Below are 72,089 nucleotides of genomic sequence, written 5' to 3'. Positions count from 1 at the left end.
CCATTTGGTTATCTAACAGATGAGCAACAGAATATTATTATGAATAAAAATAATCAAGCAAACCTACCAGGATCCGATGTCACCTCACTCGATGGAATAGCGGGTTTTGCAAGGTAACCCGCATCATTGGTCTTGGCACGACCTGAAGGTATTTAAATAAGATGCAATTTACGTCAATAAGAATTATACGTGATATCTCCTTAATCACAAGTATCGTTTGCTTGCTTGTCATGTCATGTTTTTTTGTTTGCAAAAAATAGTTTTCGTATGATCACTTGCTTTATGATTTTACTTTTCATTCGTGCATGTTTTTCTGTTTAACTGTATACGTTCATTACGTTCCATTATTAAAAGCAGCCAATGAAAGCAAACAAATGCATTGCTGAACTGATTTACTTTTTTGTATTACTTTTTGAGCCTTGTAGTTACTGTTATATGTAGTCCCATTTGGCTACCAAAGACAAACGCAACAAAATACTGTAATCAGTAAAAACACTCAAGCAAACCTACCAGGAACCGATGTCACTTCACTCGATGAAAGACCTGGCTTTGCAAGGTATCCCGCCTCATTGCTCTTGGCACCACCTGAAAGTATTTAAATCAGATGCATTTTGCGTGGATAAGATGTCTACGTGATATCACTTTAATCACAAGTATCGTTTGGTTGGGTGTCATGTCAAGTTTTTTTTTATGTTACCAAATAAAATTTATATTCATGCATGTTTTTCTATTAAACTGTATACGTACATTATGTACTGTTCTTTAAAGTAGCCCATAAAAACCACGTACAAATGCAATGCGGTATTGATTTACTATTTTGTATTACTTGTTTGAGCTTAGTTACTGAGATATGTAATCCCATTTGGTTATCTAACACAAGCGCAACATAATATCATTAAAAATGATCAAGCAAACCTACCAGTCACCAGTCAGCCCAAATATCCTGGAAATTTGTCAGAAAGGTTGTTTCAATGATTTCTAGTTCGGATATGGTCATCTGGGGTCAAAAACTAGGTATCAGATCCCAAATATGGAAATACCTTGTTAACATTCTAGAGGTAAAATTTTCAACCCAAATATCCTGGAAATATTTCAGAAAGGTTGTTTTGAAGAATTCTAGCTCCGATTTTAATATGGGTCATCTAGGGTAAAAAACTAAGTCACTGAGTCCAATTGTGGAAAAACCTTGTTAACACTTTCGAGGTAACATTTTCAGCCCAAATGTCCTGGAAATTTGTCAGAAAGGTTGTTTTAATGATTTCTAGCTCAAGTTTGAATATGAGTTATCTGGGATCAAGAACTAGCTCACAGAGCCTAACTGTGGAATTACCTTGTTAACACTCTCGAGGTAACATTTTCAGTCCAAATATTCCGGAAATTCGTCAGAAAGATTGTTTCAATGATTTCTAGCTCAAGTTCGAATATGGTCATCTGGGGTAAAAAAAACTAGGAGCCCAATTATGGAAATACCTTGTTAACACTCTAGAGCTAACATTTTCAGCCGAAATATCCTGGAAATTTGTCAGAAACTTAAGGTTGTTTTGATGATTTCTAGCTCAAGTTCGAATATGGTCATCTGGCGTCATAAACTAGATCACAGAGCCCAAATTATTATTATTATTATTATATTATTATCATTATTATTATTATTATCATCATTTTGTTACTCTTTTTGTTAGTAGCAGTAGTAGTAGTAGTAGTAGTAGTAGTAGTAGTACCAGTAGTCAGTGTAACAGTAATTGAAGCTGCATAATAAAATGATAGTTGTACCTGCGGTTGCGCCACCAATGATGCTCAACGCTTCTGGTTCTGGCGGACTTGTTTCCGTTGGACACGGAACACCAACAATGTTTACCTATTTCAGATATTAATTTATAATATCAAGTTACTTTTCAGTTTTTTAAATATAACCATTGGAATTTTTTTCATGTCACATTAGTCCGTACCCGCGTTTACTTGTTCTATTATTAAGTTACCTCCACATTAGAGAGCTCACAATTGACGTGAAAATTGGTGATTTTCTACAAGCAATTTAACAAGTCTAGTTCATAATTGACTGTTTGGCTAGAATATTATCGTAGATTTGTAAAAATTGAAGTGCTGGATTTGTAACCGATCACGTCTTATAAACGAGTATTGTAAAACATAAAACACCAGATATCATGGGAAAAATAGGAGGGAAAATACGGTAGTCGAAGGTAAGAAAATGATTTCAGACATTAAACAAATCTGTTTTTCTGACTTTTTTTGACTTTTTGTGAATTATGAAACGCTTAGATATAACATAATTGATCCCATGCAACAAAATATTACATGAAATCGAAAAAAGAAAAAAATCCCGACCAATCGACCCTTTTGTTCGCAATGTTACCGGAAATACAGGTATATTTCTTTTGGCCTAACAACATACCCTGTGTTTATATGTGTCTCCTACAGTAAAAAGAATGCTGGCCTTGTCCGATTCATTGCTTGGAATTGTAAATAGGATTTTGCGGGCAGCTTTTTTCCCTTTAGCCGAATAAACTATAATATCTTCGCCCTGAAAAAAGTAAAAAACTTGTTTTAAAACCAAGTGAACTCGTCTTTGTTATACTTAAATACTTGACTGCTCAACATGACCATTTAGCTTTCATTTGTTTTGTAAATGTTATTTTCATATTTAATTTTTGCTGGAATTAAAAACATTCAATTATTTGATGTCATTATAAAACATCAAAAAGAACAATTATTTTTCAATTTTTACTCCTTTTTAATATGAGTAGCCATTTAAATTAGATTTGTTTGTAGAACACGATAAATATACAAACGTCATGCATGTCATCAGCTGGCTTGAGTCCCCCTTCAATTCTTAATTTAATTTCACATTTCTTGTCCTTATCCAAAGGTAGTTCAATTTTGGGAGACGTTGGTGGTATAATGCATTCATCTTTTTCATACTTCTCTTTTTGTCTTTTCTTTATCACGGATTTCGCTTTGTTCTTTGGCACAATTTCGATACTGAAGTTGTGCACACCTGGTTCGTTCTTATTTGGTAAACGCAAGGCAACTATTTTCACTTTCTTTGTGGACATAATGTAGCCTGGTAAAAACAACAAGTCGAATTAGAAAGAACAGTTGACAGGATCCACGATCAGGTGGGAGTGTTTGGGGTTAGTTCAGGTGATCCTTTCTAATGTCAATATGGTTAATAAGCTATGCATAAATTACACGTAGACGGATCATATTAGACTGAAAGTCGCCAAAAGCGTTTTTGGGTGGTCCCAAAACCCCTTATTATACTAGTTGTTGGGGCTGGGTACGCACCACGAAAAAAACCCTCAAAAGTCCGATACCCTAGAATCAAATCATGGCACCCTCCTGCATACCACCCCTGCAAACTGATTATACATACCCATGACATATTATTTTGATGTATTACTAAAACGAAAGTAGGCAAAGAAAATTAATGGTTATTTGATAAACTGACTGATACTTTAATCCAAAAATCAATGAATTGATAACAAAATAATGTTTTTTACTCTATATAACTCAAATACACTATTTAAAACTAAAACAAGTTTGTGTACATAAATACACATTAAAAGTGCATGTAGATCGGAAGTAACAATATCAATTTTTGTGTTTTAATTCCGTTAAAGCTGCAACTGCGTTAAATATCATTGATAAACATATTTTACCTTTGTATTTTTGCTACCTGTACTGAATATATTGTTAAATTATCATTAAAATGAGATATTCTCTTAATATATCGTTATTATCACGCCACTCTTCCTTGTGTAGTGTTAACTTCCGCAATGATTTCGTAAAATTTCAGTTTTACGGTCTGGCTACTTCTTCGCGTAAGTAAAAACCTTATACAGGGTTATATTTCAATCTTAAATTGCAATGCACATTTCATTTTACATAAACCAAATTGCAGTATTCATTGCAAAATAAACTTGGGAAGTCCTTATATATGATATATAAAACATATGAATGCCCCTTTGTTAATGTTAATATAAATCGTTATTCAACTGTCCACGGACTTTTTGGATAATATTTTGAAATACTTAATAATTTTTTTTTTTAATTATATGACAGTGGTTAAATGCACAGCTATTGAAGTATACGCTCAAATACCACTTTAGATGATTTTACTAGAATTAAATGTTGTATGATGTATGGCCATTTGTAGCATTTTAAATAAGTACAAATTGTTCGTATTTTACGTTATTTCTTGACAACCATTAAATATATAAACTTTATTTACTGTATATACTATTTTAGAAACAAGTCATATGTAACTCCAAGAGAAGGATTTATGAGCCTTAAACGCCATTCGCGACTACAAATGGATAATGTCGATTGAAGAAATGGGTTCAGTTTTCGAAATAAGATTTCTTTCGAGATTCGTTAACACAAAACTTTTATCAATTTTGGAACACGACATATATTTAATATATATGCAAAAAACTAGTTAGTATTCGTTGCCATGAGACACTAGTTATCATGCATTTGAATGTAAAGCCGGTTTTCATCGTATGCGCTTTCTGCATCCGTCGTAAGTTCGTTAATGCATCTTTATTACTAAACAAAAGCGCATGTGTCAAAAAAAGGTATTTCTAGTAAGTAAAATCATCTCATTTTTTTCAATATTTCGCCATTATATCCACAAGTATGGTTATAAATATTTGATACGCAATATACAATTGTCTTTATAAGAGCGTGTCTAATTTAAACAAAATCTCTTTTACAGATAAATAAGTTTCATACTCTTTAAGGTCTGCTATGCGGCCATAATTTTTAGCGTTTTAGTGTATTACTTTGTTCGTAAAATTGAGTTTTTGCCACTGTTATGTATGCATATATTCCAGGCCATACCCCATCTGGTCCACATCCGCAAAAAAGTTTACTACGTGATTTCGTACGAATAAAAATCTAATGTGCATGTCGGGGACACTTGATAGTAATCAAACGATGTTTAATACGTTCATTTTTATCATATTTGGGCAGAAACGTACAGCGTGTTTATGGAATACTGGCTTCTGTTGGCATGAAATTCCATTTTACACTAATTGAATGAAAATGCTCGCTCAGAATTCATTCTCTTCTTTGAAGATTATTAGTATTGTATTGAGTACATGAAATTTCTTTCTTTAAAGACAATACTTTTTTGAAAACCGTTCCATTCCTGATCAAAAGAACAAATAATCACAAAGATTAGCTTGAAATGAAATGCTTAAAATCAACTTGCGCCTGGTGATGGGCACGAACAAACGACCGCCGGAACACAAGCACGGCGCTCTCAACAAAGATATGCGGGGAGTTTGTTTCTACCCAAACACACTAAACTAATCCCCGTTTAAGCTTTCTTGCTGATCCAGGCACTCTTGAAAAGATTTCACGACGTGGCAGAAGTCCTTCAATAGTCGTCTTTCTTAAACAAGTTGACAGATCTACTTTATCTTGATGACTTTCTTGAGTAGCACAAATACATATATTTTGTTGTAATGTCAAGCTATTTTTTTAAATCATAATAGCTTGGTATAAACAACATTATGTATAATATAATTTTATTATGTATGTGTGCCTGGCGATGATGGTGACAACATGCCCAGTCCAGTTCAGAATTCAATGCACATTGCAGATAATTTTTACTTGAGATGGGAGCCAGTTTTTGGAAAGAAACTGCAGTAGGTATGTTGTTTACAGTATTTGTCATGAAAAGGTTGGCATTTTGATCACATAACAGTCTTTTCGTCAAAAATTCAATAATTGGTTCTTCTGACATTATTTTCGGAGCTATAACTCAAAGTCAAGCGAACATAACTCAACAGGTCCAATTTAAGCCAGGGATTGTGAGTTTGATCCCCTGCCCAGCCAAAAGTTAGCAAAAAGCATTTAGATTAGACGATGGTGTCCACTTTCCCTCTACTGAATCAACTACATGGGATCTAAACATTTTAAATTATTGATATTACTGTTACTGTGTCTCCGTTCATTATAATGCATACTCAGTTTCAGAAAGTATGTTATAAGCTTTAGAAGTGCAAGTTGATATATAAGAAAAAGATTCGACCACAATAATTAAACTTTGTTTAGTTGGTTCAACTAAGCTTCATGCTTTGACTGCTGCAAATAATAGGCTTTGAGAGAAAGAAACAGAAAGTGACCATTGACCAAGGTCTGTGTTGTGTGTTTTTGTTATCTTTATACATTTAAGGGAAAATGGGTGTAACATGGCCTGGGTCAGAAACAGAGGAACGTTGTTTGAAAAACAGGTTTGTGACATATTTAAATTGTGCACGAAGTGTGCAAAACACTGATGGGATCGACATACAAAATGTAGTTTTAAAATAACATTTGTTCGCAGATAAGGGAAAAAAATAAATGATAATGCGAAATTGATACTGGTATAGTATAATATTATACACCGTTGTAAAAAGGACATATGAAGTACATAATACGCCGACTTAAAGTTACAAGCTGGGTCGTATCAAATTATCATCTATTATCCTTATTCCAGTAATGTATCACATTTAACTTGGGGCCGGGAACTGTATGAACAAAATTCATTATGTTGGGCATTATAACCAGCACATTGAAGCTCTCGCCCCTGTGGGTTAGTGAACTGCTGGATGCTCAATTGTACATCCAAAACAATAATGCCGCACAGCACCAGTGTATCGTGTTTTAGAAATTCCAACTGAGTTCATCAAAACATCGCTTTTTCTTTCCACAACCTTGCAAATTACCTTGCAGATGATTAACCAGATAAACGTTAAGAACTATAACTATATACAGGCACAAAATGAATACAATTGCAGGATATTGGCACATTAAAGGAAAAAATAAAACGTAAGATAATCCATGATTAAGACAGCAGCTGCATATTAAGCCACACCAACCGGTATCTTTATCGTCGTTGTTGCAGCAACTCTCAAAAAGTGTGCTAAACGTGTCGACTAACATCATTCTGAAGGTCTTTGCATTGTATCTAAACGCACGGGCGTCTCTTTTTATATTTTATATTTACAACGGGGCGTTCTGAAGTTTTATTATTATCACCTGAATAGCAACTTAAAATAAGTCCAATCGTATCACGCGTTGATATGGATCCCAAATAAGGCTATAATGGCCCAGTGTTTTGCAGGATTTCGGGCGCCAAAATAAATAAAATGTTTTTATGAATAATAAAAGGCCGGATGTAATACATCCTATGTTTTGTGATATCTGATCTCCATCAACAAAAAGGATAATATTTTCCTGGATATTTTCGTAGAAGAAAACAATATCCGTTCGCATTTTCGGAAAATAAGTAATACATTAAACATATTCAAACTGATATAACGCTATTCCTAAAATAACTTAAGGAAAATCTCAAATGTCATATAGAATTAAGTACTCCATTTGACTAGATGAAATACGATACAGTTACCTTAGTTTAGTTTTCCATAACAAAGTTTAATACGCACATCTTGACTCAAACCATGCGGCAAAAGGAATGCTGACTGTTTAAAGCCAATAAGAACTCTCAGGTAAACCCCTACACATTCAATCCCAAATACTTCTCAAATGAAGGGGAGTCCGTCCTTAGAAAGGCTGACTTCAACGCTTTATAATTTTCAAAACGATTGGATAATGATTTAAAATAACTCTGACGGAGTTAGATTACATCATTTGCATTCTTATCAGTTTTAATTGTTGAAACCTGATTTTTTGTTCTGTTTAGTGATATTTCATATAAAAGCACCGATGACACGTATAAATCATTCTGGATTGACATTGTATAATTGTTTATCGTTAGGAACACGCTAATATTGTTATATTAAAATATAAGCGGCGAGCACCATACAATTAAGGAAGTTTGGTTTCAGTTACGTTTGAAAACAGGTGAGGACGATCATCAAAATTCATTTTGTCTCCTGAATGATTGACATGTTTTCAATACCACGACCACCTACGGATGTCCCTTAAATCAGGCCAATTACTCGTCACACTTGAGGAATATGTTAACAGAATGGAAAAAATATAAATACAATATTAAAACGTTGGACTCTCAAATATTGACTCAGAATATATATAAAGAATTTGTTTCACGTCAATAATCTTCCAAAGTTTAAATTATATTCTTCTTCTTCTTCTTCTTCTTCTTCTTCTTCTTCTTCTTCTTCTTCTTCTTCTTCTTCTTCTTCTTCTTCTTCTTCTTCGCCTGTCTGTTATTGGTACCTTTTTCATATAATGTTCCTATGCAGCTTTTTCAGTCTTCAGTGCATGGTCGAGAAAAATAAAGAAAAACGGTAAACATGCATATGTCTTTGTACAATTTCATTTTGATTTGCAATTTAAAAGGATGCGATTTCATGTCACATCAAAAACCTACATAGAACTTACAATGCATGTGACATATGTGACTGATAAATGAGATTCTATGGCGAAAAAGGATCATATTCCGCACAGGTTAAAAAGTTCTTAAACAGTATACGTATCATTGTCATTAATAACGGGTATTGGATTGTATAGCTATATTAGGGTTTGTGAGATATACAGCATAGTAATCTTTGTTTCAGATATGGCGACTTGTCAGACTTGTGCACAAACTAATTAGTAGTTGCCCAAAGTATAGGATTCACTGGCAACACATAACATTAACTTATAATCGTGGCCGAATAAAGACATTGCCAAATGAATAAAGACTAAAATACTTGAATGGTTTTCGATCAACTAACATGCAGAATGATTGATTATATGATACACATGAGTTCATGTACGAATTTGTTATTACTTCATCGTCAACCCGTCAACAAGTCATGGTATTTTCCAAACTGCTTGCGTTCCTGCCAACACAACCATTGTGTCCGCGCAACTGTTGATCAGGATTGGCGCATACCTGTCATTAGGTTTTTGACGAAAAGTAGCGTTGTGTACCAGTCGAACAAAGGTTCTGTACCTTGATAAAAATAGTTTGACCGGCAATCGCTCAGAATGCTATCGGTTGGCTAGTTTGATTGTCTATTTGTGAATTTAACAATAATAGCCCAGATGGCTTTTATTTATGTATTATAAATTAATAATGTCTGCAATACTAGTATACCAGCGTTATTACAGGGGCGTTTTTCCCACGGTTTAAGACGAGTTTTAGGTCATTCTCGCAGGGACTTGCAATCTCATGCAATGATGCACTGTCGACAAGATAGCAAGGCAAGTTTTTGCGAGTAGTGGTGTGAAGGCGGAACAAAAAGACTCATCTGCTTTAATTCTTTCGTAGGAATTTTCGTACTTTTTTCGAGCTTTGAAAACCTAAAATTGTTCGTAGTAAGTTGAATGAAGCACGCCTATAATGCGTACCATTATCACTACTTAAACGGATCTTTCAATTTAAGTGGTTATATTGGAATTTGTGGACCTTGCAAGCCTGTGATCGTGGTAGACAATGAAAGGTCAAAGTGCCTGACACAGCCTGACACAGTATTGTATGTCATGATTAAATGTACTTTAATTGAATTAGGTAGCCTAGAAAAGTATTTTTATACACCGTTTATTGTGATATACAAACTTAGTACAATTAGTACAAATACAAAAAATGATTAATACATATTATTTGTGGCATTTATCAAACATGTTTTAAAAAAATATAGGTATAACAGTGTCGAGAGAACATATTTATAATGTCATTATAAATGGAAATTCATATCTCTTAAAATATGTATTCTAATTGTAAATCAAAGAGTATACTGTAGCAAATGTTTAACACAAACTTTCAATCTTTCTTAGCATGCGACTGTTTTGAGTCTAACCTGTATGGCTACATGATAGTTTGTGGCAGGACTTTTCACTTCAATTAAAGAGGGTAAAATTCTGAAATATGATACACATTATCAAATTAATCTACAATGAAACCTGCTATGTATTCTTGACAAACGTCCGATTTGTCTTAAAGTTACTTGCACTAGTACGTTAATGTTATAATTACCGCTATACACTTCATGTCGGATGAAAATGCATACAACGCTATACAAAAACAAGTATTTAATTATAAGGTACATGAACAAACTTGATAATGATTTCTATTATACCTACACTATCAACAAAATATGTTCAAACATAAAACGAAAATCAAACATTTGAACGCAAGAAACGCAAGTATTATTAGTAACTAATTTTGAAACGAAGCGTGGACGTCCTCTCTTTTTCTTTATCATTATTATCATACCATAAACATAGCTATATAACATAAACATAAAATCGAGTTAATACAAAACATACAACTATTGATCTATGTTAATTGTGTTTACTATGCTTATATTCCAAAATAATACAAGAGTAACAACACAGGGATTATCAGCAGAAATAAGCATTACATGCAAATGAAAATAAAGTACAAAGGCTTCATACATTGTTCAATATGAGCTGACGAGTTTGCTTAAGCTTAAACTAAAGGTTCTGTATGAGAGTTTCAGCTTATGCATAGGAAAGGTATACACTGAAAAATATGTCTTATTTTGAAAATTCTTTAAAACACTGTTTATTATCAGCATTCATATCGTTCACTTGTTTGTCATTTGTTAACACTTAATGGATACTGTTCAATTTGGATCTAGGCATCGTTGATATCGGCGTGATCATACTTTCTTTTCACTGGTATCTTGAACAGTTTTCCGTTGTTCAAATAGAATGCAAGTTTTGCTGTGTAGTGAAGGTCAACTGTTCTTCTCTTGATCGTTGCATTCGCTTTTGTGATCGTTTCTGGAGGACTGTGCGAGACAAGTGTTATTAATGTTTGGTTCTGCGAGACAAGTGTGGGTATCGTTTGGCTGTGTGAGACAAGTGTAAGTACGTGAGGATGTGCGAGACAAGTGTGAGTAACGTTTGGCTGTGCGAAACAAGTGTGAGTAACGTTTGGCTGTGCGAGAGAAGTGTGGGTAACGTTTGGATGTGTGAGACAAGTGTAGGTAATCTTTGGATGTGTGAGACAAGTGTGAGTAATCTTTGGCTGTGCGAGACAGGTGTGGATAACGTTTGGCTTTGCGAGACAAGTGTGGGTAACGGTAACGTTTGGCTGTGCGGGACAAGTGTGGGTAACGTTTGGCTGTGCGAGACAAGTGTGGGTAACGGTAACGTTTGGCTGTGCGAGACAAGTGTGGGAACGTTTGGCTGTGCGAGACAAGTGTGAGTAACATTTGGCTGTGCGAGACAAGAGTCAGTAACATTTGGCTGTGCAAGACAAGATTCAGTGACATTTGGCTGTGCGAGACAAGAGTCAGTAACATTTGGCTGTGCGAGACAAGAGTCATTAACATTTGACTGTGCGAGACAAGTGTGGGTAACGTTTGGCTGTGCGAGACATGTGAGTAACTTTTGAATGTGCGAGACAAATATGAGTAATCTTTGGATGTGCGAGACAAGTGTGAGTAACTTTTGGATGTGCAAGACAATTGTGAGTAATCTTTGGATGTGCGAGACAAGTGTGAGTAACTTTTGGATGTGCGAGACAAGTGTGATTAACGTTTGGCTTTTTGAGACAAGTGTTGGGAAAGGTAACATTCGGCTGTGCGAGACAAGTGTGAGTAATCTTTGGATGTGCGAGACAAGTGTGAGTAACGTTTGGCTGTGAGAGACAAGTGTGAGTAACTTTTGAATGTGCGAGACAAGTGTGAGTAACGTTTGGATGTGCGAGACAATTGTGAGTAATCTTTGGATGTGCGAGACAGTTGTGAGTAACGTTTGGCTGTGCGAGACAAGTGTCGGTAACGGTAACATTCGGCTGTGCGAGACAAGTGTGAGTAACATTTGGCTGTGCGAGAGAAGTGTGAGTAATCTTTGGATGTGCGAGACAAGTGTGAGTAACCTTTGGATGTGCTAGACAAGTGTGAGTAACGTTTGGCTGTGCGAGACAAGTGTGAGTAACTTGTGGCTGTGCGAGACAAGTGTGAGTAAGGTTTGGTTGTGCGAGACAAGTGTGAGTCATCTTTGGATGTGCGAGACAAGTGTGGGTATCGTTTTGCTGTGTGAGACAAGTGTGAGTAATTTTCGAATGTGCGAGACAAGTGTGAGAAACGTGTGGATGTGCGGGACAAGTCTGAGTACCATTTGGCTGTGCAAGACAAGTGTGAATAGTCTGTAAATGTGTGAGACAAGTGTGATGTGCGATACATGTAGGAGTAACGTTTGGCTATGCGAGACAAGTGTGAGTAATTTTTGGATGTGCGAGACAAGTGTGAGTAATCTTTGGATTTGTGAGTGAAGTGTGAGTAACTTTTGGCTGTGCGAGACAAGTGTGAGTATCTTGTGGCTGTGCGAGACAAGAGCCAGTAACCTTTGGTTGTGCGAAACAAGTGTAAGTATTTTGTTGCTGTTCGAGACAAGAGCCGTAACCTTTGGCTTTTTGAGACAAGTGTAAGTAACTTGTGGCTGTGCGAGACAAGTGTCAGTTGCTTGTGACTATGCGAGACAAGAGCCAGTAATCTTTGGCTTAGTCAGACAAGTGTAAGTAACGTTTGCATATGCGAGTCAAGACTAAGTAACATTTTGTTTTGCGAGCCAACAGTCAGTAGCTATTGGCTGTGCAAGACAAGATCTGGAGTAAAAAACTTCTGGCGAGAAAAGTGTGAGTAAAGTTTTGTTGTGAGAGACAAGATTAACATGGTTAACCCTTTGCTGCATAAGACAACAGTCAGTAACCTTTTGCTGTAAAACACAAGAGTCATTTTTTTCAATATGCAGTAACATTCGGCTGCAAGAGACTTTGGTAAGAATTCATTATATACCAGAGACAGATGTTATTGGGCGGAGTTGTGTAGCACGTCGATATGATAACCTTTTATTTAAAATCCTTAAACAGATGTATATTGTTTTCTGTCAGATGTAATTATTTTAAACATAAATTATAAAGTGGAAATTTTTAAAACAATCAATATGATATAGACAATAATATATGTCAGGAAAATCATTTATAGTAATCATTCTTCTTTAAGAATTTTCTAGAATCTTTATATACCAAATCCCGGAAAGTGTTGATATGTCTCTCAAATCAGCCCACATTCATCATTGTAACACAAGGCGTTTCTGAGGTTTTTCACATGAATACTTCATGAGTATTGTTAGAAAGAACGAAGAAAAAAATGTTTAGATGTTTTATTAGATATTGGGATATAATCAACTTGTAAACTTTTAACATTAACTGATTAATTTTGCAAAGTATATTTATGATTAATTGACATTTTATTATTATTCAAAAGTAGCAGTTAGAATGTTTATAATGGTAAAAAGATAAATAAAGATATATTAAAACACAGGCGTATTATACATTCAAAAATCAATTTAATGTTAGGAATATTCGAACGAATAAAATGTATACATGCTATGGAACAGCAGCGTCCGTTTTATCAAAAATAAACCTGTTCATGAAGAACATATTATTCGCAACCCATACTGACTCAGCTTTATTTATTTTTAAGAGTTTCAAAATCTTAAATTGATGCATGCAGAAAGAATAGAAACATAAACAACTAGACATAATTGATTTTCGCTAAAGCCAATTTCAATGAACCCATAAGTCTGTGTTTTAGACGCAGGACTGAAGGGAGTGCTGAAATTTCTCATATTACTGCCAGAAACTTGAATTATATAAGTATCGCTACTGAAATGTTTTTTTTCTCAGATAAAAAAGTAAATTGGCTGATATTGTCCGTATGCACCAAGATCTTACTAAAATGCATTCCTTTAGAAAACCTTTTAGCGCCATACAATAATCGTGTGATGAATTTAAATTGAAAAGTGATTTAAGAAAACGACCTCATATGATCCATCAAGCTCATTCAGCGCTACGTGCACGGATGCGTTTAACAATACAGGCCAGTGAAGTCTATCCTAATACTTTCATCAAAACCCTCTTAATGTCATTTCTGCCTAGCTCAGTCAATACCTCGATTAGTTTATTAAACAGGTATTTGTCGACTTCCAGGTTATAAGCACCCTTCAAACCCGCAATGGAACGCCAGTGGTAAAGGCATTTAAAGTATGCTGACCCAATGTCGCCTGGGTTATTAAGTCTTTCTTGATCGATCTTTACTGGGGGAACCTCCAGTTGAATAAGTAGTGTGTAGACGTCATTTGGCGCGATAGCATTTGCAAGAACCTTCAGTGATGTATTGCTTAGCAGCTTCTTGTAGGCTTTGAAATAAGAATGTATCAGAAACGATATATATATGTTTAAATATTCAAAATATGATTGGAAACAAACTTAGTTTTCATACAACAAGGGGCAAGCCTATAAGCATATACTTTTACCAATACCTCGTTAAAAGACACACGGATCAAGGCTAACAATCACGAAACAAGAGACAGGCGATGCCACAATACAATTTATATCCAAAATGTCATAATATCATGTAAATGTAAAGATAACAACGTTGTCACGGCCAATGGAAGAAACAACAGGGGTTCAAACAAAAGAGTCTTATGGCTCTGTCTTTTGTTTCATGTTTATCCCACCTTTAATAATTACCATGATTGCCCGTTAAAATATATTATATTGAATTCGCTCGGAACATATAATTAAACTTTTGATCAAATGTGTTTCCTTCTTTCCTCTTTCATAAAACAGTTACGTTTTTTGTAGAACACATGCGTACAATAATAAACTGCATGCTTGTATTTTTATTTGTGGAAATTTGATTGCTTATTAAGTTGTATTCCAACTAGCCAAACGTTAAATGATCATGTTTTTTTTATGATTTTTTTTGGATAAAGAAGTTTATTTTCCAAAGAAACCAAAAGAAGAAAACATGATTTGATATAAATACTCTTAAAATGTTCAATACGTTCTGTATATTAACAAAATATGATATCATAAGCATATTTCCAAAATAAGACGCCATCTCACCGGCTATGACGTCACAATTTAAAAGAAAGCAAATTTCATTGAAAGTATAGTGTTTATGTTGTTATTCTTCCTGAATTTCATATTAGACCTAAATTTGTTTATAGTTGATTCATATATCGGGATTAAATTTATCCAGATACTTTATTTCTGCAATACATGTACCACGGGAAGCGGTATTGCTTAGTCAATTTTATGCTCGTCATCTGAGTAGCTTAAACAGGTAGCTTTGTTAATTTACTCCGGGAACATAAACGAATAAACGAATTTTGTCATCATATTAGTAAAAAATCAATTTAACTCGTCCTTGAAAAAGTAAAGCCACGCTTAGTAACAAATTTCATGGTGTCATTGAATGAATGTGTACATTTTGTGAAGTGTCTTGACAAATTATATCTATATATTTAGGATGTTTGTTTGAGATCATAAGCATTTCACCGACAAGTATTCCGACAAAATGTGAACGATTAACTATATGTTGAGCATGTTCAATGCTTAAACAAATTACCTGATTCTCCTGTCTCATACGAAGATCCTTCCAAAAACCTAGGACCAGGACCAACTACAAATAAAAAAAAACTATATGTAATGGCAGATATAGTGCAGGGTAGATAACTGTGGGGTTTTAGCCGATGACGAATCATTTAAAATCCTACGAAGTTATTTCTTGTCAAGTATTCTTGTTTTCATTATGCAAAGGAAAATAAGCGTTTTCCGGTGTTTTTTATCGATGAAGTTCTGTGTTTAGGATCAAACCTTTCGTGTATCCAAAATACATGAGCATGTTCAAATGCATAAAGTGCATGTATGTTTGTTATGTAAGGCCACTTTGTAAAACATATTTGAAGCTCTGTAAAATATAAATTTTGGATCACTCCCATTTTGTATCAACAATTCTATTAGACCTGGACTTTCCGACAGATCAAATTGCCTTACGGCCTTTAATAAGTACTACAATTACTTTTAAGTTGAACAACTTAACTAACGGAAAGTGGTAATGTAGTTACCCTTTTGCTAAAAGAATTATAACACCAAAGTGTTAGTTATATAGCAAAAAACGTTTACCAAACTGAGCCTTTGACTCGTTTTGGACAACAACGGCAAAGTAATGACAGATAGGATCAAACAATAGCAAACGATAGCTTATTGCAGTGCCATGAGTTTTGTGTATTTAACTTCAGCCAATAGCGACACCTCTAGCTGATAAGCCACGCCCTCTGTACTACTATATGCTGCATGCTATCACAGTAGTTTAGTTCTCAATGACTGTTCTCAAGTACTAGTAATAAACCGTAAAATTGTTGTTATTTCTTGTTGTAAACACAACAATGAGGATTTTATGTTTTATGTGAACACTTTATGTTGTAATGATCTTGCACGCACTTCTTTATGTTAGAAAGTCAGTTTCGTACGAATTCATTTTGGTGTTTCTTACGAGGTGTTTAACAGTTTTCTAAATAGATTAAGAGCTGAAACATAGCTTGTGTTTCGTGATTTTCTATGATTGTCAATGAAGATCACAGCGTTTGAGAATTTATGCAACCGATTTGTCGAGAAAGGTAAGAATTTTAATGCTTACGTGGTGAGGCTACTTGCTTCGCCATAAATGGTTGATTCTCATTAGAAGACTGCCGACATTAAAATGTAAACATTATTTATGTCATTGTTCTATTACAGTACTTTTAACGTACTGTATCCTTGAATATATAACCGTAACCCTTTATATAAATGTTCTCATAGTTACTGAGATATGTTATTCTATTTGGTTATCTAACACATGCGCAACAGAATACTAGTATCAGTAAAAATAATCAAGCAAACCTACCAGGAACCGATGTCATCCCACTCGATGGAAAAGCGGGTTTTGGAAGGTTACCCGCGTCACTGTCCTTGGCACGACCTGAAGGTATTTAAATAAGATGCAATTTACGTCGATAAGATGTATACGTGATATTCCCATTATCACAGGTATCGTTTAATTGACCCCTTGTTATATATATATGTGTTACAAAAAGGAAGTTGATGTTGATTGAATTGAAAGTATAATTAAATGTTCGAGTGTTTTTACATGGTTTGTTTCATATAAGGTACAATCAAGATACTGTGTTTTTTTTCTTAATTGTAGGGAGTATTCTATCAATGAAATTTGCAAATCCTTTTTGCCATAACAAAGCGATATAACGTTTGACTAAATTCAATCATTTTTAACACAATTTGAATTCAAAACATTTTTATCATACAAAACCATTGTTTGCAGTGTATGTGGCAAGTGAAGCTTATAATATGATATACATGAAAGCATGCATATACGCCAACTGAATTAGTCATGTTTTTTAATCACATATTTTGTCTCAATAAATCATGCTAAGGGACATTTGATAAAGCTTACAAAAGTATACGTCACGTTAGATTTCTCTGTTGCCACAAAATCTGTTCAACAATTAGAGTAGCAAAATGAGTCAGTTTTAGGTATCCGACCATGATGAAAAGTGTATTTCGCTTAATGTTAATTTGTCGCTTGAGCCCAAACAAAATCATAGTTAGCGTTTTCATGTGTTTCATACTGAATAATATATAGTTATTAGTTTCTTTTTTTCCTCCATTATAACATATTGTTTAATGAAATTGGATTGTTTTATCCATCTAAACGTTTAAATGTTTTAAAAAATGAACCACTATTTTACTGTACCACTATTTACAGCCATAGTTTCTTTCTGGTCTCCTGTAAAAAAAGAAAAATCATCTTTTAATATTAGATTACAAAATACCTATGACAATGCTTATCGGCAAAAAGAATAAACTGGCTCTTTTATCGTGTTCAATAATTGATTGCAATGAGAAATAAATATATTGAAATAAATGCTTTATTGGTTTAAAGTTTTTCCAAAGAAACTCTACCCGTATTGTATGAACACAAAAATAAGTTGCTGAATAGGTCCATGCCGAAGCGGAGGTTTTATGAGCTCGCGACACCGCCCTTTATTTCCAAACAGCACCATGCACAATGAGACAGCCAAAACAAACAGCTACCTGTGTTGGACATCATTACACTGGCCCCTATTGAGTAGTAGTAGTAGTAGTAGTAGTAGTAGTAGTAGTAGTAGTAGTAGTAGTAGTAGTAGTAGTAGTAGTAGTAGTAGTAGTAGTAGTAGTAGTAGTAGTAGTAGTAGTAGTAGTAGTAGTAGTAGTAGTAGTAGTAGTAGTAGTAGTAGTAGTAGTAGTAGTAGTAGTAGTAAAATTATTAGTATTGTAATCATTATTATGAAGCAGTAGAAAACGTAGTTGTAGTACCTGACGTGGCGCCGCCCGAGATGCTCAACAAAGCTTCTCCTGGAGAACTTGATTCCTTTTGACACGGAACACCAACAATGTTTACCTATTTCAGATATTAATTTATAATAACAAGTTACTTTTCAGTTTGTAAAATGTAACCATTGGAATGTTTTTCATGTCACATTAGCTAATACAAATTGTTGCATCCTGCAGATAGCCCTGTGAATTTTTACAACTGGAGATTAACATGTATCACATGCTTAATAATGTTTCCGGTTTTATATAACCATTAAGCGTTTTCTGGAAAACACATGTGGAATTTAACGATATCACTCCACATGTAAACCTATAATTGCTTTTAGAAACAACGATTGCTTAACTTAAAATGGTCCATGAAACCATTAAATGATCCCCTTTAGTGTTATTATGTTGTATATTAATTTGAATTAAGTAGTCAATTTAAATCATAAGAGGAAAACAGAATATTACTATTTATCTATAACATCAATAATATAGTACAGAATTAATGGAATTCGAAATTCATTTAAATGTTAGTGTATGAGTTGTGTTCCTTTTTGATTTCATCTCGGTATTCATTAAGTATATTCGCGGAGTTTAAAAAGATCGAATATATATTTTGTTTTATATTCAATTGGTATTAAAATTTGGCAATGCTTGTTGCCCGGGAAATGGTGTCGCTATGCCAGTTTGTGTTATTTTGTTCAGCGCAGGTTAAACATGTAGGACTATTTTATGTTTTACCGGAAAAAAGCATGTGATAAAATGATCTGACAACTCGATATAATTAAAATACACACATTTATTCATCTCACCCAAAGATATGTAAGTACGCCCGCCATAGGCTTATCTTCCTGAATTCATTGAATATTTGTGGGTATCATATTACTACTCTTTGGAAATCTACTGTATACGTCATACAAATTATGAATCTACAAGGAAAGTTCCAACATGGACGCTTCTATAAGTGCCAAAATAGATAACAGTTGAAACATTTGATTATGGTGTACGTTCTTATTTGTTAATTTTACAGCCTGTCATGTTTTCATACCTGGTCAAGTAGAGAAAACATGGACACATTAACCAATTAACCAATAGGCTCAAACCAAACTGATCTGTTCAAGCATACGTTATAGCATAGCCCCGGTAGTGCTAACCGTTTAAGTGTAAAAAGAAAGCACCGGTGTCGATACAAAATAGTTCTTGCATATGTTATCTAAGATGATCGTCGTAAAAAGTATTGGTTACATACCCTGTGTTTCAATGTGTCTCCTACATGGAAAAGAATGCTGGCCATGTCCGATTCGTTGCTTGGAGTTGTAAGAAGAATCTTGCGGGCAGATGTTTTCCCTTTAGCCGTATAAACTATAATATCTTCGCCCTGAAAAAAGAGAAACTTGTTTTAAACCCCATTGAGTTCGTCTTTGTAATACTAAAACTTGACTGCTCGACATCTCTCTTTGTTTTGTTAAATTCACATTTTATTTTATGTTGCAATTTTAAACTTTCAATAATCTAACATCATTATAAAACATCAATATAAACAATTTTCAATCTGTACTACTTCTTATAATGTTTAGCCAATTGAATTAAATAAAAAAAAAGAAATAGAAACAAAAGATGTACAAACGTCATGCATATCTTCAGCTGGCTTTAGTCCCCCAATTATTGTGAATTTAACCACACATTCGTTGTCCTTATCCAATGGTAGTTCAACATCGGGAGACGTTGGTGGCACAATACAGTCATCGTCTTCATACTTCTCTTTTGTCTTTTCTTTATCACGGACTTTGCAGCTTTTTTTGGCACAATTTCGATACTGAAGGTTTGATGACCCCGCGCGCTCCTATTTGGTAAACGCAAGGCAACTATTCTAACTTTCTCTGTAGACATAATGGTGCCTGATAAAAAAAAAGTCGAATAAGATAAAAAAAAACAGTTGATACGATCCCTTATGAGGTAAGATTTTTGATGCTGGTAAAGATGATACGATTATAAAATGTTTGAGTTTATTTACATTGTTTCTTCTACATACGGTACAATCAGATTATTGTTTTACAAAATTATAAAAAGTTATCTTTTAATGACATTTTCAAAACCCAAATCCTATCACACAAAAAGTTTGCTTATACATGTGACATGTGAAGATTTGAAATTTGACACACATGGAAGCATGCATGTACGCCCACTTACTCATCATGTGTTCTAATCACTTTCATTTAGTCTTAAAATCTTGCAAAGGAACAAGAAAACAAAGCCTATAAATGCTATACGTCAAATTTGGATACTCAGTTGACACAGAGTCCGTTCTGCGTTAGAAATCCGTTAGTGTAGCACAACGGGTCAGTCGTAATTATAAGACGTTTATGAAAGTTTTAGCTTCGTGTTTAATTGTCGCTTATCCCTAAAATATCAACGTTGGCATATGTGACTGTTTCATATAATGCAAAAAAAAAGATTAATATTTTTCCCTCCATTATAAATAATTTTCAATGAAATAAGGATGTTCTTTCTTATCGTTTTTTTTGTTTTACAATAGGGAACAATACTTTACTGTTTCACTATTTAACGCTTAGTGACACATTTCATGAACTCTTTGAATGCAATTGTGAATAACGTGAAGAGACTTGACAAGTTCTATTTACTTAATATATTCTTTTGAGATTATAAGCATTACACCGACAAATATTCCGACAACACGTGAACTATCATGTTTAAACAAATTCAGCACTAATGTACTGGGCATTACCCGATACTTCTGTCTCATCAGACGATCCTTCCTTAACGCTAGGACCAGGACCAACTACAAATAGAAAACTCGATACTATGCCAGATACAGACTGTTCTTAAACCTACAAACAGAGAAACAGATAAGGGACTTTATTGGCAATAACCAAAGATAGCCGCTCATCGATGACCTGAGACCACAGTTATTCATATACGAATGCTATTAATTGGATACTAACTTTAAAAAGTCCAAATTGGATTACAAAGAACTGGCTGCTGTAGAACAATCCATGAGACACATGTACAATACTTATTTTTTGTTTAACAACTAAGCATACGGAACTTGATAATCTGGTTCCCCTGTGCTAAAACAAGTATAATCATAATCATTTAGAATATTACATGTAAAATCCTAATTCTTAAATACGGTTTTGTAATTGTTGTAAGTGTATGATGTCTTATGCGAACAAATGCTTTCTATTAAACTAACCCAACACCAAAATGTTAGTTCCATAACAAAAAAAACGCTTACCAAATTAAGCCCTTGATTTGTTTCGGACAACAACTGTGTGACAAATATGATCTAACGAGAAGTTATTGCAGTGCCATTGGGACTTTATGTTTTTATGTCAAGACTTAATGTTTTAATGGTATTGCACGCACTTCTTTATGTTGGAATGTCAGTTCCATTTTAGTTCTTTACTGTAATAAGTAACGTCACGCGTATCTCATGACGATGGATAACATCACATGAATCTATCCATTGTTTTATTTCAACTACAAGTTCATCTAATTGAAATATTTCAACAAAACAACTCATACACGAAAGTTATTTAATAGACTTAGATTTTCTTAATAGACTAAGAGCAGAAACATAGCTAGTGTTTCGTGATATTCTATGCTCGTCATAGGAGATCACAGCGATTGAGAATTGCAACCGATTTGTCGAGAGATCATACGAAATTAAATGCTTACGTGGTAAGGTAACTTGCTTCGCCATAAATGGTTGAATTTTATTAGAAGACTGTCGAACTTCAAATGTAAACATTATTTACGTCATTGTTTTATCGCAGATATTTAATACACTGTATCCTTGAATATATTATCCTAACCACCACATATATAAATGGTATCTGAGATATGTTATTCCATTTCGTTATCTAACAGATGAGCAACAGAATATTATTATGAATAAAAATAATCAAGCAAACCTACCAGGATCCGATGTCACCTCACTCGATGGAATAGCGGGTTTTGCAAGGTAACCCGCATCATTGGTCTTGGCACGACCTGAAGGTATTTAAATAAGATGCAATTTACGTCAATAAGAATTATACGTGATATCTCCTTAATCACAAGTATCGTTTGCTTGCTTGTCATGTCATGTTTTTTTGTTTTCAAAAAATAGTTTTCGTATGATCACTTGCTTTATGATTTTACTTTTCATTCGTGCATGTTTTTCTGTTTAACTGTATACGTTCATTACGTTCCATTATTAAAAGCAGCCAATGAAAGCAAACAAATGCATTGCTGAACTGATTTACTTTTTTGTATTACTTTTTGAGCCTTGTAGTTACTGTTATATGTAGTCCCATTTGGCTACCAAAGACAAACGCAACAAAATACTGTAATCAGTAAAAACACTCAAGCAAACCTACCAGGAACCGATGTCACTTCACTCGATGAAAGACCTGGCTTTGCAAGGTATCCCGCCTCATTGCTCTTGGCACCACCTGAAAGTATTTAAATCAGATGCATTTTGCGTGGATAAGATGTCTACGTGATACCACTTTAATCACAAGTATCGTTTGGTTGGGTGTCATGTCAAGTTTTTTTTTTTGATGTTACCAAATAAAATTTATATTCATGCATGTTTTTCTATTAAACTGTATACGTACATTATGTACTGTTCTTTAAAGTAGCCCATAAAAACCACGTACAAATGCAATGCGGTATTGATTTACTATTTTGTATTACTTGTTTGAGCTTAGTTACTGAGATATGTAATCCCATTTGGTTATCTAACACAAGCGCAACATAATATCATTAAAAATGATCAAGCAAACCTACCAGTCACCAGTCAGCCCAAATATCCTGGAAATTTGTCAGAAAGGTTGTTTCAATGATTTCTAGTTCGAATATGGTCATCTGGGGTCAAAAACTAGGTATCAGATCCCAAATATGGAAATACCTTGTTAACATTCTAGAGGTAAACTTTTCAACCCAAATATCCTGGAAATATTTCAGAAAGGTTGTTTTGAAGAATTCTAGCTCCGATTTTAATATGGATCATCTAGGGTAAAAAACTAAGTCACTGAGTCCAATTGTGGAAAAACCTTGTTAACACTTTCGAGGTAACATTTTCAGCCCAAATGTCCTGGAAATTTGTCAGAAAGGTTGTTTTAATGATTTCTAGCTCAAGTTTGAATATGAGTTATCTGGGATCAAGAACTAGCTCACAGAGCCTAAATGTGGAATTACCTTGTTAACACTCTCGAGGTAACATTTTCAGTCCAACTATTCCGGAAATTCGTCAGAAAGATTGTTTCAATGATTTCTAGCTCAAGTTCGAATATGGTCATCTGGGGTAAAAAAACTAGGACACAGAGCCCAATTATGGAAATACCTTGTTAACACTCTAGAGCTAACATTTTCAGCCGAAATATCCTGGAAATTTGTCAGAAACTTAAGGTTGTTTTGATGATTTCTAGCTCAAGTTCGAATATGGTCATCTGGCGTTATAAACTAGATCACAGAGCCCAATTTTTTATTATTATTATATTATTATCATTATTATTATTATTATTATCATCATTTTTTTACTCTTTTTGTTAGTAGCAGTAGCAGTAGTAGTAGTAGTAGTAGTAGTAGTAGTAGTACCAGTAGTAAGTATTACAGAAATTGGAGCTGCGTAATAAAATGATAGTTGTACCTGCGGTTGCGCCACCAATGATGCTCAACGCTTCTGGTTCTGGCGGACTTGTTTCCGTTGGACACGGAACACCAACAATGTTTACATATTTCAGATATTAATTTATAATATCAAGTTACTTTTCAGTTTTTTAAATATAACCATTGGAATTTTTTTCATGTCACATTAGTCCATACCCGCGTTTACTTGTTCTATTATTAAGTTACCTCCACATTAGAGAGCTCACAATTGACGTGAAAATTGGTGATTTTCTACAAGCAATTTAACAAGTTTAGTTCATAATTGACTGTTTGGCTAGAATATTATCGTAGATTTGTAAAAATTGAAGTGCTGGATTTGTAACCGATCACGTCTTATAAACGAGTATTGTAAAACATAAAACACCAGATATCATGGGAAAAATAGGAGGGAAAATACGGTAGTCGAAGGTAAGAAAATGATTTCAGACATTAAACAAATCTGTTTAACTTTTTTTAACTCTGACTTTTTTTGACTTTTTGTGAATTATGAAACGCTTAGATATAACATAATTGATCCCATGCAACAAAATATTACATGAAATCGAAAAAAGAAAAAATCCCGACCGATCGACCCTTTTTTTCGCAATGTTACCGGAAATACAGGTATATTTCTTTTGGCCTAACAACATACCCTGTGTTTATATGTGTCTCCTACAGTAAAAAGAATGCTGGCCTTGTCCGATTCATTGCTTGGAATTGTAAATAGGATTTTGCGGGCAGCTTTTTTCCCTTTAGCCGAATAAACTATAATATCTTCGCCCTGAAAAAAGAAAAAAACTTGTTTTAAAACCAAGTGAACTCGTCTTTGTTATACTTAAATACTTGACTGCTCAACATGACCATTTAGCTTTCATTTGTTTTGTAAATGTTATTTTCATATTTAATTTTTGCTGGAATTAAAAACATTCAATTATTTGATGTCATTATAAAACATCAAAAAGAACAATTATTTTTCAATTTTTACTCCTTTTTAATATAAGTAGCCATTTAAATTAGATTTGTTTGTAGAACACGATAAATATACAAACGTCATGCATGTCATCAGCTGGCTTGAGTCCCCCTTCAATTCTTAATTTAATTTCACATTTCTTGTCCTTATCCAAAGGTAGTTCAATTTTGGGAGACGTTGGTGGTATAATGCATTCATCTTTTTCATACTTCTCTTCTTTTTGTCTTTTCTTTATCACGGATTTCGCTTTGTTCTTTGGCACAATTTCGATACTGAAGTTGTGCACACCTGGTTCGTTCTTATTTAGTAAACGCAAGGCAACTATTTTGACTTTCTTTGTGGACATAATGTAGCCTGGTAAAAACAACAAGTCGAATTAGAAAGAACAGTTGACAGGATCCACGATCAGGTGGGAGTGTTTGGGGTTAGTTCAGGTGATCCTTTCTAATGTCAATATGGTTAATAAGCTATGCATAAATTACACGTAGACGGATCATATTAGACTGAAAGTCGCCAAAAGCGTTTTTGGGTGGTCCCAAAACCCCTTATTATATTAGTTGTTGGGGCTGGGTACGCACCACGAAAAAACCCCTCAAAAGTCCGATACCCTAGAATCAAATCATGGCACGCTCCTGCATACCACCCCTGCAAACTGATTATACATACCCATGACATATTATTTTGATGTATTACTAAAACGAAAGTAGGCAAAGAAAATTAATGGTTATTTGATAAACTGACTGATACGTTAATCCAAAAATCAATGAATTGATAACAAAATAATGTTTTTTACTGTATATAACTCAAATACACTATTTAAAACTAAAACAAGTTTGTGTACATAAATACACATTAAAAGTGCATGTAGATCGGAAGTAACAATATCAATTTTTGTGTTTTAATTCCGTTAAAGCTGCAACTGCGTTAAATATCATTGATAAACATATTTTACCTTTGTATTTTTGCTACCTGTACTGAATATATTGTTAAATTATCATTAAAATGAGATATTCTCTTAATATATCATTATTATCACGCCACTCTTCCTTGTGTAGTGTTAACTTCCGCAATGATTTCGTAAAATTTCAGTTTTACGGTCTGGCTACTTCTTCGCGTAAGTAAAAACCTTATACAGGGTTATATTTCAATCTTAAATTGCAATGCACATTTCATTTTACATAAACCAAATTGCAGTATTCATTGCAAAATAAACTTGGGAAGTCCTTATATATGATATATAAAACATATGAATGCCCCTTTGTTAATGTTAATATAAATCGTTATTCAACTGTCCACGGACTTTTTGGATAATATTTTGAAATACTTAATATAAATTTTTTTTATTATATGACAGTGGTTAAATGCACAGCTATTGAAGTATACGCTCAAATACCACTTTAGATGATTTTACTAGAATTAAATGTTGTATGATGTATGGCCATTTGTAGCATTTTAAATAAGTACAAATTGTTCGTATTTTTACGTCTGTTTTGACAACCATTAAATATATAAACTTTATTTACTGTATATACTATTTTAGAAACAAGTCATATGTAACTCCAAGAGAAGGATTTATGAGCCTTAAACGCATTTTTCATGTTTTTCCTTCTTACTTTTAAACCATTGATAAGAACACATACCATATTGAATTGTGTACATATCGAAACGGAGAATGCACATAATACAATGATCAGTATACGGAAATGTGCACATAATGGAACATCGAACGTACCTAACATAATAAGCAGTACACATTGTTACGTTGTTGGTTTGGTTCTTACAACAACATATGAACGGGTAAGATTCATAAGATCGCAAATGGAGTTACATGTTTATTCATTCATACCCAAGCATCAAGTGAATTACAATACTACAGGCAAAGCTATATATGAAACATAGTATTCAGTATGAATAACTGCAATATAGAAATATACTGTAGTATATCAAGAATTGTGTCCCTTAGTTACATTTTGATTAAGACTGTAACATCTCTCTTCTTTTAAAAGGAATATGTAAATTGATGAATTTGTAAAGAACACATTTAATCTAAAGTAATTTGATCAACACCCTAGCGTTTTCATTATTTTCAGCTAAGCAGAAAATCTTCTTGACAGATAAGTTATTCCAGCAGAGTGTATCTGAAAATTAATGAGAAGTTTTCCTAACGAAATGTTAACAGTTAAGAAAAGGACACTTGAATTCGTCCCGAAATGTCGTTGGGAAGAGTATAGTTGTCATACCGCTGAATACTTTTGATGTATCCAATAAACATTATCCACAAATATCACTTTAACACGGTTACAGAATATAGGATATTATGATTTTCCTTCACAGCATAGACTATTGAAGAAATGTTTCGCTCTGATTGATTTTGTATGTTTCTTTCACTGTCATGTTGTGAGTGATCAGTTAGACGAATGTCGTTATCATTGCATGCATGCGTATCTATGATTTGAAATGTGTATTTATTTATCTTCAACAAATAATGATCTGTTATGCACTTGTTTCCTAACAATTGCCCGTTTCCAGCGTTTACCTTGTTTGATTCGAATGGTATTTCCTTGTGACAATTGTGTGAGTGGCTTGGTAGATTTATCAAACCATGTCTTTGATTTCAATTGTGATTTTGACATATTTTGCTTTTGATTTCTTGCCTATTATGAACTTTCGGCTCAAGATGATTGCCTACTACTGGCAAAATAGACCTACTTTCCCTACTCATAAGTAATTGTACTGGTGATTTGCCGCAAGAAAGTGGCGCATTTCTGTATTCAAGGACTGTTAGATAAGGATCTTTGTTAGCTTGTAGAGGTATTGTGAAAATCTTTTTGATTGTTTGAATCCATCTTTCAGCAACACCATTGCCTTGTGAGTGTAACGGCGATGACGTAATATGTTCAAAATCCCATTCTCTAGAAACTTTGTCAAATTCTTGACTACAATATTGTCCTGCATTGTCACTAATGACTTTTGAAAGTATTCCATGTGTAGCAAAATTGCCCTTCAGTTTGTGAATAACTGTGTCAGTTCTCATATTTCTGAGTAACCCGCATTCAAAATACCTGCTATACAGATCAACTATAACAAGTAGTTACTGTCATTCCAGTGAAACATCTCAGTAATTTCTATGTTCAGGACATATTGGACAATTGAGTACTTTGTTCTAAATGTCTTTGGTCATATTGGGCCAAAACATTACACTTCTTGCACGCTGAGTACATTTCTCTATCCCTAAGTGTGAACCATAAACTTTGTCCAGCATCATATGTCTCAAATCATCGGGAATTATGACATTGCTTCCTTTTAACAACAAATCGTCAATGACTGTAAGTTCGTCTCTGAAAATATAATATTGTAAATTACTATTCGGACAGTCCTGTTTCTTATCAGGCCAACCTGTTGATAGTGTGTGTTTCAGAGCCTGCATCTCTTGATAAGTCACAATTTAGTTGCAACTTAGCGTGTCAGATACTGGAATGTCCTTTCCAGCTACATAAACATTTTATAATCATATTTCTGTTATTGCAAAATCATCTTTTGCAATCTTGGCGGAGCAACATGCAAACTCTTGCTCGTTATACTCACAAGTGGCTTGTGATCTCTTTGGACTACAACATGTCGCCCATATGTCATTTGATGAAAATTGGTCATTCCATACGATACAGCAGCTTATTTTTATAATCTTGGCATAGTTTCTTTCTGAAGACGTCAGTGTTTTCGAAGCAAAGAAAACTGTTTTGTTTGTTTTGAAGCACAACCAACCAAGTCCATTTGTGATGCGTCTACTTGCAGCAACATGAATAATTGGGTCGAAATACGATAGTACTAGTCCTGGGTTTTGAGTTATTACCCTTTTTATTTTTTTCAAGGCAATTTTATCAGCAACTGTCTTAACAGACTAGTCATTTCTGCTAGACTGGATGTAAATCGTTGCAGATAATTCACCATTCCTAATATAGTCTCTAGCTCCGACTTTGACTTAGGAGACGACCTTTCCTGGACAGTTTGTTCCTTTGAAGGACCAATTTTCAGTCCATCTGACGTCAGTAAATGTCCAAAGAAAGGTATTTCTGACTTAGCAATCTCGGTTGTGTCAGCATTGAGTTTGAGACCTTTTTGTTGACATCTTTCGATACGCTTGTCCAAGTTTCTGTCATGTTCTTGTTTGTCTTTGCCATAACAAACAATTTCGTCAATAATGACCTTGACGACATTCAAACATTGAAGACAAGACTTCATTTTTTTACGAAGACGTCTTGGGCACAATTTACACCATAGGGAGGTCTCAGATACCTATATCTGCCAAATGAAGTGTTGAAAACTGTCAGAAATGATGATTTCTTCTTCAGTTTAACTGACCAATAACCGGTTCTCGTGTCAAATTTGGAAAATTCTGTCGCAATTGTTAAGTCAGGCAATATATCATCTATTGATCTAGATGGATAGTGTGGTCTCATTATTGCTTCATTCAGGCCTTTACGGTCTAGGGATACCATCAAAGAGCCATTGGGTTTTACAACATTTACAATACTGTTGACCCATACAGATGGTTCTGTCATTTTGACAATGACTGTGTCTTTAACCATTCTGTCTAATTCTTTTTTAGTCTGTCCGTAATGGCAATAGGTTCACCTCTTGGAGGGTGTACTACAGGTATTGCGTCTGATTATATATGTATGTCACATTCACCTGGAAGTGATCCAAAATAGCAAATACATCATGGCATTTTGAAATGACTTTGTATTTTGTGTAAGAAACGTCAAACCTAAAATTGGACATGAGGATGTATCTTCAATGTAACATTCGTTTCTTGAATTTTACCATTGTACAAGCATTTAAAGACTAACTACACCGTGTACTTTGAGTGATGTGCCATTGTAAGCTGTCAATGTGCTGTTTGTGTGATTCAACTGTATTTTTTACCAAGTGGTGTTGTATGATAATTACTTGTGCACCAGAGTCAATCTTGAATTTGAATTGTGTGTTGTTGTTACCAACTGAAATATTGACAAAAGCTTGGTTTTTGTGTTTGTCATGAGTAACAGTATTATAAAATTAAGCATTACAGTTGTCACTTAGATCTGAGGAAGAAAAATCATTGACCTCATGCACTCGTGATTTGTTCTGTTCCTTTTGCGTTTTGTAGCTTACACTAGCAAAGTGATTTCTTTTTCCGCAGTAGTTACAGTATTTCCCCCATGATGAGCATACACCCTTGGTTTTGTGGTTGATCCACAGTTTGAACACGTAGCCTTCTTCGTGCCAGCGTTAGCATACTCCAGCTTGCCTCTCGACCTTTGTTTTGGATTACTCGTTGCTTCTGGGTGGTGATATGTCCTTGGTGTAACAGCATTTACACTTTTATTATTGTCCATTTTCTGAATGTGTGCTTTTGTAATTTCATACGTTCTAGCACTGTCCAAAGACTTCTGTAATGTTAAACCGTTCGCTTCGCCTATGAACTTTTCACGGATCAAACGCCCAATTCAATGTGATACCGGATCATGTCATCAAGAATGTTCTTTGGATAATCACATTCTTTGATGAAGAATCTCAAATCCGTAACAAACTGTTCAAATGATTCGCCATCTGTTTGCATTCTCGTTTTGAAAATGTATCTTGAATAGATACGGTTTGGTTTTGGTTCACAATATTTCTCGAACTGGTTGTAGAAGTATGTAAGATCTTTTGGTCTCCAAGTGCTGAAAATGGAACGACCTTTTTTCTCCAACCCACAGCATTGGTAATTACACTTCATTTCTTGTGATTGTTCCTTCTGAGGAGCCTTAATCATAAAGTCGAAATGTGTCTTGAACGACTTGAATAACTATGATAAATCCCTGCTGTCCCAGTCAATTTTGGGTGTTTGTCCTTGCATATTAGTAAAGGTTGCCATTTTATTAGAATGAGCTTTGCAATTACAATTTAATTATTCCATTTAATTTCAATGTAATCCATAAGAATCAGTTCAACAACTTCTGACACCACGTTGCGTTGTTGGTTTAGATCTTACAACAACCTGTGGAATGGGTTAGATTCATGAGATCTCAAATGGAGTTACATGTTTATTCTTTCATACCAAAGCATCATGTGAATTACAATACTACAGGCAAAGCTATATATGAAACATAGTATTCAGAATGAATAACTACAATTAAGAAATATACTGCAGTGAATCATGAATTGTGTTCCTTAGATACATATAGATTAAGACTGTAACACACATAACATAATGAAGTTTGCTCATAACGAAATGGAGAACGCACCTGATATGTTGATAAGTATAGATAACATAAGGGGGTAAGCACATGATATCACGTAGACAAGTATTATGAGGCAACAAAGGCGTTCCATACTAAAATAAATAACATGACAATGGTAGTACTTGTTTTGATAATCAATATTTAAAACACACAATGGACAGACTATTAATAATGACCTTTTTTTCCAGTTTTCTGAATTTTATGTTGTTGTTTTATTTTATCCGTGGCAACTTCGACAATGCATTTTTCTTGCGTTAACTTGCCATTTGATATGAGATGGACAATACGGCTTTATACCGAGAACATTAAAATTTGTATGAGATGGGTTCGAATTCTGTTTTTAACGATTAGTGAAAGAAGCCGTGTCTTCTGTTTTGATATGTTTTTCAGTTGACACCCCTTGCAATTTTATTAATGTTAATGTCAGTAGCTTCAATATTTTCTTGTTAATATTTATATAAAAAATACACAAACAAGCTAAGTAGCCAACAGTTAAAACCTAAACCCCGTTTAAGCTTACACACCACCATTGTTATTCCCTATATAATTCAATGTAAAATTAGAATATTTAGACAACAATTAAAGGCATTTCGAGGGAATGCAGGCTATGATAACCACATATATTCTTAAAGTACAAGCTTTAAACTACCTTTTAAGCCAATAAAATTGGGGGGTCAAGATATTCCTAAGAAAAATCACTCCACTTGAAAAACAAACTCTAAAAATTACACCGTCCGCCATGACAGATCTTCCAAAATGACCTATCAACCATAGGGCAGCGGTTTATGCTTTAATCTCTACTCTAAATGATAAGTCAAGCAAGAATAGATACTTAAGGTATAAAAGTTTCAGGAATAATGATAGTTTTGATTAACAGTGTATTGAGCATGTGAAAACATGTCTATCAATCATAAGAACCTTTTTTTATATTGAGAATTTTCCACACAACGGAAGTACATATGACGTAATGGTGACGTCATTCCTTAATGGCACATGGTAAACGCCAAAGACATGGAACACAAAAACAAAATATCACAAACAAGAAACATGGAACAACAGCACAAAACTCTACAAACAACACAGTACATATATAATTTATAAAAAAATGTAAATTTACACTGTTTAAACTTTTATAATTGTTAAGCTTTAAATTAAGAAAGTTTCTCCAACGGCAATTTCTGTTTATATAACTAAACACAAGTATCAAATTATAATGATGTAGCTTCAAAAAAAAGTACATAGTTAAATGTTCATGGTTATGTCACCTAAAGATCATACTGGTCAAGTAGGTCAACATGTCATGTCAATGCCATTTAAGTTAAGGACAGACTGATGATTTTTACATTAAACACATATAGTATACACTGAGAATACGATATAGGTTGTACAGACTAAATTCATGATTACATGCAGGTTATGGTTAGAGAGTCACATAACAAAGTGCAAGAGAAACAGTAACTCGTAGGTAATGTTTCTAGTGCATATACAAATAATGCTTATCGAAAAGAAATAATTAGGCACAGTGTCATATATATTTGTCACTTTATCGAGTCAGAATACCGTCACGAGATCAAGTAAATTGCAGATGAAGTAGCGAAAAAATAGTCAAAATGTTATAAAAAGATCCAACATGTATTTTCATAAACAAGTTTAATACACACTATACTCCATTGGATTTTAGTTACACGCACTGAGAGACTACGAAATTCTTATAATCTGACCATAGACCATGGGACATAGAAGAATAGCTGTTGCATCCACGAACAGAGTTAGATGTTAAACAGTTATGCTAGAGGGTGAAAACTATCAAACATCTTGATGTATGTGCTATTACTCTGTGTTTCTGGCTTTAGCGTGAGCAATTAAACGCTGTTTCCAGCCCTTAACTTGTTTCTATAGTTTTTCATATTAAATTGGGGTACGAAGAAACTTAAGTTTTATTGTGGATACTACAACTTGACAGGTTGGCGGAGCATTTGTGCTATACATGTGGCGGAGCTTTAATTTTCTAAGGGAGTATCTGCACATGTTTTTCATATGTATCTTCAGTTATTAACTTTCCAAGGAATTAACGACGGACATAGCATTTTCACGAATTAATACATTTTCAGGATTTATGAGACTTAAGTTGTATAAATACCAGAGAATTGCAGTTATTTTGGAGTTCTAGATTTGGATAATAGCATTCATGTGGATTACTATGTTTTAGAATGGTGTCTTGAAATTGCAAACTAAAAAGAAGATTGTTGCTGGATGTGCTGCTAAAATTAAACTCGATCGACCTAGCACTGTCAAGCATGGTACAAGAAATAGACTACTGGGTACATTTACTAGCATGTGTATAAGTGAATACGTTGATCATTATCCGGACGATAATAATTGCACGATTATGCTCCGATTACGTGTTACTGTTTCGATATGGGATTTATTGTACAAAAGAAAACAAAAAAGAGTCCCCCCTATAGTTTACATAGAATTATAATTATTATATTTAAATGACAGAAACATGACAAAATCTCTATTCCTGTTTTTACATATACCTAAATAAATAATAAAAGTTGTTCCCAAAAAACCTAATATATATATATATAGATTTATATATATATATATATACACATATAAATCAAAATCAAATGTTGGTACTAGTGTTTTTAAAAAACTTTAAAACACACATTTAAAACACAGCCCTCTATTTTATAAACAATCCATAGCACAACTCTATTTAAAATACGTTTTTATTCCGTTTAACTATAAACATTCTTTAAAGGGAATCACTCATGTTTTGCCACCAATTTTTCCCATTAATGTATATGAGCCCACGTATATTATAACTAGTTTACTCTTTGATACTGAAATTGCAGAAAAGTACTCTTTAAGTATCTATAATAGAAATAATGCTCTGGTTGTAGTTGGGAGCAAACTAAATTCGGTACAATTAAGGAAATATTAGAAAATTGACAACAAAACCAACGCCCACAAGGGCTCAAACACAAACATAAAGATAACTTAACCTTTAAAGCTTATGTTAAATGGCGTAACTATCGCTAGTCAAAATCATTTTTTTAAACATTCTTTAAGCCTATACATTTATTGAAGGGTTTCAGCCGTCAGCGTCTAAGTTAAAAAAAGGAAATTTTACAAAAACATGATTGATTCCTTTTAAGATATTACAATTTATCAAGAATTTGTTGAATGCTTTAAGCCGTTGGTATCTTACTTTAAATACGCCTAATGATTTGCCAAACTGTATTTCGTGGTACAAAAATGTGCTTTTACAATATCATGAGCGAGTCCCTTTGAAAAGGAGAAAATTACACGATTAATAGCTTAAACAAAACAATTGTTCTAAGCCTGATCCTGTTTCAAGGGACTTATTTCCGTTTTTGGGGGCCAGGATCCTTTTTTTGTTTTACGAACAGAGCTTGGTTTATATAATACAGAAGGGAGAAAACATAGTTATTTTATATTCATAAGTTTTTGTAGAATTGGTACACCTTTGCTTGTAATGTATCAAAATGGTACCACATTTAGTCATGGCCGGAAACAGTATGCACAAGATTTATGATGTTCATCTTCCTTACGAGCACAAGGAAGCCCCCACTCTCCGGATCGTGGATAACAGCTCGTTGTTCAATCTGTGCAGCTTGCATGTGAACTGCTCCACCTCCGTAGGGAGCAGCGGCACCTCCACCGCCCCCATACCCCTGCACAGCACCAGAAAATTCTGGATTAGACCTTCCGTTTGCGACTCCCGAGTCATCGTCGTCGTTCTTCAGGGCCTTGCACATAATACAGCACACGATGAAGGTAAGGATGAGAACGAGACATGCAGAGGTCAACGATAGAGCGAATGAGTAGCCCAACGAGGAACCAGAGTATTTTGAAACCCAGATCATGCAGCCTATGAAGCTAAACAGACCTGTAAACGGAACAAGACGACCATATTCTAAAACATTGTAACATCTCAGTGTGCTCTTATCTCTAAGTCAAATTCTTATTTTTGGCGATCTCAAGTAGAAGCAAATTTTTTTTCTAACAAATCAGCTGAACAGCAAATGATTTGTTCATAAATAATATGAAACCAAAATAACTGTAAACATAGTATAAAAATTATGGTATTAACTACTTTTGAAAGACGATATATTTCCAAGCAAACTCTTTCATTTGATAAATTTTCAAAGCGTTTTTTGGAACGTATAAACTCGCCAACATCAAACTGCGATCTTGCATAAGGGTACATGCTTAATAGACTTACAATCTAAATCATATAAATGGATTCCTTTTTACGTGGTACATACCATACCTGTCCTCACCCGTTGGCCTTTTATTACAAACCAGTCAAGGTAGTTGTATGTATTGTTTACATTGTGGTAGCTTTTTAATTATAGAATACTTCAACCAGCATGAACAATACATTTGTTTGATGTTTAAGCATACAAGAGAAAAATAACACTGTGGAATATTCGTCATTATTATAGCTGCTGTTCTTACCTGCAACAGGGTAGAGCATGAGACAGCAGCCGCCAATAAGGCCACACCAACCGGTATCTTCATCATCTTTGTTGCAAAAGCTCTCAACACACATGCAGAACACCCCGAGGAACATCATTCCAAAGGCAGTGGCATGGAGTCCCATCACACGGGGATCTAAATCTGAAATATACATTCATTTAAGTAATACGGTGTGTTGAACAATCTGTAAAATGGTCTCGATATGAACGTTTATAGCAAGAGTTTATACACTTTATGATTGTGTAAGAGCATAAAAGAAGATTCCACTTAATATTTATTATAGTGAACAATTCAATAGGTTTATTATTAAACGATCAACAATTTTTATTACTTTAGATGGTCTTTATCTGATTTTTAAAGGTTGTTGAAAGGGTTGTTACCATTGCCCACGTTCTTTTCACAGGTTTTATTATCATCACCAGAGCAGCAGCTGTAAATGACACCAATCGCATCGCACGTTGAGTTAGACCCCCACTTGGGCGTAAACAGGCCAACCCCATGCAGTATTAAAGGCGCCAAAAACAAACAGAAGGCACAACCGAGCAGACAGGCTGTTTCTGATCCCATCTTGTGAGTGAGTGGATTTTACTCCCTGTGTACAAACGGTATCAATAATGATATTATTGTAGGATTGATAAACACTTTTAACAGTTAATCGATGGTTGGTTTATAATACAATATAAAGTCGGGAAAGTAACAAGGAAAGAACATAGTGAGCCCGTTTATATTCCTAAATTAATTGTGTGTTGAGTAATACGGCATTTTTGGCTGTCAGCTGGCATTTATATATATTTATGCTCCTATCTTAGCGCCTGAACAATAACTATCTCAGCCTATTCTTTGTAGGAATAGTCTGTTTACTTGTTACTAAGTGGTATTTATTAAGTTGTACGCTTATTGAATACATAAAACATTTAAAGTGCATTCCTTCAAACGTCCAAATCAGAGCCTAGAATTTCATGCACCGTATTTCTTGTATAGGCTATGTTATTCAATCCTTTCATATCTTAGATCGAGACTTCATACTCAATGGTATAGTGGCCGATTTCCAAAGCTAAACCATGATTCGGTTAAAGTTCATGCATTACAAACTAAATGAACTTATTCATACTGTCTCTGTTGCTCTCATTGAATAGATTCATGAATTAAATAGGCTATGAATATTTGGTACAAAACTAAGACCTTCGTGTTACATTTTTACAAAGTATAATGAATTCGAGTATCCGAGTATTGTTAAATATTGGCATCGGATTATGCACCAGTCAATTGTAGCCGCGACCCCCAGGTCCGGAGAATAGCGGGGACTTTGACTTTCGGTCTAACCAACCCCGCCTAAAATCCTGATGGTAAAATCCCCGCCAAATGCCCCCGGACCTGGGGGTTGGGGGGGGGGGTACAATTGACTGGTGCATCAGAGTGTCCACATTGAGCAACGTTACCGAAGTCTAGAATAATTCCAACTTATTAAATCTGAACAACATTGCAATGCGTCTAATTGAGAGTGAAACGTCAGTAATCATGCATGACAAGTAAGCAAAACTGTTTAAATTATCAAAGGTGTGTTTAAATTCTTTTTAAATTTCTCATGACAGTATAGGTACAACGTATTTAAAAGGGAAGTAAATATAGTAATTATTTACGAAACTTCCAAAGAGATGCTTGCAATTTAACAACTCAAAAAAATGCTGATATGGTTCCAGAACATTTAATTGACATATTGATGTATGCTCGAGCAAGTACAAACCCTAATATTAAACTCCTAAAATACATTAAAGTACACTCGATCGTCTACTCCGTTCAATAACAAACAGGTTATTTTCAGCTTTGAGACGCCAATTAATATGTTAACAATGCACATTTTAAAGATAAATATCAGCTTACGTGAAAAGTTTACAACAAACTGAAACAAACAGGTATGATTACATGACGCGAGCGTAAATGTTCAATGTAAACAATTTTACCAATGTCCTTGAAGTACGATATGTTTTATTCAAAACTTGACATGGGTTGATAACATAAACCTTTCGTAGCATTCAACTTGTTATATTCCCACAAAGTGAAATGCGCTTTTAACACGCGTACTTAAAGCTGCACTCGCACTGATTTATCGTTTTTTACAACTTTTTTAATTTTTTTTTTGTCTTTGAAAGAGCAATTATTTGCATAAATATCTGCAACCAATGAAAAAGACTGCTGGCAAAATATTAGATCGCAGATTTTCATACTTCAAATCAAAAAGTACTGTTTTTTGGCTATTAGATCGCAGATTTTCATACTTCAAATCAAAAAGTACTGTTTTTTGGCTTAAAGCGTTACTAACGGTTTAAGAAAAATGCACAAAACATCAAGTTTTAACTTGAATAGAACAATATGTGATTAATGTTTTGTTAGCAGTCTTATATGAAGGGTTAACATGCAGTTTCGCATAAACTTGCTCGTTTAAAGAAAAAAATGTTGTATAAAATTTCAATCTGTGAGAGTGCAGCTTTAACAGTTGAAACCCTGAATTATAAATAAACATTGTATAAGAAACCTGGCCGAGTTCTAAAAAGAAACTTTTTTCGTTTTTTTTATCGGATCTCGTTCTTGGTTTCGTATTAGAGCATTTTGAGAATGTGAAACATGTCCTTTCCCATCTTTCTACTTTGACCTAGTAGAGCAGTTGAAACAAGATACAGCTATGTTTTTGTTAAAAATGAGACGCTGTTTTGTACAAAAGTATATTTCAAATACTAAGGTAATAACAGGGACTGCCCGAGCAGCCGAACCTTGATCCTGATTGACGGCATTTGTAAGGATCAATGTTTAATAGCCTGCCGCAGTGCAAAAGTGGGAAGGACAATAATTAAAAAGTCCCAAAGATCATGTTTAATTTAGTTTTGGGTAAACTATTTTTAGGGAATACAACAAACATCCTTTATGACATATTGAGGGGTAGTAAGGAGAGGACCAAATTTTACGACAAATAATAGTATAAGCGTTTAGACCAGAAAGCATATTCACTTTTCGGAAAAGTATGTCAACAATTAAATATTGTTGTTGTGTCAAAATGACCCAGACTGCTTTATCAACAATGTCTCGAGAGTTCTTGGTGATATCTAATTAAATAAGGAAGATAATCAATAAAATAATGAAAAATTGTATTTTATTAATTTCCTGGTTAAAAACTATCCTTCTTAAAATAGCTGCAATCGTCACAAAGCCTCAAGGCATTGTCGATTGAGTAGTACTTATTATTTTTACACAAAATAATATTCATTTAGTATAAGAACACTTCCGGAAGAATGCAAATGTTTTTTATTACAAATATGACAAAAACATGTCTGCAGATTTCGCTCAGCTCCTTATTCACGCCGGGTAATCATTGGAGCCATAACACTTTGTTATGGGTTGAAAATGCTCCAACGCGTCTTCCGTTATAGTGCCAATGAGTGGAATATGGATATAAACAGTGAGTATGGTTTCTTATTTTCATTTTTAGAGGTTTATACGAGTAAATTTAAAAAAAATGGAGAATGTAGTTCCACATAGGAATGGCCATGAGTTGTTTTGATACAAAAGTTTTATACTCTCTATGTTCTGCTTTACGACCATGCTTTTCTACATTTCAATTTAGATCATGATTATGTTCGTTGAATGGAGTTTTGCAACTGTTTGTTACGTGTTTTTAACCAAACCCTATCTAGGTTTGGTATACATCTGCAAAAACCTCCATTGTTATTCCGCGCGACTGTGGGTCCGCATGCCGTGATTTAGACACAAAAATGATCAATATACATTGTACATGTTTGATCCTGGCATAGGAAATGAGCAGCATTTATATGAATAAACACAAATAATTGTTTGAATACCTTAACATTTATTTAGTACTAGAACGAATAACAACATTAATTGCTGATGCGAATAGGCAATCTGAAGAAATCTTATAAAAATAACGTTAAGAAATCATTATCCGTTTCGTGATTATATACGGAACTTTCGGCACATGCTACCGTAAGTTTCGGAAATTAAAATCTATGTTCTTGTTCGGATTCATTTCCACATTTTAAGTTGAATTTTTCTTAATCTTAATATGCATCATTATCACTACTTAAAGACTACTTATAGCTATACTGGTGTTTAAGGAACTTACACCATGCTGAGTATGGTTTAAAATGAAGAGTACTAGTTGGTTGTCTGGTTAGCGCAGTGGATAGCGCACTCGCTTCTAACCAAGACTCGGGTTCGATTCCCGGCCTGGGCGCATGTGAGTTTGGTTAGTGGTCACCAAGCCGGACATGTGGGTTTTCTCCGGGTACTCAAGTTTCTCCCACATCACAAGACCACAATCTCGCGCAACACCGTGCCAACGAGAGTGATTAAGTATAAGCTATATAAGTAAACTAACCTTAAACCAAAATTACATATACATACTAAGGCTTAATTATTACAAAGACAGCAATTAATGAATGTATAAGAGTTGCTTCATGTAATACATCAAAGATGTTTTAACAATTATAGGTATAACTCCATCAAGGTAGAACATATGAAATATTTAATTATAAATGTACATGGACTTATCTCTCAAGATGCGATTACAAATAGCACATCAAACATTTCGTGTAACAAATGCCTAACAAAATAGGTCCTGAATATGGATTTTAGCATATGCATAGTAAAGGTATATACTAAAAAAGATGTCCAAATTCGTAGAACCGTGATACACACTTTGTTAACCGTTTTATAAAACAAGCACTTGTTTGTTATTTTTTCATTTTGTTCACTTACTGTCACATGAGGCCCTCGTTAATCGTCACTTTAGGAATGGGTAAGTGATTTAGAGGTTAAACGGGGAATCGAGACTGCTACTCCTGGGTTGACAATCTAATGTCTTAGCAATAGACCACACATCCGTCTCTATGCGAATTGAACAAGTAATTTGTCATGTAAACGCGTCAAATTACTCCATTGCTACTTGCTTTTGTCACAAGCTATGTTCACTTAAGGGTAAGTTAAGAGTTATTTCTCTGTATCGACTATCTTCTTACGATGAATTCTCTATTGGAAGTAAAGCTTCAAATAACCAGATTGGAATATAAAAATACGTTAGTCTTTGATTATTGTTTAACCTAAAGTCCATTAGTGTATGGCAGTATTTTAGATTTTTGTACCAGCAGTCGATTAAATCGTTATATTTTGGTCGATTGTTACACAAGAAGCATGTTTAATCATTCGTCCAAAAAGCAAACTAGAATATTTTTTTTTTCATTGTTATGATTAGCTTTACAATTGATACTAAATTACCATCAATTGAAACTTCCTTTTCCCCATTGTTATGATTAGCTTTACAATTGATACTAAATTACCATCAATTGAAACTTCCTTTTCCCCTTCTACTCGAAAACAGTTACTGTCAAAATATGACCTTCTTTGAAAGTTTATTTCAGTAATCTATAAATGGTCTTAACATGTTTACAAGATCTATGTTTGGCAACTTGAGGTTAATGTTTGAATACTGTTTTTAATAAACGAATTATTTCCCGTTTCGTTTTATTTTTTATATATGATCCTTTTTCCAATAAGATCGGTTAGCGATCAGTCTTGCCCACTTCTATGGCTTATTGAATAAGCTTACATTTTCTTTACTGAACCATGGTTCGAAAGACGTGTCTCAAACGTTCCTAGTCCTTTTCTAATATAAATTATGTGTATTTTCATAGATGATTTAAAAGGTCCTGAAATAAGCTTTCATGCGGTCAAATCAATTGTTCCTGAAAATATTATTTAATAGATACTACACGCCATCCACATATTATAATTGTTTTACACGAGAAAGACGTACGCACCATTAAAATCACGAAAACGTGACCAAAGCGTAACGTCTGACTTGTCTTCCGCTATGTTTCAATATGTGAGAACAGGCCTCTGCATCTGCAGAACTGCTATAGTTTTACAGTTAAGCGGGCATGTTTGATGTCAAAGAAGGGACAATGATCTCAGGCTTGAAATCTCTCGGTCCCGTTTTAGTTCTAGGTCTGGGTCACCTGCTGCGTCTTCAACGTCTTTAAGGTCGACGTACATTCTGATCAGCTCGATGTCATCTGCTTCGTTCGTGGTGTCATAAAGGGCAAGCAAGCGTTTTAGGATGAGGTTACCTTATGTGTGCTCAATGGCGTTAAGGTCCAACAAGCAGTCTAGAGGAATATCACTAGCTTCGTCCTAAATGTCATTAAGGTTCAACAAGCGGTCTAGGGTGAGGTTTCCTTCTGTGTCCCGAATGGCATTTAGGTCAAACACGCAGTCTAGAGTAATATCACTAGCTTCGTTCTTAATGACATTTAGGCTCAACAAGCGGTCTAGGGTGAGTTTTCCTTCTGTGTCCTAAATGGCGTTAAGGCTCCAACATGCGATCTAAAGGAATATCACTAGTTTCGTCCTCATAATCATTAAGGCTAAACAAGCGGTCAAGGGCGAGGTTTCCTTCTGTGTCCTCAATGTCATTTAGGTTCAACAAGCGGTCTATGATGAGGTTACCTTCTGCGTCATCAATGGCATTAAGGCTCAACACGCGATCTAAGATGAGGTTACCTTTTGTGTCCTCAATGTCATTCAGGCTCAACAAGCTTTCTAGGATGAGGTTACCTTCTGTGTCCTCAATGTCATTAAGGTTCAACAAGCGGTCTAGGATGAGGTTACCTTCTGCGTCCTCAATTTCATTTAGGCTCAACAAGCGGTCACGTGTGAAGTTACCTTATGTGTTATCAATGCCATTTAGGCTCAACAAGCGGTCTAAGTCGAGGTTATCTACTGTGTCCTCAATTTAATTAAGGCTCAACAAGCGGTCTAAGATAAGGTTACCTTCTGTGTCCTGGATGTTAATAAGGCTCAGCAAGCGGTCTATGGTAAAGTTACCTTCTGTGTCCTCAATTGCGTTAAGGTCAAACAAGCAGTTAAGGGTGAGGGTGCCTTCTGCCTCTTTAATGTCCTAAACGGCCAACAAGCGGTCTAAGGTCAGCTTCAAAACTGTTTCTCTTTTATATTTCAGAGTCAGGGCATACCTTTAAGCAAAAACCCTTTTTTGAGTCACAAAATTAATTTGTATGCCCGGGATAATTAGAGTATGACTCAGTAAGCTAACATATTCTTCCAAAGACAATAGACTAGTGAAATTGTGTATGTATTAGATTGTATGCGTGTGAAAACAGGTGTTTCATGTACATCGAATGTAGGGAGACCACTCCCGTATAAAAAATATACAATTTTGTATTGTGTCAAAATAAGATTAATTCCGAAAAACAACGTCATTCAATCATTTTCCTACAAAATGTCTTTTGAACAAGGGGCAAATTGCGAACGCCATCTCCATGGAAACTTAAAAGTCCGGAATGGTTCAAATCCAATATAATCCAAAATATCAACATAATACTAGATGAGTGGACAGAAAAATTGCCAAACCTTCCATTTAAAAATATACAATATATGTAAAGTCAATTAAGAAATTCTTTCTTTCGTGTGAAATACTTTGTCTTGAATGTGCAGGTAACATTCTTCATACCAATATTAGCGGCCATACAAAGATGGAGGGCTTGTTTTATCCTCGCCGCTGAAGAAGTCTACGCGACGTGCCAGTTTCGTGCTCGGCTAATGGCAACTCATGCATTTGCATTGTACACCTCAATGCCAACAACGAAGGTTTTATTGGTCTCATATATGCCACCTTAACAAGTTGAGCAAACACCATATATATATATAACTCCTGGTAAACGTGTTTTAAGCCAGAAGTTCAGGTTAGTCACAGTCTTCTTATGGCAACAACTCTTTGTAGAGGATGAAAACATTTGTTTGATTCTAATGGTTTTATTTGATTATAACAAAAAGTGATATTTTGTAAATAAATCGTTATATTATTGATTATTTGTTTTCTTGCTCCACTTAAATACTTTTATGAATCTGGTTAAGTGCCGTGCATTACAGCTTACGTTGTATGATATCCTTGAGACTGCTGTGGTCTCAATCGATAAATAGCAAAATGTTCTTTATTGTTTCTTAAATCATTATTGGGAAAATGACATATATATATATATGTATATAAACTATTAATAGAACAACAGTTGTTACAAACACGTCACAAATGTCGATAAAACATGGTATGTACTCTTTGACCCTAACTATTGTGTCCCAGAAACGTCACCTAATGCGACATCAGGGTGGTTAAGATCCGATAGCGGTCTAGAGGAGGTCACCTGCTATGTCTTCAATGTCATTATGGTAAAAAATGAGGTCTTGATGGAGGTCAGGAGTCAAGGTCCTGTCGTCAACCTTAGCGATCTATGTGTTAATATCATGTTCTACAACTCAGTTTTAAGTTAGAATACTCTTTCTTTAGTAACAACATTAGGTGACGTCATTGTGACGTCATGACGTCATGAACTTGCTAAGCAACATCAGTGTGAAATATATCTGCGTGACTACTTATTGTGAAGTCTGAATAAAGTGTAAACTATCCAGTGGTGTTGGTGTATAATATCTGGATTAAGATTAACACTATGACGCATAAACAGGTTCAAGAGAATCGTGTTAAGCCGACCTTAACACTCGACCTTTACAGATAAACATGATGGAGGGATGAATGATAACCGTGTCAGAGATATTTGATAATTGCTGGTAAATAATAGCCGTATGTGGAATGTCTTCTACAATATTTCATTTGCAAATGTTAATGTCCATGTGTTGACCGAGGAAGAAAGTTTCATGCATATTTAAATTAGTGGCAGGGCCAGTTTGAAAACTCCTAACTCCGTTATAGAGAGGGTATTGTGGTATGTTGTTAACAAAACACATGATATCAGCAAAGAAGCGTTATATGCTCTTCGCTACTGTCAGGTTTATGACAAAACAGATTTATCCAAAACAGAGAGCAAGCTCAAGGTTCTAAGTGCAGGCAAATAAAACGTAAGACAAATTCTGAAATATATATTCAAACTTATGAAGTAATGAAGACGGCACTCATTTAAATCAATTATTTTTTTCAATTTGAAAGTTAAGACAACCGGCCCAAAATACGTAGCGTTCAACATAAAAACATAATAAGTTTTAACATGTCTATAATGAAGCATCGACTTGAATAGCTTATAAATCGAGCCAGTTTTGACTTAAACAATCAATTAGTCTCTGTTTTAAGATATAATAAAATTTAATTCAATAGATAATTGACTATAAGCTATTGTGCGTCTGTTGACGCAGGTGGCTAATGTGGGCCATGTTCTAGTTATAAACTCGTACGCATGAGAATGAAGACTAGGTCGCCAATCCGGTTCAACCAAATCCTACTGCGCCTTGCCTTGACCCACTAAAACGGCTCAATGAGCGTCCGGCGTAGTCCAACCGGCAAAACACACTCATACTTCGCCAGACGTTGAACAATTTACTCAACGGATTATGTAAGCACCTGGTGTCGATCAACAAACTAATCCCATCTAACGAGCGCCTATCGTCGTCCGACACAAACGACCCACTTTATAGGCTCCTCACGTCGACCAACCAACGTAGCCATTTCTTCAGCACAATGTGTCGACCAACAAACTCAAATAACTCACTGTCATCGACAAACCCGTACAACAAACTCGCGATTGGCCTCGACGAATCCAACCAACTCCTTACAAATACCTTGGCGTCAACCAAAACACCCATCCCGCATACCCACCGCCTGGCGTCGATCAACCTGCACAACCAGTGTTTGGCGTCAAAGAACTAATTTATAAAAATGTTGACTGTAGCATTATTACCACATGATTCTTCAAAGTTTTTTATTCCACGACAAGAGACGTTTTATTTTGTATCCTCGCACAAATATTGATATTAGATATTATGTTCCACTATAACATGAAAGTTGCATCGAAATAAAGAACATTCAATGTATTCGAAATACAATTTTCTTTTTTTTTCGACATCACTAGAAAATCGAGATTACAGAGATAAACATAGCTAGTTTCGACTGTATATACAAAGTATTCCGCAGAAAAGATGTGGTCAACTAAATGACCGACAGTTCAATAAAAGAACCGATATGTAGGTTACACAATACTATTACAAGTTCATTACACTGCTATTAGAAAACAACCTTTTTCAACAAAATAAAATGTATTCCGCTACTTGCGTTAATGCAGTTTCTGCAGCTATGGAGGTAATATCCAATTATCATTAATTTGATTTAATGATCACGTTGTTCATTTCATTCATTTTCCTCTCTATATATTATTGGCCACGCAGCCTTCTTATAGGATGCTCTAAACAGCGCTCGTACCACTCATTTAACCTTTCCAACATATTGAATTTCAAAAGCTCAAGATAGGCTGTTGTTTCCGTTTCTGCAGTTCGCAACATTCGTCCAAGAAACTCTGAACAGCGGACAAACAATAGTATAATGTGTGTGTACGTATTGATAGCAACTCTCACAAGGTAGGCTGTCGTCAGCAAAACGAGACATGCAGAAGTCAACGACAGAGCGAATGAGAAGCCAAGTGATGAAACGGAGTATTTTAAAACCCAGAGCATGCAGCCTACAAAGCTGAAGACACCTGAAAACAGAATAAGACTATCATGAGTATACTGTTTGAAAATCCAGCATTATAAACATACTGCGATTTTGTATAAAGGGACATCAATCAAAGGCCAGCCATCAGTACTCATCAAATGAATCGTTTTGTTTTCATTCCAACGCAGTTGGTATTGTGTTTCTTATCGGTCTAAGTAGTATCCTATGTTTTATATTGTGTGATTCCATAATCCTATAGGTTTCCAACAAGCAATAACCACGGAATATTTTAGTTAATTAAGAGGTAATGCATGTGCTTTAACATTACATAATATAAAGGTTATTTGTTGATTTCTGTGCAAAATTGCAATGCATTCAACGCGTGACATGGAAAAACTGATTAAGTCTTGAATAAAAATAAAGTTAAGCTTTGATCATAATTGAAAATAAAATACGACCTAGCAGTGAAATCTACGCATTTCCTGTTTCTCGTATGCTTTTATTAATGCATTTAATGTTCCTAATAATTACAACTTTGAGCATTAGCGAGTAAATGCTTAAATCCTATTAATCCTATAAAATAGCCTATGTGACATTCAGTCATTTTTCCATGAAACATTCATGTATGCAAATCAGCATATTAATATTCATAACCGGACCACTTTCCTGTTTGGCGTGACGTCATAGTAGGAAGATATTTACATTAATAAGCCGTTTATATGTTTTTTTTCTTCTTAAAAATATTTGGGGTTAAAATAAAGCAACAATTGAACAATAAACCTTTTAAAAATATTGTTCTGGTTTTATGTTTTATTATTAATGACAATTAATTGGTTGCGGAGAACAGGAAACTGAAAGTTCGTCTGCAGCACAGGGTCAACAAAGCGGGTGATCTGTCAGATTTCGACTTATTTAAAGAACTTTTCGGTTTCGAGTTGTCTGAGTCGGAATCGAGTGAGCAAACTGCTGCAGGTGCTGGTGCTGCGGGTGCTGCTGCTGTTGCTGCTGCTGGTGCTGCGGGTGCTGCTGCTGTTGAGACTCATCCAGCAATTGAAAAACTGATGAAAATTTCTTTTGATGATTTGCCTGAAGTTAAAAATAAAAATATAAGTGAAAATGAAAGTTAGGATCTAGGTCAACAGCTTAATGAATGTAAGTAATAAGTAATGGCATGCCAACCTTTCTTGAATTTAAACAACAGGGCAGTAGGTTTAATTGAGAAAAAAAATATTGGCATAATGGAATAAACATTTCAGAGTCGCATTTACGTAACTATCTTACCTGGAAAATGCTTTTAATCCGTTTCGAGATAGTAAAGAAATGAGGAGTTGGCAGCTATTACTGGTCTCATTGTAACTAAATTTACCTCCACGTGTCTCCAAGTCGACAATGTATTCATACGCGTGGGAAGGCTACATGCTACTTGGAATAATCGAGCGGTTCTTGAATAATAGAAAAAATAAAATGATTTTTTTTCTTTAAAGTTGTAATTATAAGTATTGAATATTATTTTTCTGCGTTTCATTGATGTATGAAGTGTCGGAAAACTTACAACTAATAATATTTAATGCTAAAATTTTCTGCATGAGTACGTTGACCAAATAACGCTGTTCATTTACCAAATGATTATTTGAAAGATCAAATATGTGAACAAAACAAAAGTAGATAAATATTAGATTAAAAACAATATTCCAAGTCAGGTGAAAGTCTCTGTCCTGAAACATGGTTACAAGATTGAAATATGACTGCGCTTAATTTTTGAAATTCGATATGTGGTGGGGTATTTAAGATTTTAACAGTAAATATTCCGGGATATTAAAATTACGAAGTTCGAGTATTTTTTTCGTCTGATGCATTGTGCGATACAAATGTTCAAACATTCAGTTTCAAAAACACTTCGCCAAAACGTTTATACCATTTCCCTAATAAAAGGTATTTTTTTTCCAAAAACATCTTTACTCAAACATATGCACTTTTTTATATCAAACAATTATTTCGGCATATTTTACTGACTTGAAGAGAGGTACGGAGTATTTATCAAGGGAAAATAGCTACAAAAGATATAAACCTTAAGATAATTCGTGATTACTACACGGGCATGTCTCATCTCCAGGGACGTACAGCAGGAGAAAACTGCTTCCAAAAGCAGCTATATGGAGGCCCCACACAAGAGCGTGTATAATACCTGAATTGAAATCATTAAAGGAATGCGTTGCATGGAATACTCTGTAAAAAACTTAATGAATGGGTTATCAATGTTACCTCGAATGGGTCTATTTACTAGAATGTATAATATCATTATAGTATTAAATAATATTTCACGGTATATTTTAATCTTGAGTTCCCTTATTCTCTTTTTTTTTTTTAAATTCTATCTGAAAAAAAGTTACAATAATAAAGCTTATAGATTTAATTGTGCACAATGTTTCTAACAAGAAATATGTAAAATTAAACATATTATAAAACTACATTTTTTTAAAGTTCAGATGAAAAAGCAAGTGACCATGTGATTCAATTTTGAATGAATAATGCCCCGTAAATCGTTTATTTAGTGCCTTTGCGCCACTTGTACAAAACAGATTTTCCAAGTGTATTTCCACATAGCTCAAGGTCAGTTAAAATTCCACATGGCGCATATATGTTTGGTAGATTTCCGCTTATCGCGAAATGTTTGAATAAAACTTATTACTTAAACCACTGGTGCATAAAATTAAAAACATAATTAAATCACATTATGCCAAAAAAATTAATCAAATTCTCGTGTTTTCTTCCTAATTACCTTGCTTGTTCTTTATCTGATATAAAATGATGTTGAAAGGGTTATTACCATCGCCAACGTTTTGTTCCCAGGGATTATAATCATCCCAAGAGCAGCAACTGTAAATGAGTCCAATCGAATCGCACGTTGAGTTGGACCCCCACCAGGGCGTATACAGGGCAATCCCTTGCATAAAGGGTGCCAAAAAACAAACAAATGGCACAACCGAGCTGCACAGTTTCTGATTCCATCTTGTAAGTGAGTGGATTTTACTCCCTGTGTACAAACGGTGTCAATAATTTATTTTTTATGTTTTGATAAACATATCTTAGAGTTGACTTGCTAAATCGATGGTTCACCCTGGATAGCATCTAGTAGGTGACTTGATTTTACTTACTGTGGACCAGCGGTTTCATAAAGTAATTCTGGTGTTTTGATAAAACAATAAAACATTTGTTTTTTTAATAGATGATTTATAACACAATATGAACTACTTCGGGTATCAGAGATAGGACTACATTAAATCCGTAAGGTGCTTATCAAAGTTATACATTCAAGCTTTTGGGGTTTCATAGAATTTTTTTTCTATAATTGATTTAGTTAGACTCATTCCGTAGTCTTATATGTCTGATAATTTCTTTTTAAATAATAAGCATTTTTAATATCATAAAACATTACGTAAGAGGCTTTTACGAAAGCTAGGGTGCAAAAATATAATTTTGTTTTCTACTAAATATCTCGAAATGTCCCAATGCAATACTAATGAAAATATTAATGGTAATAATCATATCAACTCTACTACTACTACTACTACTACTACTACTACTACTACTACTACTACTACTACTACTACTACTACTACTACTACTACTACTACTGCTACTGCTACTCCTACTGCTACTCCTACTGCTACTGCTACTGCTACTGCTACTGCTACTCCTACTCCTACTACTCCTACTCCTACTACTACTACTCCTACTACTCCTACTACTACTACTACTACTACTCCTACTACTCCTACTCCTACTCCTACTACTCCTACTCCTACTACTCCTACTCCTACTACTCCTACTACTACTACTCCTACTCCAACTACTCCTACTACTACTCCTATTACTACTACTCCAACTACTACTACTCCTACTACTACTACTACTCCTACTACTACTACTCCTACTACTACTACTCCAACTACTACTACTACTCCTTCTACTACTACTCCTACTACAACTACTCCTATTACTACTACTCCTACTACTACTACTCCTACTACTACTACTCCAACTACTACTACTACTCCTACTACTACTACTCCTACTACTACTACTCCTATTACTACTACTCCTACTACTACTACTCCAACTACTACTACTACTCCTACTACTACTACTCCAACTACTACTACTACTACTACTACTACTACTACTACTACTACTCCTACTACTACTACTACTACTACTACTACTACTACTACTACTACTACTACTACTTCTCCTACTCCTACTCCTACTCCTACTCCTACTCCTACTACTACTACTACTCCTACTCCTACTACTACTACTACTACTACTACTACTACTACTACTACTACTACTACTACTACTCCTACTCCTACTCCTACTCCTACTCCTACTCCTACTCCTACTCCTACTACTACTACTACTACTCCTACTCCTACTCCTACTCCTACTACTACTACTACTACTACTACTACTACTACTACTACTACTACTACTTAAGGTTAACGAAGATTGCATTGTATGAAGTTCCTGGGCACAAGCGTTATTCAATTATTGATCGGAAACAGTTTTTCAGCAAAGGTCGACGTGACCTTGACCTAGGATCACAACATCAATAGGGATCATAGGGATCATCTATATGACCAACTAGCAAACCAAGTATTAATTTTTTGGGTGCAAGTGTTCTTTATAATATAAGTTACTGAACGCAATCGTTCTTTATTTATTGATTGGAAACAAAGTGTGACGTACAGACTGACGGACTGACTGACTGACTGACTAACGGACTGATAAAAAAATCAATACAGGTCATCTACTTATATCAAGTATGAAGTTCCTGAGTGCAAGCGTTCTTTAGTTACTGAGCGGTAACCGTTTCTTCACCTCATGATCACGGCGACCTTGACCTTTGACTTAGTGATCTCAAAACCGATAGGAGTCATCTACTAGTCATGATCAACAAGCATACCGAGTATTAAGTTCGTAAGTACAAGCGTTAAAGAGCAAAAGTTATGGAGCAGAAACCATTTTTAAGCTTAAGGTCAATGCCAACATATCGTTTCTTACCTGAATGTAACCTTGACCTTTGACCTTATGATCTCAAAAGCTATAGGTGCCATCTACTAGTCAACCAACTAGCATACCAAGTACAAAGTTCCTGTGTATAAGCGTTCTATAGTTATTGAGCGGAAACGATTGTGACGTACTGAATGACTGACAGACTGATCGACTTACGGACTGACTGACGGATAGTCCATTTTGCAATATTATGAAATCCTAAAAGAAGCCTTACTACAAACTGACCTCTGAAAAGACTCAAAAACACCCCTTACTTATTGCTCAGTCTCATTTATATACTGCAGCAGACAATGAGAAAAACGTGAAGCACGGAATATTGTGGGATAACTTTCAGGAGAAAATCAGGAGTCAACGTCAGGAGTCAAAATCATGAGTCAAAAATAACTTATAAGTTTAGTTATTAAATAATTAAACTGAAAAAAATATGACAAAAACATAACAATACCTAATAATTTGCGATGTTCGCGACATCAATGCTTAACAAGCAGTCTAGTATGAGGTTACCGTCTGTGTACTCAATGCCATCAAGGCTTAACAAGCGGTCTAGTATGAAGTTACCGTCTGTGTCCTCAATGCCATGAATGCTAAACATACGGTCTAGGATGAGGTTACCGTCGGTGCCCTCAATGCCATCAAGGCTTAACAAGCGATCTAGAATGACGTTACCGTCTGTGTCCTCAATGATCACAAGGCTTATCAAGCGATCTAAAATGACGTTACCGTCTGTGTTCTTATTGTCATCAAGGCTTAACAAGCGGTCTAGTAGGAGGTTACCGTCGGTGTCTTCAATGCCATCAAGGCTCAACAAGCGGTCTAGAATGAGGTTACCGTCGGTGTCTTCAATGCCATCAAGGCTTAACAAGCGATCTAGGATGAGGTTACCGTCTGTGTCCTCAATGATCACAAGGCTTAACAAGCGATCTAGAATGACATTACCATCTGTGTCATTATTGTCATCAAGGCTTAAAAAGCGGTCTAGTATGAGGTTACCATCTGTGGCCTCAATGCCATCAAGGCTTAACAAGCGATCTAGAATGAGGTTACCGTCTGTGTCCTCAATGCCATCAAGGCTTAACAAGCAGTCTAGAATGAGGTTACCGTCTGTGTCCTCAATGCCATCAAGGCTTAACAAGCGGTCTAGGATGAGGTTACCGTCTGTGTCCTCAATGATCACAAGGCTTAACAAGCGGTCTAGGATGAGGTTACCGTCTGTGTCCTCAATGATCACAAGGCTTAACAAGCGATCTAGAATGACGTTACCTTCTGTGTCCTTATTGTCATCAAGGCTTAACAAGCGATCTAGGATGAGGTTACCGTCGGTTTCCTCAATGACACCAAGGCTTAACAAACGATCTATGATCAGGTTACCGTCTTTGTCCTCAATGATCACAAGGCTTAATAAGCGGTCTAGAATGATGTTACCTTCTGTGTCCTTATTGTCATCAAGGCTTAACAAGCGATCTAGTAGGAGGTTACAGTCTGTGTCCTCAATGCCTCGAAGGCTTAACAAGCGATCTAGAATGAGGTTAATATCCGTATCCTCAATGCCATCAAGGCTTAACAAGAGGTCTAGAATGAGGTTACCCTCCGTATCCTCAATGCCATCAAGGCTTAAGAAGCGGTCTAGAATGAAGTTACCGTATGTGTCCTCAATGCCACCAAGGCTCAACAAGCGGTCTAGGATGAGGTTACTGTCAGTGTCCTCAATGCCATCAAGGCTAAACAAGTGATCTAAAATGACGTTAACTTCTGTGTCCTTATTGTCATCAAGGCTTAACAAGCGGTCTAGAATGAGGATTCCGGCTGAGTTTTTATTGTCATCAAGATTTAACAAGCGGTTTAGTATGAGGTTACCGTCTGTGTCCTCAATGCCATCAAGGTTTAACAAGCGATCTAGTATGAGGTAACAGTCTGTGTCCTCAATGATCACAAGGCTTAACAAGCGATCTAGAATGACGTTACATTCTGTGTCCTTATTGTCATCAAGGCTTAACAAGCGGTCTAGGATGAGTTTATCGTCTGTGCTCTCAATGCCATCAAGACATAACAAGCGGTCTAGAATGAGGATTCCGTCTGAGTTCTTATTGTCATCAAGACTTAACAAGCCGTCTAGTATGAAGGTACCGTCTGTGTCCTCAATGCCATCAAGGCTTAACAAGCGATCTAGTATGACGTTACCGTCTGTTTCCTCAGTGATCACAAGGCTTAACAAGCGATCTAGTATGACGTTACCGTCTGTTTCCTCAATGATCACAAGGCTTAACAAGCGATCTTGAATGAAGTTATCGTCTGTGTACTTATTGTCATCAAGGCTTAACAAGCGACCTAGGATGAGGTTATCGCCTGTGCTCTCTATGCCATCAAGGCTTAACAAGCGGTCTAGAATGAGGATTCCGTCTGAGTTCTTATTATCAACAAGACTTAACAAGCGGTCCCGAATGTGGTTACCGTCTGTGTCCTCAATGCCTTTAAGGCTTAACAAGCGGTCTAGAATGAGGTTACCGTCTGTGTTTCCAAAGTCTTCAAGGGCAATCTCGGATGAGATAACAGTTTTTGTCATTAATGTCCTCAAGGCTCAGCAATTGATCGAGGATGAGGTTAAATTATTTGCCCTCAGTGTCATCGAGGCTCAACAATCATTCTTGAATGAGGTTACCTTTTGTGTATTCAATGATTTTAAAGTCTGACAAGCGGTCTAGGATAAGGTTATTTTAAGTATTTTCAATGTCACCAAGGCTGAACAAGCGATCTTGGTTGTTGATACCTCAGCGTCTTCAATGTCCTCATTGTTCAGCAAGCGGTCTAGGATAAGTTTACCTTAAGTGCCTTCAATGTGTTCAAGGCTGAACAAGCTGTCTTTGGTGATGTTAATTTCTGTGTCCTCACTGCTATCAAGGATCAAACAACAACAAAAAGTTAAATGATTGCAAAGGGACTACAATCTTTGAGCTTGGAGCTGGGCCATCCGACAGTGCAAAATGTGTTACCCACATAAACAGGCGTAATGGATTTCGGTGACAACTAGTTGATACCGCACAACACTGTATCAAATATAACGAGCGGGATTTGGTTAGTGTTAGAAACAAAGAATTAAATTACATGTTTAATAACTCACCGCACTACCTGGAAACCAAATCCCTTGACAGAAACAGTCTTTGAGCTATCAGCTATGTCGCATGTACAACGTGTTGCTGGATCTGCCGTCAAAATATGCAAAAACAAATAGCCTAAAAAACAAAAAAAAAACAAATTTCCTACCTTAAGCGTAATGTATGACATAGCTGATGGGGCGAATAGACCTTATGCAAAAGCGGGGCATCCCGGGTTATCAACTCCCAATGATATTCCTGATACTATTGAGCCAAATGGTCTGACTATCGAAAGTGGGCTTGTGAAAGCGATGCATGCTACCTATGTTCACCATGTTTCGGCACTAATTACTGTTTTGTAAGGAAAAAACTAACGCAGCACAACCAATTCAACACCTGTAATCACCGGCTAAAGTCGATCATTCAATTGAACCTGTCAATCAGCACCTAGGGTCGACCGACAAACTCGACTCGCTGCTCAAAACCTCAATTAAATTTAACAGTACGTTACCTTAACCATCCGTTAAATCCAGAACTGACTGTTACTTAACGGTCAGTTTAATTAATGTTGCTCATAACTATTTAACGCTGCCGTTTAGTAACGCTAGCGTTAAATGCTTAACAGTCAATTAAATCCAACTTCCTGTCCCATAATTCATCTGTCACCATCATTCAGCATCCAAGATGGCCGACATCCCAAAGTCGTTATTCCAATGTAACAGTAAATTAGAGGTGCCTCGTTGTTCACATCCTTCTCCTTCAAATACTTCGTCAAAGTTAAAACGTCCGAAAAAAAATCGACTCTGACTATAATTCTAGTTAACACAGTTGTCTCCCTTATCTTAATTGTTACACCATTTATTGTGTTTCGCAGATGGTCTTTCGTTTATACCAAATTTAACGGATAAAGAAGATGCGGAGAGTGAAAGCCATAGGTAATCAAAGTTACCCCCGCCATCCAAGATCATAATGGCGGCACAGCACACTGCAGGACCATCAAAGAGCAGTTACTAAGAACACAAACAGGAACGTGTGTAAGCGTTTGCCATGTATTCAAACAACTGCATTGTAAAAATGCGATCTATGAAATATACACCAATTGAGTAAACTTCAACATTAACAGTTTAAATCCACACGTCATTTGCTAATTTTTGTCACAATTAGCAATAGTTTCAGTTCACTGTTATAACATCATATGATTATGATCCTTATTATCATAATCCTTATTGTTAATAGTGTCAAGAGAAGGAAGACCAAAGCAGAGGAACTCATTGATTGGCAAATTATATACTTTCAAAATCAGGTGGAATTGGCACAGGAAGAGGTATGAAAAAGTCTCAGGGTACGGAGGATGTTACAAAAAGTATAAATGTACATGTAGTTCAATGCAAAAGGGGTTTCAACCACAACAATTATATGTTAGATGAATTATTTATGCCAAAGAATAAAGATTGTATTACCAAATCGGCAAAGTTGTTTATGTTTTGTTTTGTTTTACAGAAGGAAATCAATCGGGTGAAGCTGAAAGTGATGGTAAAATATGAAGAAAAAAACTTGATACAGAGGAAATAGACGGATTCATCCGGACAACCTTCTTCGAGAGTTAAACATGAACATGTGATATGGTTTATTTCATCCTGGTTTTCATGGTGTTTATTTATTATTTGACTGTTTGCAATTTATGTACGAGCTTGTAAAGTTACCTACATGATGTTTTTAATTCAGTGTGAATCGTCTGTCTGCAATATTTGGGCCATTCTAAGCGATTTACCTTACTTGCCAAAATAAAGTGAGCACGTAAAAAATCCATGTATCCAACCGGTGTTGTTTTTCATTAATAAGTGCCTTTACACAATACACAAACAATTATGAATGAAGAGCAAACAATGTAAGAATTATTATTTTTTACTTTAAGAGGTGTATGAAGATGTTGATAATCTAACAGCGATGATGATAAACTAACAGTGGTGATGATTAACTAACAGTGGTGATGATGAACTAACAGTGGTGATGATGAACTAACAGTGGTGATGAAGAATGAGCAGTGGTGATGAAGAATGAGCATTTATGATAGCAGTGGTATATATAAGTCCATATCGAAACTACACAGAGAAGAAGTTTTCCACAATGAAGTCTCGAGTGGCAACGCCAGTACCACCATCTTGGTGTACTCCATCATTCCCATTCTGTGGCTGAATGAACTCATCGTTGTCCATAGGCATGTTCATGTCCACTGCAATATTATGTAGGATTACACATGCCACAGCTACCTTGCATGCCTTTTCTGGTCTGAGGTGTATCCGTAAAATTATATAATTTAATTGAAAAAGGTGAATATTTGAACGTGTGCGCGTACCGGTACATGCATGATCGGTTTGGTGTTTGTTTAAGTGCGTGTACTAATACTATAACTATTAAGAAACGATACAATAAGATAAATTAATCTTATTTAAAATCGGTTATGATAATCATAAATAACACTAGCTGATAGCTATTTCCGACATAATAGATTATCCAATAACAGACAAACAAAAGACCAAGAAAGATTCAAGATCATAATATCACATGTTATAGTATAAATGCATAGGTTGCAATAAGATTATAGGCTTCATTATAAAAATAACCAGATACATTAAAAGTTACAAGATAAAATATGTTCATGATTTAAATACTAGCACAATACATTAAGTGGAAATTAAATGAAGGCAACAGTAAGGCACACAACATGTAGTTTAAACACTAGTAAATAACATTAATTAATATACAACCATTATTCATATACACAAGTAGTACCTCTGAATGTAAAACACGAAATCTCCTCTTAAGCCTGCCAAATGCTCTCTCGATGTAGGCCCTTGTCCGAGTGTGTGCCTGTTGATATCTTTCCTTTGCTTCACTGTCAACCCTAACAAAAGGGGTCATGAGGAATGGCTTCAGGGCGTACCTGCATATAATAAGACATAATAATGCAAGTTGGCAAGGATGGATGTCTATGATTCATAAGTAATATATCCAATAAAGAACCTTTAATACATATTCTTATTACTGTAACAAAATAAATCTTATCTATGTAGTAGTGATGGGCAATCAGCTTGGATTTTCATAATCGATTAATCGGAGACCCTGATCGATCCATTATCCAATTAATCAGCTGTAATCCGACAGTATCACAAAAGCATCATTTTCTGATGTATATATATATATATATATATATATATATATATATATATATATATATATATCAGTAAGGACCTTTGTTTTCATGTTTATTTCATTTCTTATGCTTCAGTCAGAAAACAGGTATTATTTCTGGCATATTGAATAATTCTAAAAATTATTAAAAAAAAAATATTCCAAGGTTTATGAAGTAAGGGAACACTTCATGATGAGGTTTACTTAAGATGACAAATAAATTAATATTATAAAAATATTATATATTTATAATAAAAATATTATATATTTATAATCATTACATTATTATGTAAATTATAAAGATAATACATGGTTGACCATGGCTTTTGGTTGATAATTGCCTCAGTGTGCAGAATAATTGCCAGAGGCATTTTTCAACCATGTCTTATCCTGTATGATACACATGCTTTGTCATTTGGACAAATTTGTCAATGACTTATAAATGCACCAGTCAATTTCAACCACAGCCTTCCAGTTCCGGGGGTATACCGGGGAAAGCCAGGGAAATGGGCCGTATTTTTACCTTCTAGGTGGCTCCACAGTGCCGAGTGAATGCGGTGGTTTTGTCTTCCCGGGAATGGGCCTAACATAAGATTCCTGTGGGTTCAGGGGCATTTGGCGGGGGTTTCACGAGCAGTTCCTTCCCACAGGGAGAGGACTTTGGCCGGGCTTGGCTGGACCGAAAGTCAAAGTCCCCACTATTCCCCGGGCCGGGGGGGGGGGGGGCTTGGTTACAATTGACTGGTGCCTTATTAAACCGGTTTTGAAAATTAAATTGAAAAAAATGAGACATAACACATTGGTTTTGGATGGCATTAGCTATTAAAAATAACGAGTACTTAGAAATTAAAAAAAAGCATTTTTTTTTCTCACGTATTTTCGGAGTTGGACGGTAAACATGTCCATTCTTCAAACAGTTTTTACATCGACTGATCTTGACGTTTATTTCAATATGTGAGCACAGCTGGGGTCGATCAAGCCCAGTTTTATAAGAATCTGGGCTTGAATGACCCTAACCATTTAGCTGTAATAATTTGCACTTTTCCAGCATCTGGACGACCGATAGCCAGGGTAATCACATATTTTTAGATCGATGTCAAGTTCAAGTTCAAGTTTTTATTCGTCAAGGCATATACTATGCATGTGACATAACAAAACAATGAAACACATATTAATTAACATCAAATAAAACAGTGAACAAACATGTCAAACACAAGAAAAAAAAGAAGATTTTTTTCTAAACAACATCAGTGAAGATATGAAGTAATAAGGCACAATGGAATGGTATTGTAATTATCAATAGATCTTTGGTTAATCGGGGTATGGAGAGTGAGTCATCTGAATTTAAGTAAGATGATTTTACAGAACAATGCCAGCTTAATTAATTTAGGTTTATTGTTACGGTTCATAAGTTCATCTAATTTAAAAGAGTTAGGGTGACGAATGTAATAAGGAACAATAAGTTTTTTACGTATGATCGAAAAATGATTACATTCAAGTAAGTAGTGAAATTCATCACCAATAACATTCTTAGTACATAACTGACATAATCTTTGATTTCTCTCAATGTTCAAATGCCTGCCTTTTTCAATTGGCAAAAATGGTTTGTGGTCCTAAACTTACAAAGTATTTTACAAAGGTTACTAGGTAACAAGTCAAGATAATCTTCAAAACAATGATTACTTTTAAACATTCTATATACAAGACATTTGGAAGAGCTATCAACAGTACTAATCCAGTTTGATAAGAATTGGTCATACAGTCTACTTTTAACAATTGACTTAAAATTAACAGAACTAACGACTGTTTGACTTCTAAAATAATCAGACAAACCAAGTTCATTTGAGGTATTGTTAACGAAAGATAACCATGGAGAAACAATAACATTACTATTATGTAGTTTTAGAACCTTATTATATAGTAACTTAGAGATACAATCTTTTTTGTTCACTATCTTACTTCAATAACATAAAACTCTCGATTTAATTTGTAAAAATATTGGTTTTACTCCAAGTTCACCATACAACAGGGGTGGAAGTCTTGAGATTGAGTATTAATTTGCAATATTTCAGCTGAAACTGTTCAATTATTTTGATATTTTCTAAACCCCATACTTCGCAAGAATATAACAAAATTGGAGCAATCATAGAATCACACAAATGTTACTGAACTGAAATGGGAAGATTGAGTTTTCGGGACTTTTGAATAAGTGAGAACATAGCTCTTCTAGCTTGTTCAACTAATCTTTTCTTGGCTTTACAAAAACTGCCATTATAATTAAAAAGTATTCCCAGATAAGAGATTTCTTCAACACACTGTAGTATGTTATTGTTATAGAAAAATACTACATTATTTTTAACTTTTGATTTACTAAACAGAACAACTTTTGTTGTCCCCTGGCCGTCCGCCATCATAAAGCGATTTGAACGCAAATAAAAACTAAATGAAAGTACTGTTAAAACTCAAAGTATCGGTTACTTCCCTTAGCTCTAATTTACTGCGCTATATAAAGTCGGAAATTTACTGGATTCAAGCAAACTTTTCATGTTCATACCCACTGTCTCCTAAAAGGACACCATCTGAAAACGCCACATGTTCAATGGTCAGTTTGGCTGCCAATCCCGACGTTCTGAAGACGTGCGCGTCGTGGCACGACCCAGGCCAGCTTGCATTTACACTTGTAAATTTTCCTGTAAAATGATTAAACAATTAAACTGCAATAATAATCAGAGTTGAATCCGCAAATGGCAGTGGTTCACTTGGGTAATGGTTCACTTCGTCCTGCACCCTCCAAACTCTTCACAATCTGTATGCATAGACTCTGTTTACAAAATATTTTTGAGTACGGTACCATATGTTACTAAGTCTATGAGTTATTTATTTAACAAAAAAATGATAAATAGTATAGTACGTCGACTTGAATTATTGTATTAATTAATAGAAATGTAAAATCATTATTTAATAACATTTTTTGGTCAGCATTTAATAACATTTTTGGTAAGCATTTTCCCTCTTTATGTATACTGTCAGCGCTCCAGTCAGCCTTTTAGTATCGCCCTTTAACCGGACGTGTTTTGGCCGAATTGACAATATAATTATTATGTTAAGCGTTCGAAAGAAAAGATGGAAATACTGAAAACAAAAGTGGAAAACTCAAAGTTTTATACCTTTGATGTCACATACAGCCTGCATGTTGATGCTATGGAAGCCTTTCTTATTCACGAAGGCTGGTTCGTCTTCGGATGGCGCCTGGATTCGGATATGTGTTCCGTCTACACATCCAACAACATTCGGGAAACCAGCTTTCTTAAAACATTATGTCATATTCCATGCTCGAGCATTGGCATCAGACCACATCACAAACTGATGTATGTGACCACAAATTGCTTCTGTTACTTGGGCTACAACACGTGACACAGTGCACTTGTGGTAGCTCATGCTATCACCGATGATGTTAAAAATGCTCCTGTGGCGAAGAAGCGCGACGTAATCAGAATCATCTGTCTAACAGTAAGTGCTCTGTTTCTTATTGTCGTTCTATCCAGCGATTCCTTCAGCAAATCCTCTTGATAATCTATTTCACCATTCGTATATCTGTATCTGGCATATATCTCATTGTCTAGCATATTCTGTACATGTGCAGTGTGCCGAAATTCTTTCACTTTTCTATGATTTACAAATAGAGCCGCAATCTTGGAAACCTTCCGTTAATGTTTTAACGTAGGTCTATTCCTCCGTTACATTTAACGGCTGGTTCAACCGTTAAACCCGCCGTTAAATTCTAACTTTATTTTGAGCAACCTCATGCCAATAATAGTTAAAATTAAACGGACCGTTAAACCTTTAACGAGCAGTTAAATTTAACTGAGGTTTTGAGCAACCGGCCCCTGGTGTTGACCTATCCACGCAACCCCCTTGCCAAGCACCTGGCGTCTTCCAACTCCCTCAAAATGCTCATCCATTGCCTGGCGTCCATTAACCAACTCAAACAGGTCACACAGCGCCTTGCGTCGGACAACCGCTTGGCTTTCGTTGAACTGCCAGCTTGCACAGCGCCTGGCGTTAAATATCTCACTCGAACCGATCATTCAGCGCCTGGCGTGGAAAAAAAAACTCGCTCGTACATCGTATAGCGCAGAACGACCCACTCGCCAATCGCCTAGCGTCGATCAAAACACTCAACCCACTAACACACAACCTGGCGTTTACCATCCCGCTCAATAATCACCAAGTGCCGGATACCAGACCGGTGACGTTTCTCTTTACATTTTGGCGAATTAACTACTTAATTAAAATGTATTAGGAGAAACAAAATAAATATATCTTATTTCCCCTTTCATGAGCAACAGTCGTGTTGATCGGTCAGAATGTTACATATATTGTTTTGAAATCGAGTTTGACCGGGCGCCTAATGTTTGTTTGTTGTTGTTGTTGTTCTTAATTCTGAAGATAAAGTGTCACCCTATTGCAGTCGGAAAAATATAAACAGATGCTGTTGATAGTACAAAGCTTATATGAAGACACTGTTGACAAGACCTGCAATTCCAAATAATAAAAGAATATATATAAGAAGTTTCTAATCTTTATAGAATTACAATTCTTTGTTTGAACAAACTATGAAAGCCTTGGTTTTGCACCGATTTTTACAAATATATAAGAATAATTTGAGAACAATTGGAGCAATGCATGACATACTATATTTCGCGACTACAAATGGATAATGTCGATTGAAGAAATGGGTTCAGTTTTCGAAATTAGATTTCTTTCGAGATTCGTTAACACAAAACTTTTATCAATTTTGGAACACGACATATATTTAATATATATGCAAAAAACTAGTTAGTATTCGTTGCCATGAGACACTAGTTATCATGCATTTGAATGTAAAGCCGGTTTTCATCGTATGCGCTTTCTGCATCCGTCGTAAGTTCGTTAATGCATCTTTATTACTAAACAAAAGCGCATGTGTCAAAAAAAGGTATTTCTAGTAAAATCATCTCATTTTTTTCAATATTTCGCCATTATATCCACAAGTATGGTTATAAATATTTGATACGCAATATACAATTGTCTTTATAAGAGCGTGTCTAATTTAAACAAAATCTCTTTTACAGATAAATAAGTTTCATACTCTTTAAGGTCTGCTATGCGGCCATAATTTTTAGCGTTTTAGTGTATTACTTTGTTCGTAAAATTGAGTTTTTGCCACTGTTATGTATGCATATATTCCAGGCCATACCCCATCTGGTCCACATCCGCAAAAAAGTTTACTACGTGATTTCGTACGAATAAAAATCTAATGTGCATGTCGGGGACACTTGATAGTAATCAAACGATGTTTAATACGTTCATTTTTATCATATTTGGGCAGAAACGTACAGCGTGTTTATGGAATACTGGCTTCTCTTGGCATGAAATTCCATTTTACACTAATTGAATGAAAATGCTCGCTCAGAATTCATTCTCTTCTTTGAAGATTATTAGTATTGTATTGAGTACATGAAATTTCTTTCTTTAAAGACAATACTTTTTTGAAAACCGTTCCATTCCTGATCAAAAGAACAAATAATCACAAAGATTAGCTTGAAATGAAATGCTTAAAATCAACTTGCGCCTGGTGATGGGCACGAACAAACGACCGCCGGAACACAAGCACGGCGCTTTCAACAAAGATATGCGGGGAGTTTGTTTCTACCCAAACACACTAAACTAATCCCCGTTTAAGCTTTCTTGCTGATCCAGGCACTCTTGAAAAGATTTCACGACGTGGCAGAAGTCCTTCAATAGTCGTCTTTCTTAAACAAGTTGACAGATCTACTTTATCTTGATGACTTTCTTGAGTAGCACAAATACATATATTTTGTTGTAATGTCAAGCTATTTTTTTTAAATCATAATAGCTTGGTATAAACAACATTATGTATAATATAATTTTATTATGTATGTGTGCCTGGCGATGATGGTGACAACATGCCCAGTCCAGTTCAGAATTCAATGCACATTGCAGATAATTTTTACTTGAGATGGGAGCCAGTTTTTGGAAAGAAACTGCAGTAGGTATGTTGTTTACAGTATTTGTCATGAAAAGGTTGGCATTTTGATCACATAACAGTCTTTTCGTCAAAAATTCAATAATTGGTTCTTCTGACATTATTTTCTGAGCTAAACTCAAAGTCAAGCGAACATAACTCAACAGGTCCAATTTAAGCCAGGGATTGTGAGTTTGATCCCCTGCCCAGCCAAAAGTTAGCAAAAAGCATTTAGATTAGACGATGGTGTCCACTTTCCCTCTACTGAATCAACTACATGGGATCTAAACATTTTAAATTATTGATATTACTGTTACCGTGTCTCCGTTCATTATAATGCATACTCAGTTTCAGAAAGTATGTTATAAGCTTTAGAAGTGCAAGTTGATATATAAGAAAAAGATTCGACCACAATAATTAAACTTTGTTTAGTTGGTTCAACTAAGCTTCATGCTTTGACTGCTGCAAATAATAGGCTTTGAGAGAAAGAAACAGAAAGTGACCATTGACCAAGGTCTGTGTTGTGTGTTTTTGTTATCTTTATACATTTAAGGGAAAATGGGTGTAACATGGCCTGGGTCAGAAACAGAGGAACGTTGTTTGAAAAACAGGTTTGTGACATATTTAAATTGTGCACGAAGTGTGCAAAACACTGATGGGATCGACATACAAAATGTAGTTTTAAAATCACATTTGTTCGCAGATAAGGGAAAAAATAAATGATAATGCGAAATTGATACTGGTATAGTATAATATTATACACCGTTGTAAAAAGGACATATGAAGTACATAATACGCCGACTTAAAGTTACAAGCTGGGTCGTATCAAATTATCATCTATTATCCTTATTCCAGTAATGTATCACATTTAACTTGGGGCCGGGAACTGTATGAACAAAATTCATTATGTTGGGCATTATAACCAGCACATTGAAGCTCTCGCCCCTGTGGGTTAGTGAACTGCTGGATGCTCAATTGTACATCCAAAACAATAATGCCGCACAGCACCAGTGTATCGTGTTTTAGAAATTCCAACTGAGTTCATCAAAACATCGCTTTTTCTTTCCACAACCTTGCAAATTACCTTGCAGATGATTAACCAGATAAACGTTAAGAACTATAACGATATACAGGCACAAAATGAATACAATTGCAGGATATTGGCACATTAAAGGAAAAAATAAAACGTAAGATAATCCATGATTAAGACAGCAGCTGCATATTAAGCCACACCAACCGGTATCTTTATCGTCGTTGTTGCAGCAACTCTCAAAAAGTGTGCTAAACGTGTCGAGTAACATCATTCTGAAGGTCTTTGCATTGTATCTAAACGCACGGGCGTCTCTTTTGATATTTTATATTTACAACGGGGCGTTCTGAAGTTTTATTATTATCACCTGAATAGCAACTTAAAATAAGTCCAATCGTATCACGCGTTGATATGGATCCCAAATAAGGCTATAATGGCCCAGTGTTTTGCAGGATTTCGGGCGCCAAAATAAATAAAATGTTTTTATGAATAATAAAAGGCCTGATGTAATACATCCTATCTTTTGTGGTATCTGATCTCCATCAACAAAAAGGATAATATTTTCCTTGATATTTTCGTAGAAGAAAACAATACCCGTTCGCATTTTCGGAAAATAAGTAATACATTAAACATATTCAAACTGATATAACACTATTCCTAAAATAACTTAAGGAAAATCTCAAATGTCATATAGAATTAAGTACTCCATTTGACTAGATGAAATACGATACAGTTACCTTAGTTTAGTTTTCCATAACAAAATTTAATACGCACATCTTGACTCAAACCATGCGGCAAAAGGAATGCTGACTGTTTAAAGCCAATAAGAACTCTCAGGTAAACCCCTACACATTCAATCCCAAATACTTCTCAAATGAAGGGGAGTCCGTCCTTAGAAAGGCTGACTTCAACGCTTTATAATTTTCAAAACGATTTGATAATGATTTAAACAAGCTCTGACGGAGTTAGGTTACCTCATTTGCATTCTTATCAGTTTTAATTGTCGAAACAGTATTTTTTGTTCTGTTTAGTTACATTTCATATAAAAGCACCGATGACACGTATAAATCATTCTGGATTGACATTGTATAATTCTTTATCGTCAGGAACACGCTAATATTGTTAAGGCAACACAAATTTATTGTAGAGATCTGCGGATGTTTGTCGAAAAATATAAGCGGCGAGCACCATACAATTAAGGGAGTTTGGTTTCAGTTACGTTTAAAAACAGGTGAGGACGATCATCAAAATTTCTTCTGTCTCCTGAATGATTTACATGTTTTCAATACCACGACCACCTACGGATGTCCCTGAATGAAGACATGCCTTGGTGTGAATTTAAAATCAGGCCAATTCTTCTTCTCCTTCTTCTTCTTTTTCTTCTTCTTCTTCTTCTTCTTCTTCTTCTTCTTCTTCTTCTTCTTCTTCTTCTTCTTCTTCTTCTTCTTCTTCGTGTGTCTGTAATTGGTACATTTTTCATATAATGTTCCTATGCAGCTTTTTCAGATTTTGTGCATGATCGAGAAAAATAAAGGAAAACGGTAAACATGCAAATGTTTTTGTACAATTTCATTTTGAATTGCAAGTTAAAAGGATGCGATTTCAGGTCACAAAGAATTTACAATGCACGTGACATATGAGACTGATAAATGAGATTCTACACCTGTGTTGAAAAGGATCATATTCCGCACAGGTTGGAAAGTTCTTAAACCGTATACGTACCATTATGATTAATAAACGGGTATTTTATTGCTATATCAGGTGAGCTATAAAGCATAGTAAACTTTGTTTACATTATCCCTTTGAACAAAACTTAGAGTCGGACTCATTTATGTGAGCCATGACTTGTATATCGTAAGCTACATACCTTTAAACTGGAAAACTGACTGTTATTTTGGCATTATAAGTACAATAATAACAACACAATGGATTCATATGGTTTGTGGCATGCAACATATTAATTATTACATATAGACAGCGTCCGTCAAGGGTGAACAAAATAAAAATTTAATTATACCTTTGAAACTGATATCGCTCTTTAGGCACGTATGCTTGTACTGGTATTGTCTAGTAAATACACACCTTAAATGATCATGATATGTGAAAGTTATATTTGGTAAGACTATTTAAGGAATGAATTGGGGGATTGATGTCATTATCGGGGTATGAATGCAGTTGGGCTTGTTTAAGTGTGTGGAGTCTGAAGATATGGTTCCGTAGTATGTAAATGACTCGTATTTAAATGGCATATCCACAGCGTGCCGTATTTTATAAAATCTTTACATTTTTAAGATAGTAGTTTTTCCATATCAAATTGTACGTGTATGTTAGAAATATTTTTCCAAAACAACCAATTCACACCATTCCCATTTTTTTTACCATGGTAGTTTTTTGATGTTGGAGAAAAACGTCTCAAATGCTTATCGGGTTTGACTAGCATAGAGTTAGATAATATGAATTCGTTCACATTGACTTGATTTGGTATAGCGTGTTGTATTACATGATATACATATATATGTCATTTATAATTGTTTATATCTCTAAACATTTTGGCAATAAAACAGAAACCAGAAAGTACACTAATATTAAATCACTGGTGGGACCTAAAAGATTTACAGTGATCAACAATCGTCTCATAAGGTAGTGTTTTCTGCTACTTTCTTTCAAAATATACAGGGTATCAAAGAATATACAAATATTTTTGTTGATTTCAATGCAGATGGTGTTTTTTTTTTTGTAAAATGTGGTAAATATATTGATTCATTGAAAAGCATGCATAAAATGCATTTGTTTTGCCGATAATGCATTTGTTGAAAAAAAGATTCCCATTGCAGATCAGTTTTAAAAAATGATTGCAGTTGTCAATCTAAAGGCGATTGTTCTACGACACAACATTTTCAATCTTATTCAGATTTTGCATGTTTTATAGATAGATATGACCCGCCTAAATTAACGACTTTAGAAACGACATCACGGACTTTTGCAGTTTTGTTTATGTTTTGTGTTCTTTGTCTTTGGCGTTTTCCCTGTGCAATTAAATGGTTTTTTTTATTTAAACATTTGGCTACTGAGCTTGTTTCTGTAGTTTTTCACATTAGTATTGAGAGCACATGTGCACTGGACATAAGAACGGGTATCAAGGATCTTGACTGCGATGAGGCAAGACTGTGACCTGGCTAAACTTAGGACTTTAAGTACAGACATCATTAACCTTGATGAATGTACCCAGGTGGTCACTCGGCTAAATCTAGGACATTAGAATAAACCTAATGGACCTTGACAAATGTGAACTCATGCGGTTATTTTGCTCAATTAAGGGTCAAAACAGTCCAGGACCTTTAGGCTGGACAGTGGTGAGCCCTATCAGTCACGTGCCTTAACTCACGACTTAAGCACAGATTTGGCAACTTGTCAGACTTGTGCACAAAATAATTATTAGTTGCGCAAAGTATAGGATTCACTGGCAACACATACCATTAACTTATAATCGTGGCCGAATAAAAACATTGCCAAATGAATAAAGACTAAAATCCTTGGACGGTTCTCGATCAACTCACATGCAGAATGATTGATTATATAATACACATGAGTTCATGTACGAATTTGTTATTACTTTATCGTCAATCCGTCAACAAGTCATGTTATTTTCCCAACTGCTTGCATTCCTGCCAAAACAACCATTGTGTTCGCGCAACTGTTGATCAGGATTGGCGCATACCTGTCATTAGGTTTTTGACGAAAAGTAGCGTTGTGTTCCAGTCGTACAATGGTTCTGTACCTTGATAGAAATATTTTAACCGGCAATCGCTCAGAATGCTATCGGTTGGCTAGTTTGATTGTCTGTTTGTGAACTTAACAATAATACCCAAGATGGTTTTTATTTATGTATTATAAATTAATAATATCTGTAATACTAGTATACCAGCGTAATAACAGGGGCGTTTTTCCCACGGTTTAAGACGAGTTTTAGGTCATTCTCGCAGGGACTTGCAATCTTATGCAATGATGCACTGTCGACAAGATAGCAAGGCAAGTTTTTACCGAGTACGACTCAGGTGTGGTGTGAAGGCGGACATTTAATATCTCAGCAAAAAGACTCATCTGCTTTAATTCTTTCGTAGGAATTTTCGTACTTTTTTCGAGCTTTGAAAACCTAAAATTGTTCGTAGTAAGTTTAATGAAGCACGCCTATATACCTACCATTATCTCTACTTAAACGGATCTTTCAATTTAAGTGGTTATATTGGAATTTGTGGACCTCGCAAGCTTGTGATCGTGGTAGACAATGAAAGGTTCCAAGTGCCTGACACAGTATTGTGAGCCATGATTAAATCGTACTTTAATTGAATTAGGTAGCCTAGAAAAGTATTTTTATACACCGTTTATTGTGATATACAAACTTAGTACAATTAGTACAAATACAAAAATGATTAATACATATTATTTGTGGCATTTATCAAACATGTTTTAAAAATATAGGTATAACAGTGTCGAGAGAACATATTTATAATGTCATTATAAATGGAAATTCATATCTCTTAAAATATTTATTCTAATTGTAAATCAAAGAGTATACTGTAGCAAATGTTAAACACAAACTTTCAATCTTTCTTATCATGCGACTGTTTTGAGTCTAACCTGTATGGCTACATGATAGTTTGTGGCAGGACTTTTCACTTCAATTAAAGAGGGTAAAATTCTGAAATAAGATACACATTATCAAATTAATCTACAATGGAATATGTTATGTATTCTTGACAAACGTCCTATTTGTCTTAAAGTTACTTGCACTAGTACGTTAATGTTATAATTACCGCTAAACACTTCATGTCGGATGAAAACGCATACAAAGCTATATAAAAAGAAGCATTTAATTATAAGGTACATGAACAAACTTTATAACGATTTCTATTACACCTACACTATCAACAAAATATGTTCAAACATAAAACGAAAATCAAACATTTGAACGCAAGAAACGCAAGTATTATTAGTAACTTTAATTTTGAAACGAAGCGTGGACGTCCTCTTTTTTTCATAATCATTATTATCATATCATAAACATAGCTATATAACATAAACATAAAATCGAGTTTATACAAAACATACAACTATTGATCTATGTTAATTGTGTTTACTATGCTTATATTCCAACATAATACAAGAGTAACAACACAGGGATTATCAGCAGAAATAAGCATTACATTCGAATGAAAATAAAGTACAAAATACATACATTGTTCAATATGAGCTGACGATTTTGCTTAAACTTAAACTCAAGGTTCTGTATGAGAGTTTCAGCTTATGCATAGGAAAGGTATACACTGAAAAATATGTCTTATTTTAAAAATTCTTTAAAACACTGTTTATATCAGCATTCATACCGTTCACTTGTTTGTCATTTGTTAACATTGAATGGATACTGCTCAATTTGGATCTCGGCATCGTTGATATCGGCGTGATCATACTTTCCTTTCACTGGTATCTTGAACACTTTCCCGTTGTTCAAATAGAATGCAAGTTCTGCTGTGTAGCGAAGGTCAACTGTTCTTCTCTTGATCGTTGCATTCGCTTTTGTGATCGTTTCTGGAGGACAAACGATTGGCCAGGACCACGATTTTGTTTTACTGGTTGACTCTTCTTTAGATTGGACATATTTATACCCGGCTTTAAATGTTATACCCCCTTGTTCAAGGAACGGGATGTTTTCCTTTGCCGATATCTCAAGATCAAAATGTACGTCATGCGACCAGCTGCTTTTTTCAACAAAGGTCAAACTGGCACTGGCATTGAAGGTCTGCTTTTCTTTGGTAGCATTTCGGAATGTTTCTTGCATTATTTCACACTCTTCTGAACTGGGCTTTTTGTCTGAATATACAATGTCGGTCATTATGGATTCGTTCACAGGCCTCAGCATCGCAAAGCCGAGGCTATCAATGTCGCTTCCACTACGACCAAACACACCAAAACAGATACCCGATCCTACATCGATTGTTTCAACAGGCATTCCTCTTTTTATATGATTGACCTCGAGCCTTTTCCCCGAACTAGTCTTGACAAGTATATATCCAACTCTTGTGTCGTCATAACACTTTTCAATCTGTATTTTGATTTCGGTTAAAGTATCCTTACCAACATATATTTGGTGCAATTCTCCGTCTTTTGTTCCATTCATCAACAGGTCTCCGTTCGATAAAGTTACCTCTAATCCAGTGATATAGTACTCGGAATATGCCCAAATACTTATTCTGTCCAGCCTTTTGCCATCTTGAATTCTATGTTATTTATATAGCAACAATATATTTCGTGTGACTTGTAAAGTTGCTTTACTAATAATAAGCAACTTACGCAATATTGGCATTATATTCATAAGAAAGGAGATAACAGTTTTAGCACTAATGCTTTATTTAAATTGCTATGTTTAATTTGTGTCCGCAAAATCAAAGAGTTAAACATCAAAACGGTTTGGGAAAAGTTAAGTAATAATTCAACACGCCCAAAAGGTATACGCAATCGGTCGAAATCAATCATTAGAAATGTTTTGTTCAAAAGTCTAAATGAAATTGTATAATTAGAATTATAATGAATAAGTTATTCGAGAAACACATCAGACCTTTTAAACATAACATAAATCTAAATATACACCTACCTTTTACTATTCTTTTCGGTAGTATGTCCGTTAAGTACGACGATCAACAATTGAATGAAGAAAGAGTCGTGGGTAGTTACAGAATAATGTTTTCGCCGGTATGGTTTGGAAGAAAACAATATTCGGCTAACCAGTATAAAGAATGAGTACTAATAAAACATTTTATTTAATTGCATAATAGGTTTTCCAAGAAGAACAGGGGAAAATCTAAGTAATTCCCAGAAAAATAAGCGAAATATCTCAAACGGTTATTCCTAGAAGAACTAGAGGAAAATGTCAAAGATTATGACAAAGATGTTTTTCGTTAAGGTAACATATTTATGGAAAGGAAGTACTATAAATCAAGTTACTACATGCTTGAATTGGTCCATGAAAACCGTAGCTTTACGAATGAAACAGACCCAGACATAAGCTAGTTCTCTAATAGCTACGTTAGCTAAAATGTTCAATTGAATTGCCTTGTCTAATTTCATTTTTTTTACAAAAGTATTTATGTAAATTGACATTTATGAATGGAATTTCGAAATATCAAGGATCCTTTATGTCAACAAACACCGCTTAACATGCCCTTGAATGTAACTTGGAAAATTGTAAACAATTTTATTTTTCCATGTTCAAAACATCGACCGTTAAACCACGCTCCAAGTAGTACGAACATAACAAAAATGCATGCTATTTACCATAAACATTATGTTATAAATACGTTGAAATGTAATTTAAACATCTGTGATGGAAAGGTCCGTGTTTTTCTTCAAATAATGATCTTATGCAGATTCTTAACCCTTTTGGCATGTATGAAAGATAAGGAAAGAAGAACAACTAATTCCACTACGTTAAAAATTGAGCTTACGTACCCAATCCCCAAAACCTTTTCGCAAGTTAATATACATGTACCCTTTTTATTACCCAGTTTCCACGCCTGCGATGACTTTGTCTTTGACAAAATTTGTTTCTTACT

At 35.0% G+C, this 72,089-nt stretch overlaps 4 protein-coding genes across 13 annotated transcripts in view; all 4 read right to left on the bottom strand.

The window, feature by feature from the left end:
• The window catches only part of LOC128238504 (uncharacterized), a 19,279-nt gene extending 15,498 nt beyond the window's left edge, over positions 1-3,781 (bottom strand). Inside the window, exons 1-6 of the mRNA XM_052954489.1 lie at positions 3,678-3,781; positions 2,808-3,079; positions 2,411-2,539; positions 1,771-1,855; positions 511-585; positions 68-142 (exon numbers count right to left, since the gene is read on the bottom strand). Of these exons, the coding sequence (XP_052810449.1) occupies positions 68-142; positions 511-585; positions 1,771-1,855; positions 2,411-2,539; positions 2,808-3,071 (628 nt within the window). The 5' untranslated portion in view covers positions 3,072-3,079; positions 3,678-3,781. The remainder of the gene's footprint in view (positions 1-67; positions 143-510; positions 586-1,770; positions 1,856-2,410; positions 2,540-2,807; positions 3,080-3,677) is intronic.
• LOC128238505 (uncharacterized) overlaps positions 1-36,157 on the bottom strand; it is an 89,430-nt gene extending 53,273 nt beyond the window's left edge. Inside the window, exons 1-3 of one of the 2 annotated variants that reach the window (XM_052954490.1) lie at positions 35,935-36,157; positions 35,534-35,695; positions 33,684-34,961 (exon numbers count right to left, since the gene is read on the bottom strand). In XM_052954490.1, the coding sequence (XP_052810450.1) occupies positions 34,570-34,961; positions 35,534-35,695; positions 35,935-36,121 (741 nt within the window). In that variant the 5' untranslated portion in view covers positions 36,122-36,157 and the 3' untranslated portion in view covers positions 33,684-34,569. Of the gene's footprint in view, positions 1-33,683; positions 34,962-35,533; positions 35,696-35,934 lie in introns of those variants that run through there. The other variant, XM_052954491.1, reaches the window with a different exon arrangement.
• Positions 13,126-25,868, bottom strand: LOC128238506 (uncharacterized). Of its 3 annotated transcripts, none has more exons than XM_052954493.1 (13): positions 25,732-25,868; positions 24,859-25,133; positions 22,949-24,590; positions 22,537-22,611; positions 22,094-22,168; positions 20,901-20,954; positions 19,782-20,052; positions 19,404-19,532; positions 18,152-18,236; positions 17,550-17,582; positions 16,686-16,760; positions 15,369-15,422; positions 13,126-14,151 (listed from the first exon to the last, which is right to left on the bottom strand). In XM_052954493.1, exons 7-13 carry the CDS (start codon positions 19,788-19,790, stop codon positions 13,844-13,846), a joined length of 693 nt encoding a protein of 230 aa, XP_052810453.1. In that variant the 5' UTR covers positions 19,791-20,052; positions 20,901-20,954; positions 22,094-22,168; positions 22,537-22,611; positions 22,949-24,590; positions 24,859-25,133; positions 25,732-25,868; the 3' UTR covers positions 13,126-13,843. The 3 variants fall into 3 exon arrangements, with proteins under 3 accessions (XP_052810453.1, XP_052810454.1, XP_052810452.1); XM_052954494.1 differs by having other exon boundaries at positions 23,811-24,590; XM_052954492.1 differs by having other exon boundaries at positions 22,537-24,590.
• Positions 36,158-45,449: 9,292 nt separating the features above from the next.
• On the bottom strand, positions 45,450-71,675 carry LOC128238503 (uncharacterized). Of its 7 annotated transcripts, XR_008261714.1 has the most exons (7): positions 71,132-71,675; positions 60,592-65,940; positions 59,979-60,114; positions 57,026-57,176; positions 54,259-54,370; positions 48,895-49,101; positions 45,450-48,252 (listed from the first exon to the last, which is right to left on the bottom strand). XR_008261714.1 is itself a non-coding variant. In XM_052954486.1 (6 exons), the coding sequence occupies exon 5, from the start codon at positions 53,701-53,703 to the stop codon at positions 51,589-51,591; it is 2,115 nt and encodes a 704-aa protein (XP_052810446.1). In that variant the 5' UTR covers positions 53,704-54,370; positions 57,026-57,176; positions 59,979-60,114; positions 60,592-65,940; positions 71,132-71,675; the 3' UTR covers positions 45,450-48,252; positions 48,895-51,588. The 7 variants fall into 7 exon arrangements, 5 of the variants coding, with proteins under 5 accessions (XP_052810446.1, XP_052810447.1, XP_052810445.1 ...); XR_008261713.1 differs by having other exon boundaries at positions 54,259-57,176; XM_052954486.1 differs by having other exon boundaries at positions 48,895-54,370.
• Positions 71,676-72,089: the final 414 nt, after the last annotated feature.

This window comes from Mya arenaria, chromosome 6 (genome assembly GCF_026914265.1).
Source record: "Mya arenaria isolate MELC-2E11 chromosome 6, ASM2691426v1".
NCBI lineage: Eukaryota > Metazoa > Mollusca > Bivalvia > Myida > Myidae > Mya > Mya arenaria.
Note: the sequence above shows the minus strand (reverse complement) of the source record. Positions and strands in the feature narration are given on the sequence as shown.

Bases quoted from the DNA above. Each gene is read 5' to 3' on its own strand.
- LOC128238506 (XM_052954492.1), bottom strand. The intron at 18,237-19,403 runs GTATGTAACCAA...TATCTGAAATAG, and splicing joins GAGACACATTGAAACACAGG to GTAAACATTGTTGGTGTTCC. The intron at 17,583-18,151 runs GTACTACAACTA...CTTTTTTTACAG, and splicing joins CTCGGGCGGCGCCACGTCAG to GAGACCAGAAAGAAACTATG.
- LOC128238503 (XM_052954486.1), bottom strand. From the start codon at position 53,703: ATGACAAAAACTGTTATCTCATCCGAGATTGCCCTTGAAGACTTTGGA.